Below are 71,611 nucleotides of genomic sequence, written 5' to 3'. Positions count from 1 at the left end.
GGATTTGAGATGCCGAACAAGCAAGATGGGCTAAAACGGGTCTCCCCATGAGGGGGGGAATGGTCTCGGAATGGAGACATAGAAGAACCCACCGAACCAAAATTTGTCGGTCACTTCATTTCTGCTGACGAGATGCCTAAGAATGAATGAAGTATACGTATAAACGCATTCGTCTTGGGTCTCTGTCTTGAAGCGTCTTTGTTACAGTAGGTTTCAGCTCCCCCAAGTGCGGTTGGCAAATCCCTCTGAAGCGACTAGCAACAGAAATAGGTATGTCGTCATGTTACGTGCATTATATGTTCTAACATACACACAAAACTAGACGAGTCACGAGCCGTTACAATAGACATTTAGGTACAAGGACAACAGTCCGTTAAATAATCTGTGTTATACCATTAACATAACGTAGATAATATGGCCCGTTAATCTAGAATAAAATATAAGTATGACTTGAATAATAACAGCACATGATATACAACATACGTTAATTTGGTACCGTGTATATACGGTCATATAGACATCCACCCCTCCAATACACAACATACAGTAATTTGGTCGCTAGGACTTTCTTCCGTTATTTTTGTTAAGAAATTCTATGATTGGGCCAATATATAATTGTTTTAATTAATTCATGTGAATGCCTGCGCAAATCTGGCTGCGCAGAAACGAGTTTAAGCATTTTCATTTTGGACACCGGAGTTGCTGCACTAGGTGTATCAGAATTTTGGGGGAATTTTTGACACCCCTAACAGAAAACTGCGAATAAAATATAGAAAACTCGTAATTTCTCTTTCTAAAGTGGGTTATTTATTTTCTTTATAGAATATACTTCCAAAATAAACTATTTAAGTTGTTTAAAAAATAATAGAAATATTATTTTTCATTTTTTAAAAAACAGTGTTTACAAAGTGCGTGCGTGCGCTCAGGCAGCTATTTTGTTACGTAGTGAAATCAATTGATTTTTATGAGATGAATATTTTTCAATTTTTAAACTTTAAAAATCTATCAAAATTTTCCTATTCGTTCAATTGTTACGTTTTTTTCAGGGTGAATGTAAAATTTTATGCTCTTTCCGATATTATATTTTATTTTCAGGGTGAATGTACAATTTTATGCTCTTTCCGATATTATATTTTAGACAAACGTTGTTTTATAAATTCACCCCCCCCCATTTTTAAATGTCTATGAGAATTTTAATAATTAATTTTGGTTGACACGTTTTCTATATCACAAATTGAAGATAAAACATCAATAAATAAAATACTCAAATTTAAAACAACAAAAAAATATCACTTATCTGTAAATTTACGGGTAAAGTCCAAAATGTAAATCCTTTTTTTTCGATAACTACGTGTTTTTTTTTTTGTTTTTTTTTTACGTGGAAGCTTAATTTTTGTTTAGAATTTTCCAGTCAATATTTTTCGGTCAGTGTATATTTTTATATTTAATTCCTGGTTTCCTTTTTTTCGATATAAAAAAGACGATACCATATAATGCAGATTTATAGTATAATAAATAAAAAAATTTAGGTATTTCTTTAAGATATTTAAAAAAAAATTTAAATTTCATATCTACGTCATTCCGTAATCCGTGTAAATCCAAAAATAAAAGATCCCAGTTTTCATGTACGATAGCGTAAACGCGCCAACATTAAAAAAGGACGGTAAGTTATCTCCCTTTAGTATCGAAAATTCCTTTAAAATTACGGCCAAATCTGTTCATTGCAATGTGGCCATAAAGTGGGTGCCCATTTGACGTCACATCATTATAAAAAAGTGACCCCCCCCCACTTTGTGACCATTTGTAAAAATTTTTATCTTGGAAACTACTAGTTTCGTTTGCCGTATATATAAATGGTTATTTCCGTTTTCAGCGCCCCCGAAAACCTTCAAAAGTGGAAAATTTGAAGGAATATAATCCCATATCGAGATTACTAACGTTTCTGAATTAGTGTTTTTTTTACACTTATAGGCTTCCGTAGATAATAAAGTGACAATCTTAACATCCGGTTTCTTAAAACTTTCTTGAAAGACACGCGTTGTCGCGATATGTGTTGGAAAAATCCTTCCATTTAAAAAATACATGCATTATAATACATAAATATGAATAAATTCTCATACAGGAAGATTAAAAGAAAGCATATCTTACTCATTAACCAGGTAAGTTATATATTTTGGCATTTAAAAAATATATCGTAAGATTCAACTAGTGTTTTGTTCGACATTCCGTGAAATGTTAAGTGAAGAAATCCAAGGAAAATTTAAAATATATAAAATAAATAAAAATATTTTTTTAAAAAACGCTTTAAAATGTATAGGAATAAAATAAAACAAGATACTACAAACGTGTGCCCGAACGATTTTCGGCCCGTCACTTATATTTTTATATTTAATAGTTCTCTGAATAGGCTTTTATTATTCTCATACCATTAGGACACTCATCAGTGCTTAATGAAAAAGGACAAAAGTCACATACACCTATGATGATGATTAACCTACTGGTATAAGATTAATAAAAACCATATATCTAGCGAACTTCTGACTAATGTTTACCAGCTGTAAAAATATGCAAACAAACTTGGCTGTTTTTTAGAATAACAGAATATGATAAAACTGATGAACATTAATCAGAAATGACTTTTCCAGGGCATTAATATATAGCAGATTAGATCAGCTGACGAAGAATTTCTACAAAGAAGTAGGGAGTTTGGTTTTAACAAAAGATCATTACCAGTTTTAATTATTTTAAAGGTATACAAACCGGGTTTTGAAACCTTCTGTACTTTTTTATTTTTTTTTAACACAGTGATCACCACTTATCAAGGCCCGGAAGCCACTCAGGGATAAGGGTTATTGCAAGTACATTACGTTAGTGTGGAGATTTGATGAAGTGTTTACTTAAGGGGGCGGTTCATTAAGAATTTGTTAACGTTGGACTTGAAGACATCCAAGTTGTAGTCTGGTGGGAAGCAGGCAGGCGGAACAGAGTTCCACAGGCGTGCACTTCTAAGAAAGAAGCTTTGTTCATGGAATCCGCATTTTGATTTAGGCACAGATATAGAGTGGGGGAAATTTTTCACAGTGGATTCGGCTAAAATTCGGCGTGAAAGATTGGCGAGGGGGGACCAGAGATTGGAGTTCAGACGAGCACCTGCCATGGAAATAACGATTAAAAAAGGATAGGCTCGCAACGTCTCTTCTGTGGGAGAGAGGTTGCAGGGTAGAGAAAAGGGCATCCCCCACTAAGCCATGAAGTCTATTTTGTACTCTGTCAAGGCAGGATAGGCTGTTTTTAGCAGCTCTTGCCCAGATATGGCAACAGTATTCCATCCTCGGACGTACTTGGCTTTTATATAGATAGAGAATTGCATCAGTAGTGAGATATCTTCTGGAGCGGTAGAAGGATCCCACCATCTTTCCAGCAACCTTGGCAACAGACTTGATGTACGTGTTCCATTTCAGATCAGGAGTAAAGGTCAAACCCAGAAGCTTGTCAAAACACGGGGCCTCACCCGGACGAGGGCCATCCATCACAATTGATGCCAGATCGGGATCAGAGCATTGATGATGTAAGGATAGGAATTTTGTTTTAGACGCATTAAACATTTGATAAAAACATAGTGTACACCTCGGAATAAATGTAATGTTTACAGTATTTTTTATTAAATGATAAATTCTTCAGTGAAAGTACAAAATAGTTTTTTAAATCCTGGTTCGTATTCTGCGTTTGTAATAAAGAATAGGTGCGAATGTTTTTCTATAAAAAATAGAATTTCTGGTGGAGAATGACGCCATGTTGAATTATCAAAATTGCTTAGTCAATTGCTCGATATATCTAAAGAATAACGGAATAGCAGAATTTTAAGCGAACGGCAAATGAAAATGTTAGACAAGTTTTTTTTTGTTTTTTTAATTACATTTTCACCCCAAACAAGGCACATTGCCACTTTGGTGTAGGAGAATACTATCAGAGGAAACAACTACTGGGGTACTATGTAGGGATTTGGGCAGCAAGATGTCGGTTCACGTTACACTTGAACTTCTGCACGTCAGTACAGTTGGGGAAGCAGGGACCTGGAATGGAATTCCAAAGTTTAGCGGTTCTGGGGAAGAAACTACTGAAGTAGAAAGATCTTTTACATCTAGGGATCTCTACTGTGTGGGGTGGGATTTAGCTGCCTGTCGGGTTCGTCGAGGGTGTTTACGTCGTGGGGGCACAAATGCTTGCAGTTCGTCAGAGCATTCACCATTAAAATACTTGTAGAACAGACAGAGGGATGCAACATCTCGTCGATGGGACAGAGGCTGAAGCTTGGATGCCCAAATATGACAGCAATACTCCATAATTTTTTTTTTTTTTTTTTTTTCAATTTTCACCCCAAACAAGGCACAGTGCCACTTTGAAGCAGGGGGCTACTATTAGGGAATTAATTAGTGGGGTCATTATGAAGGGAGAAGAGCAGAAAGATGTTTGTTAACATTACACTTGAACTTCTGCATATCATTGCAGTTGGGAAAGCAGAATCCCGGAAGGGAGTTCCAAAGACCCGCAGTTCTGGGGAAGAAACTATTGGAGTAAAAGGCTTTCTTGCACCTAGGGATCTCCACTGTAAAGGGATGAGACTTAGTAGCTTGTCGGGTTTGTCGGAGGTAGTTACGTCGGGGAGGTACAAGTGTTTGCAGTTCGTCAGAGCATTCACCATTAAAGTATTTGTAGAACAGGCAGAGGGATGCAACATCTCGTCGATGGGACAGAGGCTGAAGCCTAGATGACAGTTCAGGACCTATCAGGTTGGCGACTCTTTTTTGAACCCTGTCCAGGAGCGAGAGACAAGCAGCAGATGCACCAGCCCAGATGTGACAACAGTACTCCATACATGGGCGAATGGTTGCCTTATAGAGGTATAGGATACTGGCAGGCGTAAGTAGTTTTCTAGCACGGTAGAGGGAGACAACCTTCCTTGCAGCAGCCTTGGCAATGCTCTCAATGTATCTATTCCAGTTCATATTCCCTGTAAACGTTAGGCCGAGGAGTTTAAAAGAAGTACTTTCAGGCAATGTGTTCTTGGCCATTGCTATTGGTGGTAGAGAAGGTTTCTTGTAGTTATTGAAGGAAACAAGCTTAGTCTTAGCAGCATTGAATGAGACCAACCATTTTTGTCCCCATTCCACTACGGATTGGAGGTCATCCTCTAGTGTTTCTGCCATTTTCTTGGATATGTGTTCATTAGTTTTCCCCTCATATCTGTTATAGAGAGTGGTGTCATCGGCAAATATACCCATCTCCGAAACAATATTATCAGGGAGGTCGTTTATGAATATCAGGAACAATAGAGGTCCAAGGATAGACCCCTGAGGCACTCCCGCATTTATGTCATATTGTTTGGATGTACGTCCGTCGAGGACAACTTTGATTTTTCTATTACTTAAGAAGGATTTAATTACGTTATGAATTCTTCCAGTGATTCCATATGATCTAATTTTCCTTAGAAGACCATCGTGCCATACCCTGTCAAAAGCCTTAGATATATCAAGGGCCACCGCTCTACCCTCCCCTGTTTTATCCAATGAACGGTATATACGTTCAGAAACTACAGTTAAGATATCTGCTGTTGAACGGGCTTGCCTGAATCCATATTGTTTGTCAGTCAGGAGTTTAGCAGCTGTTAGGTGCTGGACTAGGACTTGATTAACTAAGGACTCAAATATTTTGGCGAAAAGCGGGAGGAGGCTAATGGGGCGATAATTTAGTGGGGCAGTTCTTTCACCAGAATTCTTGAAGACTGGTACCACAGAGGCGGTTTTCCAGCAGTCGGGAAAACAAGATTCGTTAAGACATTTATTGTAAAGTTTGGACAGAACTGGAGCAACCTCGGCAGAGCATTTTTTAATAGCACAGCCGGGATGAGATCTGGTCCACATGCTTTAGAGGTGTCTAGGTTTTTTATAATAGCATGTACCTGAGAAGGGGTGATTTTCAAATCGTCAAGTGTGGCGTCTGTTCGCAGAGGAAAATCAGGGAGTGAGTGGTGTACCGAGTTCAGTGTGGAGTTTGAGGCAAACCGACTGGCAAGCAGATTAGCCTTGTCAGTTGCCGTGCAAGCAACCTCATGATTGTTTGTTAGTGGGGGAATAGTTGACTGTCCATTATTAACTACGCTGTTGTAGATTTTCCAAAAATCCCGGGTTCCTAATTTCTGTGCTTCGATGCGCTTTCTGGTGGTTTCAGAGTAATCTGACTTAGCTGTGTCTATCACTCTCTTACAATTATTTCTAGCTTCTATAAACTTCTGTTTATTTGAGCTGGACTTATGTCGGTTGAATCTGCGGAACGCATGCTGCCTTTGATAAATGGCAGCTGCACAAGCAGAAGTAAACCATTGGGGGGAGTGGGGCTTGCTATAGTATTTCCGTGCGGGAACATGTGCTTCAATAGCAATAGCAATAATGGGCGAATGGTGACCTTATAGATATACAGGATACTTTTGGGTGTTAGTAGTTTTCTAGCACGGTAGAGAGAGCCTACCTTCTTCGCAACGGTCCTGGCAATGCGTTCAATGTAATTGCTCCAACTCATGTTTCCTGTGAACGTTGGGCCAAGGAGTTTGAAAGATGTACTCTCAGATAAAGAATCGTTGGCCATTGCTATTGGTGGTAGAGAAGGTTTCTTGTAATTATTGAAGGAAACAAGTTTAGTCTTGGCGGCATTGAACGTGACCATCCATTTTTGTCCCCATTCCACTACAGATTAGAGATCATCCTCTAGTGTTTCTGCTATTTCTTTAGAAATGTGTTCATTTGTTTTCCTATCGTGCCTGTTATCAGAGGCAATTTTGTCGGGGAGGTCATTTATGAATATTAGGAACAATGGAGGTCCAAGTATAAACCCTTAGGGCACTTCCGCATTTATATCATATTGTTTCGATGTACGACCGTCGAGGAAAACCTTGATTTTTCTTTTATCTAAGAAGGATTTAATTATGTTAAGTATTCTACTAGTGATACCGTCTGATCTGATTTTCCTGTGGAGACCCTCATACCATACCCTGTCAAAAGCCTTACATATATCTAGAGCTACCGCTCTTCCCTCCCCCGCGTTGTCCAGTGAATGGTATATACGTTCAGAGATTACAGTTAGGATATCTGCTGTGGAACAGGCTTGTCTAAACCCATATTGTTTGTCAGTCAGAATTTAAGCATCTGTAAGGTGATGGATTAGAGCATGGTTAATTAAGGTCTCAAATATTTTTGCAAAAAGTGAGAGGAGGCTAATAGGGCGATAATGTAATGGGTCAGTTCTTTCGCCAGAATTCTTGAATAGTGGTACAACAGAAGCAGTTTTTCAACAGCTCGGAAAGCAAGATTCATTAATGCATCTGTTGTAGAGTTTGGAGAGAACTGGAGCTACTTCGGCTGAGCACTTTTTCATAGCACAACTGGGATGAGATCGAGTCCACATGATTTTGAAGTATCAAGGTTTTTTATGATAGCATGCACCTTAGCAGGGGTGATTTTTAGATCGTCTAGCGTGGCATCTGTCTGCAAAGGAAAGTCAGGCAGGGGTGATTGAAAGGGTCCAACTGGCAAGCATGTTAGCCTTCTTGGTTGTTTAGTGGGGGAATTGTTGATTGCCTATTATTTACTGTACCGTTGTAGATTTTCCGGAAGTCACTCGTTCCTAATTTTTGAGCTTCGATGCGTTTTTTAGTAGTTTCAGTAAACTCTCTCTTAGCTGTCGCTATTTCTTTCTTAACGTTACTTCTAGCTTCTATATATTTCTATCTGTTTGAACTGGACATGTCGGTTAAATTTGCGGTATGCATGCTGCCTTTGAGCCATGGCAGTTGCGCAAGTAGAAGTAAACCATTGGGGAGAGTGGGACTTGCTATAGAATTTCCGCATGGGAACATGTGCTTCAATTGCAGTTTTGAACCATTCAGTGATCTCAATTGCGCACTGTTCAGACGGAAGAGAAAAAATATTCCCCATGGGGCATCTCTGATAAGATCTCTGATGGCTTCCCAGACAACCTTTTTATAATATCTCGTTGTTTTGAGCACTGGCTCTTCAGTTTTGGCTCTAGAGTTTAGGGCGATTTCAACCATTATCACTGCATGATCAGCGTTCCCAAGTGGGCTCTCGGCATTCATTATACAATCATTGAGAACTGTGGTCAGAAACAGATCTAGAAGTGATTCGTGTTGTTCTTGCTCGTCAGGGAAACTGGTTGGAAACGTAACCATTTGTGATAGGGAGTGAGATATAGCGAAGCTATGGGTTGTGCTGCCCGCTGCGTCTGTGTAAATAGAGAATCCAGTTTTTGTGGTGGACATTAAAGTCACCAAATATATTTACTTGTGCGCTAGTGTTGAGGGAGAGTGCTGTTTCTATGCTGTCAGAGACTTTGTTTATTATGGTGCAGTCCTGGGTCGAGGGAGAGCGGTAGAGAAAATAAAAGTAGTTAATGTTATGTTGCATGTTTAGTCTAAAGCCCATAAAGGCTTGATCGTCCGATTCTAGGTTTGTTTCTCTAGTCAAGGGAAGGGTATTACGAATGTAGACTCCAAGTCCGTGCATATGTCTGTCAGAGTCCTTGCTGCAGAGTGGCAGATATCCAGGCGTGTTAAAGCAGTTAGAGGGGATTGAGGCGTGTAGGTTAGTCTCACTTAGTGATAAGATATCCGGGGTATTTGTTAGGAGAAATGCTTCAACATCAGCTAAATTAGTTCTAAGCCCACGGATGTTCGTGAATGCAAGCCTCAAGGGAGCTGGCAAGTTGGATTTGTTTGTCCCTAAGCCTGGTTTAAGCTTATTTTTTTATTGTACTGTCATCATATTTTTAAATAGTTTCAGTTTAGGTAAGGGGGAGCTGAACAAGAGGTTATGCAGAGTATCAGACATGCAACACAAGTGGACCATCAGCTGACCTTTCATCAACTAGGATTGTGGCCTCAGGAAAACCCACCAGGGATGAGTGCAGGGTGCCTTTCCATGCGCTACATGGCACTACAAATATCCGATATTATACAACTGTTGATGGAGCAGCCGATCTAAACGCTACCAAAGAGTTAGGGCACCTGTACTTCCAGTCGGAAACAGCAGCCAGGAACTGTCAATCCGGTACCCTCAACCCATCAGAAGAAGGTCAACCCAATCTAATTGCACAGGCATATGTGATACTCAAGCACTCCCAAGTGCCCATTTTTGAGGGGTGGGATTTGTCGGGAGTGGGGAAAACGACGTTCATTGCCCTAGACAAGAAACAAGATTTACGACTGAGTGTTTCCGTCGAATCACTATGATAGCGTCTCTCCGCCTGACTAATACCCAAAGAAAGAGTATGGAAGCTGGGCGATAGACAGAGCCTATCTACTCCTTAAGCAGTTTAGGTGTGCAACCCGGTAATTTGTTTGAGTCACCAGCTCTAGGAAGGTTGTCATCCAAGGCTGAAGAGGCCTTCCTCCACTTTGATTTAGTTTCAGAGTTTTCCTTCTCCTAGACAGGTGATCTGAGAAGATCTATTGAGTCCGTCAGCACTGAGAGGGTTTGCTCCGCGCCTGGGTTCTAATCCAGGTATTTCTGCGACCCCGCGTGGTTAGTTTATGTTACTGGTTTAGTTTGTAGAGGTTATATATCTCCTGAATAGTTACACTCCTCAAAGTGATTTAGGGACATTGCTATTTCATTGTTACTGGATAAAGGGGGTAAGTACAGCTTATGCAGTGTAAGCCACTATGTTTATAAGTAGGCTTGTTAGAAAGGAGTTATTTTTTTTACATGGAGGTCAACACTTATCAAGGCCCAGAAGCCACTCGGGGATAAGGGTTATTGTGTGTACAGTAATCAATGGAATAGTACCGTAGTAATAGTCAGTATTGGAGATTTGATAGAGTGTCTTACTTAATCGGCGATTAATCAGAAATTTGTTTGTATTGGACTTGAAGACATCCAAGTTGAAGTCGGCCGGGAAACAGGCAAGCGGCAGATAGTTCCACAGTCGTGCAGTTCTAAGAAAGATGCTTTGTTCATGAAATCCACGTTTTGATTTAGGTACAGATAAAGAGTGGGGAAAATTATTGACAGTGGTTTCAGCTAGACGGGTGTTTTTTGTGAATGATTGGCAAGGGGGACCAGAGATTGGAGTTCAGACGAGTACTTGCCATAGAAATAACGATAAAATAAAGATAGGCTCACATAGGCTTGCAGGGAAGAGAAAAGGGCATTCCCTACCAAGCCACGAAGTCTATTTTGTACTCTTTCAAGGCAGGATAGACTGTTTTTAGCAGCTCCTGCTTAGATTTGGCAGCAGTACTCCATCCTTGGACGTACTTGGCTTTTATATAAATAGAGAATTGCATCAGTAGTGAGATATCTTCTGGAGAGGTAGAAGGATCCCAACATTTTCCCAGCGACCTTGGCCACAGAGTTGATGTATGTGTTACATTTCAGATCAGGAGTGAAGGTCAACCCCAGAAGCTTATCAAAACATGGGAGCTCCCCAAGACAAGAGCCATCCATTTCAATTGATGCCAGATGGGGATCAGAGCGTTTATGATGTAAAGATAGGAGCTTGGTTTTAGCCAGCCACCTCTTCCCCCAGTGTACTACGCACTCAAGATCTGAGGAGAGAGAATCAGAGAGTACATCGTCATTTACGGCCTTTGATGTGTTGCCATAGATGGTCGTGTAATCAGCATAAATGTCAACGAATAATTTAAGTATGTGTTTTGGGAGATCATTGATGTAGATCAGGAAGAGCGTTGGGACCAGGATCGACCCCTGAGGGACTCCAGCGTTAATACTATGGGCCTCTGATTTCTGCCCATCAACCACTACTCTTATGAGCCTATCAGAGAGAAATGATTTAATGATTGAGAAAACATTTCCAGTTATACCGTATCTGGAAATCTTATGAAGTAGGCCTTTATGCCATACCTTGTCGAAGGCCTTTTATATGTCAAGAGCACTTGCCCTAGAATGTCCTAATGTGGTTTAAGACTTTTTTTATATTTCTTCTTTTATTTTATTTATATGTTAGCTTAGGTATAGGATAATGTTACAGTGTGAATAGGTATTAAGAACTGAACTAAGAATTGTGTTCAATCTCTGTATATTTTAGATGACAGGAGGGTTAAGATGTAAGTGCAATACAGTACGGGTAAAACAGGAGGTAATTTTTGAGGCACGTGTAATTAAGTAAATAGATATATTGGCAAGTTTTCAGTAGATGCGAATAAATAGAAGTTGTAGGTATTAAGTGTGTTTCTATTATTGAAGGAAGATAATTTCAGCTTTCAATTAAGAGTCATGGGGCATTATGCATAACAAGAAGTATCCGTTCAGTTTCGTATTAATCGTTGCAAAACTATCTAGGAGGAGACATTGTTATGTAATAAGTACCTAACTGGATAGAAATGAACTCTAATGCATGTCTTAGAGGTAGAAATATATAGATGTTTATTAAATATAGTTATAAATAGTTAATAAAACTATAATTTAATGTAATGTTTAGGTAATGTTATGAAATTAGGATTTGCAAAGAATTTTTAAAGTTAGAAATTACTTTAAATTTTTCTAAATTTCTTTCACATTTCAAAAATCCATTCTTTTTTTCCTCAAATATGAATAAATTAAAATGGGCGATTTGTTTCTGAAAATAAGAAATTCTGGTCAATTTTACTTTTTAATTAAATCGTTTTTATTTTAAATAGGATTCTCAGAGTTAGTTTCAGCATTTCACTCATTTGTGTTTTTTTTAATTCAATAAATAATTGATTAATAGTAAATAAGAGAAAACTTTGCAAGTTACGCAGAAGTGAAAAAATAGAAATGGTAATTATTGCTTGCATACCAAAAATTGAGATAGTTCCGCATACGGCAGTATAAACAACAAAATGAAAGATTTTACCGAATTTACACTACTATGATATCACTGACTACTGTACACTCTTTAACCCTTATCCTCGAGTAGCCTCTGTAAAAGAGCCTCGAATATAGGAGTGGTAGAATTAAAACTAACGAAATTTTTCTACATATCCTCCATCATAGGATAGTAGACATTCCTGTTGATGAACGGACAGCAACTGATTTTTCTTTTGCTTGTAAAGCTGTTATGAGAGTATGAGAGTATTATGCACCATAGTCTTACCGATGCCACTTGAGCCATCCAAGTACTACATTCTTTCATCTTTAATTTCTTCTTTAACATGTTTTAGTATGCAATCAACTGCCTAAATCTGGTGTTCATTTAACATTGCAATATTTTGCTCAGACACTGTTGTCTGTAACTGAACATTGGCAGGGTCGGGTATAACATTTACTGTTGAAAGTGGCAAATTATAATCTTCAGGTGACTTACCAAATGCGAGTAAGCATTTATTAATGTCTGCTAATGCATACTGAATTGCTTCTTGTAGTGGTAAAGGTTTAACAAAGTTTGGAGCTAATTATTCTTGGTTGCGACTACCACATGGTTCATAGTGAGTAAGTATTGACACAAATGACTGACAGAACTGTTTTGGCATGCTGAGAGTTACAGCTTCAGATAGTGCATTGTCCCACTCTGTGTAATCGCTTAACTTACATGCCAGACATGCTTTACTGAAATCATAACTTCTCACATCTTACCAACTTTGTGCCCCACATACATGTAGCGGTAACAGACAGAGGTAAAACCGTTTCTTATTATCTTGACTTACAGAAGGCATTCGGACAATAACTTTCTCTTTTTTTTTTTTTTTTTTTTGTTCACTTCGTTTCTATTGGCTATTAGTAAAGATGTATTTTTGTGTAAATTTGTTGCTGGATTTTGAATTACTTTAAACCATTATGTCTTGTGTCCATCAGTTAACCTATTTCTTATTGCCAGGTTCAAAGTAGATTTGAGAGAAAGATAGGTTGCGTTACATGATCTGGTATTTCAGCACATATAATATTGTCAATATCCAATTAAATCGCATAAATATTGGCAATGGCATGACTGAGAATATGGTGATGTTTGAGGTCAACTAAAAGTTCTGTCATGTTTTGGTTAAAAGTCCGACTTATCAAATCTGAACGATCTGATACTGTTGACCTGGTAAGGCATTTTCAATAATTTATTTACTCTTTGAATTACATGAAAATGTAAGAAATAAATCTGGCTTATCATATTTAATGACTATGTGTGGTTAAACAATCAAGTGTTAACTGTCCTACACTTAAAAGTAACAATTTTCTAGATTATATTCGACACAATGCTGTAAAAATTCACTACTCAAAATTCGACACTTCTGGCATACTCCATAGCTCAATGCTCTGCTGTCCAAAACTCTTAACTCTAAAACACGACACTGTTGACTTGCTACTTCAAACCCAAATCCAAAGTACACCAAGTCTCTGAAAAATGAAGCATTTTATTTCAAATCGAAAGCATCTCATTTGCATAGTAGGTGACAATTTCACAAACAAAAAGGCAGACGTTTTTTTTTTTTCATTCTTTTTTATTACACGGGATCCCACAGGCTGCACAAAAACAGGTTTGTGCCAATTTTGCAGATCACAAAAGAGTAACTTATTTTAGTCTCGGTAGCATTTAAGACCACACTATGGCCATTGAATCTTAAAACTTTTGTTGCATTGCTCGAGGACTTTCTACAAATAAATACTTATAAATAACGAATTTCCAAACTATATTGTCGACCAGCAAATAAAATCAATGCTCCAGAACTTAAAAAAATACCACCACAAATAGTAATACACAACAACAGTAAAATCCTAATCCTATTAACCTATTCTACTGTAACCAAAACTGTAACCAAATGCAACTGGGCTTTAAATTAGAAGAAAAGACCAGAAAGATATTATCGATAGATATGTTTTCCCCACTGGCAAGAATAAGATTATACTTATCATGTACTATAAAAAATTTAAACCCCAAAATTTAATAGTAGAAAACAATGTCCTCACTATTAAACCACTCAAACGAACCAACATCATTTATAAGTTCAAATGTCTCTTGGGAGAGTGCATCTCCTTAACAACAATGCTAACTAATAGTTACGTTGGCTCCGTCATTTATACAACGACTACCCTGTCACGTCACCTTACCATGCATAATACAAAATCGAGTGCAACATTACATTTACAATAAACATAACTGTCCCTCCTTCGAAGTTAGTAACCCCTCCGTCCCCTACCTGACCCAGCCCTTATCACAGAACTTGACATATCTCTCTCTCACACTGGGCACTCACGGCTCATACGCATTCATCGCTGTTACTATATAAAAACCTCCCAGCCTACCTCGCACTAATACTCACACAGCCCTCCTGAAGATGTTTTCTCCGAAAGAAGAAAAGCAACACCGACGGCCAACTTCGAACTACACATAGAACTTATATCAATTCGTTCGATCAAGACACTCATCAGAATAATTGAAAAAAAAGCTAATCAAACAAAAGCTCTCCGTTGTCAACGTTTATATACATATATATATGTGTGTGTGTGTGTGTGTGTGTGTGTGTGTGTGTGTGTGTGTGTGTGTGTGTGTGTGTAAGTGAAATTGTCTGTGTATCTGTCTGAGTTTGTACATTTCCCTATTAAATTATTCTATCTACAGACTCCAGATTTGACATAAGCAGTATCGAGATTTGTGGAACCTTTATAATCCATTTTCGGACATATAATCCATTTTCGGACATAAATTTGGCTTTCAAGGGGTCAAAGGTCAACAATTTGACTTTTGATCAATTTTGGGTCTAAACACTTTAAATTTTAGATGTATGTTCCTTGGACATGGATCAAATATTTTCATTTGATTTGAGCCCAAATCAATAAATGTTAAATTGGAGTTTTAGTTAAAATAAATTGATCTCTCAGCCAATTTTTGGGTCTAAACATTGGAAATTTTACAAAAAGGGTATTCAGACATTCAGTAAGCTTTTTAATCAGTTTATCCGCTTTAAGGCTTCAATAATTTCATCTTCTGTTATGCACCTAGCCGCTTCAGTTGTGGAAAGGCGAGAAAATTCAGCCAAATGGGCGTCGAACTAATGACAAACGTGGTTCCCTGAAATACAAAGCTCTTGAAAGTGAAACCTGAACGCCTGTAAAACGCATTTGTTTGTGGTCACGATACGTCCTCCGGCAATGTGATACGTTTTCCGGCAATGTGTTGGTTGGTTGGTTGGTTGGTTGGTTGGTTGGTTGGTTGTTTTTGTTTTACGGTATATCAACCCTTTTCGGGTTATTTAATGCCGAATCCAAAGATTTTGAAGAAATTTTTTTTAATTTTTTTTAATAGAATATATTTGTTGTTTTCACGTCGGTAGTTGGGGCCCTAACAGGTACTACCACTCCGGGTCAGGGTGGACCTGGGAGCAATGGTAATTAAAGGGTGGCTCCACACTCCTCAAAGCCCACAAGCTGGGGCCCACATCACTGGATATAGTTTAAGGTCATATCCAGGACCCCCATTGAGGGACTTTTACCCTCTGCAGGGGGGCAGTCAGCGTATTCTAATGCCCCACCGACAGGGCCCCAGCAATGTGATATGTACAATGTGACGATCTACAACATGTTGGCGTTCCTCTGCAAGCAGTTCAACGACCATACTTCCCGCCTCCTGGGGCATTCTTTTTAACCTCAGCCTAATCACTAGAGCTTGGCGCTCCTTTTCAGCAAGGGAGGCAAGCTCTGTCTCAGTCTAACTATAGTAATATTAGCATTATCTCCCTTTAATTCGCCTTATCTAATCTAGATTTTAGCTTCTCTTGTTTCTAGATTGAGTTGTTTGTTATAGTCGGCAGTAAAGGCCCTAATGGCTTGAAGTTTGACCTACCTTCCGGATAATAGATCCCGTTAATTACATCTGCAAGGGTAGTAATAACCTGTCGTGGTAGTCTTCTAACTAGAACAACGCAGTTGAGTTTCCAGGAACTGGTCAGCATAGTCTTATGTCTATCTTAGTGTTCAATCTGTAGAGATTTAGTACCCGATTTAATACCCGATTTAAAACCTTCCAAACACTTGTACGTGAGTTATTATATGCTGATGATGCTGCCCTCAACGCTCACATTGAAGAGGACATGCAACTGCTTATCAACAGATTTTCAGCAGAATGCCTTCTTGTGGTCTCAGTATAAGCTTGAGGAAGACCAAGATGATTTTTACTCCACCAATAGATGTTCTGTGTCGCGAACCTAATATTTATATTGATGTCACCAGATTAGGTGTCGTTGAAGCATGTGTTTACCTTGGTAGCACCCTGTCAAAGGATGGTTTGTTGGATTCTGAAATACATGCTCGCATCCAGAAGGGTTCTGTTGTTTTGACAAGTTAGAGAAGCGGTTGTGGTGTGAGAGAGGTGTTACTTTTCAAACTAAAGTAGCATTTTATCGGACATGTGTGCTAACCACCCTATTAAACTCATCAGAAACGTGAACCATTTATTAACACCAACTGAAATGACTTGGAAGATTGTATTAGGCTTCCTTAAAGAGATTTCTTAAGATAAAATAGCAATAAATGACCCAGACACTGCTGTCCTTCAGAGAGCAGGTTGTCCAAGTATTGGAAGCATGATACCCAGCAATCAGATATGTTGGCCTGGACACGATGTCCATTTAGATGACTGCAGATTACCAAAGCTGTTCTACGGTGAGCTGGCGGCTGGCAAACGTTCACAGCACAAGCTAAGAAAAAGATTCAAGGATTGCGTGAGCTTAACATAAATGTTGAGAGATGAGAAGAAATACTTGAGAATAGAAATGAGTGGGAAGGGTTGTCTCGGAGGGTCGCGAGGTATTAGAGGCAGCTGACCGGAAGTGTGATATATGTGGGTGCTTTCTATTGTCTAAAGCTTGATACGTAAATTACATGAAGTCATAGAAAGACATCCTTATGTACCCTTACCTACATGATCTGATGAGACAACCTGTGTGGTGTGTGGCAGGAAGTGTAAGTTGGCTGCTAGTCTAAAGAGGCATATGGTTGTGCACAGGGACACCATACCCAGTATAATGTCTCTGCGCACTTCATGTGTCATCTTTGCTTCAGGTCATGTACGTCGGTTGCTGGTTTGGAAAGCCACCTAAGATGAATTATGTATGTAGGTAGGTATCAGTTAATTTCATCAGGAAATTTCTTGAATGCATGCATATAGCAATATGTAACAATTTTTGTTTATTTATATATGTTCTGTTGTTATATCTTAACAAACATCGAGCTTCTGATTAAAAAATTATATACATAAAGAATAAAAATATATGCAAGAGCGTATATTTTCAGAAACTCATGAAACCTTCAGCTCATGAGTGCATAAATTCAGTAATCATAACAATGCAATATGCAATCTTTCTGATCTATTCGGACGGAATGAAGAATAGAAGGCTTTACTTTCAGAACGACTCTCGTAAATATACAGAGAGAGAAAGAGAGAAAGAGTGTATATATTTATAATGAATCCAAACGAGTGTTTAGTCTCAATGGATATTAGACGTTACTAAAGTTCTAATATGTAATTCTAAAGTCATTATAAATTGAAATAGTTTCCGACGAAAACAAAGTCTTGTGTTACGTTGTTGCTTTGTGTGTGTGTGTGTGTGTGTGTGTGTGTGTGTGTGTGTGTGTGTGTGTGTGTGTGTGTGTGTGTGTCTTTAGGAAAGATAATTCTGTGTGTTGAAGAAAAACGGATGTTTTGGTGAAAATATTAAATACTAAGTCGGTTTTCATCTGTTTATCTGTAAATTCATTTTGTCTATAAGCATCAGACTTTGTCATTATCAATACTCTGATTGTATAGCTTTGAAGAAATAGCTGTTATCTTTCTATCAAAACGAATTTTACTTGAAATATAATTTAAAAAGCATATTTTCCCAAAAACATATATATATAAAGAGAGAGAGAAAGAGAAAGAAAGAGAGACATAGAGAAAGAATGTGGAGAAAGACTTCATTAAATATTCCAGACAACTTTGTGCATATTTTGTCTTTGACCTTTCTGAATTCTTTAATAACTTTAGAGTTTCGGATTGGAAATAGGCGATGTATTCATCATACTCGTTGTGCACTTTAGTACTTTCAGATGCATCAGGCGCCATCTTCAGGGTAGGCATTACTCCACCTTCAACTTATTCCTATTTATAATGTCTCCCCACGGGACAGAGTTAGACACCAGGGTTGTTTTTTAATGTGGAGAAAAATGTGGAACAAAAATAAAAATTGTCTCGGTCGTGAAGGATTTCTCCTCCACTGACAGAGAACAAGAAATTGAAGTGCAACATCTAAAGAACAGATACTACACTTTAGGAGGGTGGAAGTAGTGGTTCGACCAAGACGGCACATGCGAGAGCCTCATTTTGAGGGAGTAAAAAAAGAAACTTAAAATAATAAAAAGCTAACAAAAAAATCTGAAATTTTATACCAAAATAAATTTTGAAGGTTGTAATATTTTTTTTAAACGGATTTTATATCTTTTATTGTAATTTCATAAAAATAATTGTTTTGGGGATTTTTCGGAATTTTTAAGGTCAACGCATTATCAACGACCAGCGGTGGGGGAATCTTATGGCAGAAATAGTTGCTACGCTTTTGACTACACAATTATATTAGAACACAAAACATATATGATGTATATACATATATATACACCAACATGTATGATGTATATACTTATATATACACATATATATAAATATATATATATATATATATATATATTTAACTAAATTGTTCAGAAATTCACACAGTTGATTTGTTTATAGTTGTGAGGGCTTTGTGAACTAACCACGATTTTTTTTACAGCTGGTAATCTTCGTCGGTGCAATGGCTTCAACAAAACAGAGCATACACACACACACACACACACACACACACACACACACACACATATATATATATATATATATAAGATATGAAACACATTTATGCTATATGTAATCTTTGTCGAAATGTTCAGGCTAGAATATGCATCGGATTCTCTCAAACACATGTCCTGCTGACTTCTACTTCATAGTTTTTGTTCTGTTTTGTTAGGAGTGACTCTGCCTTTTTGTGAATGCGTTATTTTAATACATGATGGGGTAATTTTCTTTTTTTTATTTAGGTATTGGGTTAGTTTATTTTTTTAATTATTTCTTTTATTTTTTTGTATACTGTTATCTGAAAGTTAAATGTATTATGCATATACAGTTGTTTGCTATTTCATTTCTACAATTTAATAGGTTTCGAGAGACTTAAAAGTTTAGAATTTCAAATTTTTTATTCACACATAATCTGCACGGTCGTCTAAATTTCCACATGAGTCGCTACTGCTGCTTCTATCCGCGTTTTTTTTTTTAATTTATTTATATTTATATTTTTTATTGAATTTGCTTATATGTGTGTGCCTGTGCGTGTGGGTGTCTGTGTATGTGTCTGTGTATTTTTCTGTGTCTATGTCTGATGCGTTGGTAGATTTATATTTCTCGCATAGTGATATTGGTGATATTCTGGCGTTCACATCGACATTCGGGGGCTTTGGTCTGGATGACGACAATAATGTAAGTCAGCAAAGTTCCCGTGAGCTACAAAAAAGAAAAAAATAGATAAATATTATAAAACGTACAAAACAAATTATAATTGCATTTACAGTTATATAAAAGATATTCAGCCACCTCCCACCTATAGGTGTGTAAATATATGTGTATATATGGATGTCTGTATGCATTCAAGACTTTCAGGCATATACACATATAATTTTTTAAAGTAATGCAATAAATTGCGTATATGTCTTTTCAGTATTTACTTCAATGTCAAATGTATGTTCAATACGTGAGTAGGACTTAGTAGTAGTAGTAGTAGTAGTATTAGTAGTAGTAGTAGTAGTAGTAGTATTAGTAGTAGTATGAAAATGTATTTATGTCAAATAAACTACACACGAACAATCATTCTTCTTTCTCAAAGGAAATTATACTAAAGAGTGATTATTTCCTTCGGGATTTAAGCATGAACGTTTTTATGTAACTTATTTGACATACATATATTCAATTCTATCTCTCTTTCTCTCTCTATCTCTCTCTCTTTCTCTTTCTTTCTCTCTTTCACTCTTCCCTCTTCCCCTCTCTCTCTCTCTCTCTCTATCTATCTCTCTACGCACACACACACACACACATACATATATATATATATATATATATATATATATATATATATATATATATATATATATATATATATTTCGTAAAACTGGTACTTCGTAAAAACTTGAAAAGAGTGCTAAATACTATTGCAAAGCAAATATGTGTTTCATTTTTTTATTACCGTTTTATCTGTTTGGCTACATATGTTTCCGATGTTGGACCTTCTTTACGATCCAACAGCTTCATCAGGCCTGAAGAAGCTGTTGGATCGTAAACATGGTCCAACATCGGAAACATATGTAGCCAAACAGATAAAACGGTAATAAAAAAATAAAACATATATATATATGTATATATATGTGTACATACATATATATATATATATATATATATATATATATATATATATATATATATAAGCTTATATGATTATATGTAATTTTATATGTAATTGGTGAGGTGATTGCATATGAATAAATAACATAAAAAACATCACGTCAATAGAGATAGATACATAAGAATTTACTCATTTTCAGAAAGTTTTTCTTTTATTGGTCACAACATTGCGTACAATTCTTTCAGCTTCCGGTGGTAGCATTTAAGAATATAACTGTTTAATTTATTATGATTTGCAAAACATTAGGCATCATCAGCGTGTAGAAAAAATACAAAAGTTTTACAACCCACGAATAGAACCATTCCAATTAATACAGCGGGTATTCAATGATTTATCAACAACGTAAACTGGGATCTATCTGCATTCTTAGATTGAACACACTTGCAATGCAGTAATCACTCGAATTTCGTGGTTAGCAGCTCGTTTCAATCCTGTTTTTCTAATGTTTAAGCAGTGTTACTCTTAGGTGATTTTTTTTTCGTTTTCTTTGTTCTTCATTTATACTAATTGCAAAAATGATTATCAGGTTTTCTTTTAACATTTAACTACGGTAGTTAGCCTTTATTTTTACCATTTATTATTAATTGTTACCTGATCATCCTAATTTTATTTCATTAATTCACATTTTTTGTCAGCTTATATTCTTCTTAATGTGACCTGAATATACTTTGCAAAGGAAAATCAAGTGTTCTTTGATTGTAGACTGTTAATGAACTTGGTCCAAAAAGGACAGTAATAAAAGTATGACCAACTACATTATAAGGATGACATCATTCTGACAACATTGAGAAATGCAGGAGAGGCAACAGATGATGTCCTTCATAGCATTGATATTAAAAGACCGGCCATATTGCCTCAATCTTCTTCTTTTTTCTTTTTTTCATCCAGCATAATGGAAAATAGAAAAATCATTCTCGAAATTCAATATAAAACTTTGCAGTTTTTAATAAATGCAAGCAGTGATAAAGTAAATATCCTCATTTTCCAAGTCTATGAAGACCGAAAATTATGCTAAACAAGATGCTTCATGCTTTATAAGTGTTATATTGTTACTAATGGCACCAGATGTGTGTTGTAAACTTCTGACGGGACAACAGTGTAGTAACTGTTAGTGGTGGAAATCTCTACTATTATATAAAAGTTATTTTGTGTGTGTGATAGAGTTTGTGTGTGTGATAGAGTTTGTGTGTGTGAGTTCCTTCGTGATAGGTTCGTAACGGCTGAGCCTATATTTTGCAAATTTCATGCAAAGATAGTTTATATATTTCTCTCAACGTTCTTAGATATGTTTTGTAGAGAAATTCATCTGATATGTATCGAAAATCGAAAAAGTTCGATCTTAAAAATAGTCTTTCTACTTCTATAGATAAAAATAATTTTTACAGGGGAATATTTTACGTTACACCGGTGTAACCTTGGCCGGTATAATGTATAATATTCCCCTATAAAAAGAATTAATTTATCTATAAGAGAAGAAATACTATTTTTCTTTTAGATCCTAAATATCAGCTGACGTTATCATTGTAAACAAACACAGACGGAATTTGATGAACGACATTATCATTATTATTTTTTTTATTTTTTGTTAATTAGTCCACCGGGCAAATTCTTCTTCTTAATATATAATATTAAATAAAGGAATGAGTCTGTAATAATACATACGTAATCTGCATAAATTAAAATATCATGTTTAAGCGTATTGTACGACCGAGCAACGCCGGGCGTCCGGCTAGTTATATATATTCTCCAATTATTTTTTAGTGGTATAATTACAGTGTACACAATCACCCAAGTTACTTCAAGGTACGATGCTATTCATATATTTATTCATTGTGTTATGATAGTAATGATTGCTTAGTATTTTTTTCTCATTTTTATCGCATCAAACTCGTAATATCCAGTCATCGTTTTTACAAAGGAGTCACCACTTATCAAGGTCCAAAGGCCATTCGAGGATAAGGGTTAATGGGTATACATTAGTCAATGGGATTATAGCGTATTAATCGTAAGTAGTGAAAATTTTGTAAATTGGATTACTTAAATATATTTTTTCTTGTTTTAATTATTATTATTATTATTATTATTATTATTATTATTATTATTATTATTATTATTATTATTACTAACGGGACCTGTGGAAATTCCACAGCAGCATTTTTCATATGTAATACATTGTTGTTAGGCATGCTGTGAGCGTTCTGTTTAGCATGAATGAAGGCACGATCATATTATTCTAGTTTTTTATTAAAACTGTACTGCCCCCTTACTTTGATATATTTCCTGATTTTCAAGCTCTAGTCCACTACCTTACAGTTGATAAACTTCTGTCGGATCAACAATATGAATTTAGGCAAACCCGTTCTGCTGCATATATTCTAACTGTAATCTCTGAACGTATATACTATGCACTGGATAAGGCAGAGAAAGGGAGGGCAGTAGCCCTAGATATATCTAGGGCTTTTGACAGGGTATGCCACGATGGTCTTCTCCTGAAAATCAGATCCTATGGTATTACTAGACGAATACTTAACATAATTAAATTCTTCTTAAATAAGAGAAGAATCCAGGTTGTCCTCGATGGTCGTATGTCTAAACAATATGATATAAATGCGGGTGTGCCTCAGGGGTCGATCCTTGGATATTATTATTATTATTCCTGATGTTCATAAATGACATCCCTGATAAAATAGTCTTTGAGATAAGCATAACGGGAAAACGAATAAACATATATCCAAGCCAATGGCCGAAACCCTAGAGGAAAGCCTCCAGTCTGTATTGGAGTGGGGTCAAAAATGGATGGTAACATTCAATGCTACTAATACTAAGATCGTTTCCTTTAATAATTACAGAAAATTTCCCAACCACCAATACCTATGGCAAAAGACACATTACCTGAAAGTATTCTTTCAAACTCCTCAACTTAACGTTCACAGAGAACATGAGTTGGAATAGATACATCGAGAGCAGTGCCAAGGCTGCTGCGAAGAAGGTGGGCTCTCTCTCTCTCTCTCTCTCTCTCTCTCTCTCTCTCTCTCCCTCTCTCTCTCTATCGTACTAGAAAGGTACTTATGCCTGAAAGTATCCTGTAGCTCTATAAGGCCACCATTTCCTCATGTATGGAGTATTGTTGTCACATTTGGGCTGGTGCATCTGCTACTAGCTTCTCACTCTTGGACAGGGTTCAAAAGAGAGTCGCCAATCTGATAGGTTCTGAACTGTCATCTAAGCTTCAAAATCTGTCCCATCGACGAAATGTTGCATCTCTCTGCCTGTTTTACGAGTAGTTTAATGGTGGATGCTATGTCTCTCTACAAGCCTTTGTACCCTTTCAACGGCAATACGCCCGACAAACCCGACAAGCAGTAAAGTCCCACCCCTACACAGTAGAGATCCCTAGATTTAAGGAAAGCCTTCTACTCTAATAGTTTTTCCCCCAAAGCTGCTAGACTTTGGAATTCCCTTCCGCGTCCCTGCTTCCCTACCTGTACTGACATGCAGAAGTTCAAGTGTAATATGAACAGACATCCTGCTTCCTAATTCGCTTCATAGTATCCCTACAATTTATGCCCCTAATAGTACCCCCCCCATCAAAATGGCAATGTGCCTTGTTTGAGATGAAAACGTAATAAAATATTTTTTTAAAATACGTTCAGTATTCGATAGGAAATTACCAAGTAATAAAAATTATTAATGGTAATTCAAAGTATAAAACATATAAGGACGGTGATCAAGATTTTAGGAACTATCGGACAGCAATTATAACTTATATAAAAATGATTCTGGAAGGATGAAGCACTAGTGTCTGTAGGTATTAACAATAATTATTAATAATTATATATGTATGTGTGTGTGTGTGTGTGTGTGTGTGTGTGTACGCACACATATATATAAAGCTGATTGTGTTATCGAACCTGTTGTTTGGTTAATTATTCCACCTCGGCTTTATTATTTTGCTTATGTAGAAATCCATAATATAACTATTTTGTGGCATATCTAAGAGGGACCGACTAGTCATTGGTGCACTAGCACAAACATGGCAATGTGCACGGGCGAATGATGGCTTGTAAAACTAGAGGATACTGGCAAGTTTGCAAAGTTTTATAATCTGGTAGAAAGAGCGCCCTTAGCAACATCTTCTGTATACTTATTAGTCTCCTAAGAATATGCCAAGCATTAAAAGACATATGGTCCATAGACATAATCATTCAATTTCCAGATACGCGTTTCAATTTCGTAAAACTGAAAGGAAATGTTTATGCTACACGTAAATTGCTTTTCAAAGGGATAAAACATCGATAAGACGAAGAAAAATTAGAAAGCCAATATTTTACCATCAATATTGTTGAATGATCGATGACAAATAAACCAGCTACGCTAATGCCAATTGGTGAACTGGTTAGACGAGTCAGAAAGATGGAGACCTGTAAGATAAAGAAACACAATAAGTTTTTCATTTTTATTATTGAATGACTAAATGTATTCGATATTGCCCGGAATCAAATGTGCTGGAACAGCTTTTTTGGGAGTATATATATATATATATATATATATATATATATATATATATATATATATATAGATAGATAGATAGATAGATAGATAGACAGATAGATAGATTTCTGTGGAAATATACTTTATTTCCTTATAATATATACCAATCCTTATTTAAGAAGTTCAAGTAATTACAGAGCAATGAATGGCAAAAATCTATATTCCAAAGGTTATGATGTTGACCATCTTACAATTTATTCTTTTAATTCAGTTGACATTTGCATATCTAGACAGTATCTGTTTCGTAGCACAAAATCAATTACTTAATTATTATATCAATAAGTGAATCTATTTTGCCCTTAACTGATCAGAAGAAATAGCAACAATCAGTATATCAAAAGGAAATAAGGTGCGTTTTAACATGATTAAAATCCGGAAATTGGAAGAATGGCGCAATGGAAATATATTATAAGATATTTACACCTTCTCTTCCAATTAAGCCGATTGTTTGATTAATGTTACCTGTGTGTGAATATGACTTCCGTAAATTTTCTTTTATCTATTTTTGTTGCCATGTCACTGATAGGGGTGCTAGAAATAAACGTTTTAGAAGGGTTGGCATTATCTGCCTTATAATGCAAGGATATGAACTTGGTGTAACTTCCAAGGAGACTGTTGTATCAGTATGTGTAAAACGCGGGATTGTAGTGTTGCCACAATAGTGTAAGCTGCTAGAGTTTCTCTCTTTATTAATGGTTTACAAAGATAATCTGCTTACACATTGTCTATGCATTTCGTCTTTTAACCCATCCACTCATCTCATCCACAACTTTACGAATTACATGAAAAGTTCTAAAACAAAAATAAACTTAAACTCAATTTCCGATGTTTTAACGTGGATTCAGACTATATTTTTTGCGACATTAGAAGTTTGTATTCTAACCTGACAGAAGACTAAATCGGACCTCTTGTTTCTCTATGAAATTAGCACTAATTCTTCGCCTTCTAGCGACGATTTTATGATTAAAGTCTACTTGAATATGATATAAAAACCTGACTCTGATCATAATAAACATAGTATTTATACGGACGTTAGTGACGGCTTTCCATGTGATAAGAAAATCTGCAAAGACTATTATATATATTGTGTGATTTCGCATAGCATTTACAGCGATGCATGTTTGCCTTCTATCATCCTACACAATGAAAATGGACCATATGTTGTATGTTTACTCTTCTGTCAGCATTCATATCTGTGATGATTTTAAACAATGTTGAATGGCTAGTCCACTCAAACAAGACACATGACCAAGGAAGTCTTTATCACGATTTTCCCTTGTTATAGTATAACAGAAATTATTGACAAACTAATGCTAATAGGGAGTTTGAAAGTCTTCTTGATCTTTCCTTGACGACTTGTCCTGAACATTGTTATATCTCCGCTTGGATCTTCCGATCAATTAAGATAAAAACAAAGTGCAATAAGACTTACGATCGCAGAATGTATCGATACTTGATGGTTTACTGGGACAGCCTTAGTTCTTTGATATCAGAAATTCATCTGAACTCCATGTTTGACAAGAATATCGTGTCACATCGAATATTACTGATTGACTGTTCGTTTTTATTGAGAGCTCCAAGAAATTTTGACAGAAATCAAACAAACAGCCTTTATGCTCCTTTGGATGTGCTGCTGTTATTGCTCTTAAAAATCTCTATTTGGTTTGCTTTTAACGAAATTGATGTTTTGAAACTAAATCCGCTTTTAGGACTGCTTGCAAATATTGTAAAGGGGATTAAAAACGCGAGAAAGTCTTATGTACGATCCGTTAAATTATGAGTGGCTTGGCAAATTTTTGGTTTCTAAGAGTTTTGGTGAATAACAAGCAGATGTTCATATCCTGAACAGATGTAAGGTGTCTATTCCAACAATGATCACTCAATCAGAGGTGATTTCCTCGGCATCTGATAAAACCATAAACAAACTCTGCATCAAATTTTACACTTTGCGAAAAGGGCAGCTTTCAACCTGAATGTTTCGTTATGATGATAAACATATAAGCGACAGCCATATATCTGTTTCAAAGTTGCAAACTTATCAATCAAGGCAGCTGACTTTGACATAGTGTTTTAGAAGCTGCAACCGGAACTAACTCCTATTATTGCAAAGCTGTTCAATCGTTGCTTAAAAGAGAAATGCTTTCCATCACCTTGGAAAACTGGCCAGTATTTAAAAATACTGGAGATTGTTTGTTTGTTGTTTTTTTGTTTTGTTTTGTTTGTTTGTTTGTTTTTGCATTCAGTACAGACATAGCAGTCTCATGTGCGCCATGAGTAAGTTGCTTGAATTCGTAATAAATAAAGAAGTTGTCAATCATTTCAACAGAAACAATCTACACGGTGACAAGCTATATGGTTTTCGGGCTGCAAGATCAACAGCTGATGTGCTGTCTGTAATTTCATACAGGATCAGTGAATCCATTAACGGAGGCGTCGTTTATAGTGTAATAGCTCTTTGGAGATCACAGGCATTTGATAGAGATTGGTGTAAAGGTCTATAAAGATTTTTAATTATGGTATATCTTGAAATATTATCGACCATCAAATCTTTTCTCTCTGATAGGCTTATAAAATAATCGTTGATGACCAGAAGTCTTTTCCTGGTCTTTGTCAATGATTTCCCAAACTATATTCCAAGATAATTTGTTGACACAACTATTTATAGCAACACTTCGAACAGCATTAATGGTCAAGATCTCTCTGTCGTTCTCTCTTCCTGAAGCGCGCAGTGTAATAGGAAAAAGGTAACTGACACCAAACTTCTCTCCTTTTATTACCAACACTCGGATTATCACTTTGTCCCGATTGAAACGAATAACTCTCCCCTTGGGAAATTACCTACTTTTATAAGCTTCTAAGACTGACCTTCACGTCAGATCTGAAACTGATACTTATATAAAATCCGTTGTTAAATTCTATGGACAGAATGGTTGGATCGTTCTTTCATTGCAGAAACTGTCCCACTCCCGACGCAATCCTCTACTTTTATGAGAATAAGATAGTCCTAAGATGGAATACTGTTGTCACATCTGGAGAAGTGCTGTTAATAAACATTTTAATAAATACTATAATAAATTTGATAAATAATATAATAAAATGCAATAAATACTGTAGCAAATATTACACTGAATACTGTAAATATTATAAATTGTTAATGGCACAATGACGTAGCCCCTTTTAAGGGAGCTGGGTGCTTCTACATTAATAACCCCTATATCTAGCTTCTAACCTTGTGTCTGACTTTGTGATGAAGTTAAAAACGTTTCATGCAGGTGTTTTGTGGGTTTGGGAACGTTAGATCATGTCGGTTGGGTTTGAATGACAAGTGTTATGAAACTTTTACCAGTGTCAGAATAATTCAAGAAACGTCAAACTTACACGCGGATATCTGAAGTTGAAAAATATAACATTGCGTGAAATGCATATTTCTCTCTCTCTCTCTCTCTCTCTCTCTCTCTCTCTCTCTCTCTCTCTTTCTTTCTTTCTCTCTCTCGCTCTCTCGCTCTCTCTCTCCTTCTCTATTTCTCTCTTTCACTCCCTTTCTCTTTCTTTCAATGAAGAAAGAGAGAAATGAAAAATATAATTTCATTGTTGTAAAATCAGTTGAGGCTTTGCGCGCTATACGCTATGGATCGACTAAATGTGCTCCTGATTGTTAAATCTTAAGTATATTATGCATATTTTCAGTCGAGCGTTTAATATGACAATAACGTTAGCCAAGCCAAGGTTGCTGCAAAGAGGATGGGCTCCCTCTACTGTGCTAGAAAATTACTCACACCAAAAAGTATTCTATACATCTATAAAGCCACAATTTGCCCATACATGGAGTATTGTTGCCATATCTGGTCTCTTCCACTTAGACATGATCCAAAAAAGAGTTTCAAATCTAATAGATCCGCACTATCGGCCAAGCTCCAAATTCTGTCCCATCGCTGCAATGTTGCATCCCTGTGCCTATTTTACATGTGATTTGATAGAATCTGATCTGATGAACTCTTAGCACATGTACCCCCTCAATGTACATACTACCAATTAGCACGACCAGCGGGATAATCCCATTCTTTTACATTTGAGATCTATATATGCTGGAAAGCTTTGTACTTTAATAGTTTCGTCCCTCAGACTGTTAGAATTCTCTCTGGCTTCCTGCTTCCTTGACTGTACTAACCTGGAGCAGTTTAAAAGAACTGCGAACAAACATCCGAAGTCTCCTGATCGTCATGATTACAACTAGCGGCTCTTTAAGTTTCGAGGGAAAATATGTCGTGTTTGGAGTGACAATGAGTAAATAAAAATGGCATAGATCGAATATTGTGACCGCCAAACTTTTTTCGATGTTATAACAATACTATATTTTATCAATTCCCAACATAACTTGTATATATATCAAAAATACTAACGTCGTTCCAAAATTCTCCTATTTTTTAACTCAAAAACTTGAAGAGCTACTAACACGGGAGTGGGGTCATCAAAACGATCGATATTTTATGCTTCAGAATTTCTTTCTACATAGTCAACAACATCTTTGATACACTTTTGACAGCGATGAACGATGGCTGCGCATGGGTCTCCGGAGCGTGCTTTGTCGTGTGAGAGGCGTTTCAAAGGTAAAACCTCCTATTTTTATGTTTAAATGGTCAGGATTTGATTATTAACATTAGAATTAAAAATTGGCCACGTCGTATTCAGCTGGGAAGCAGAACCTACGTGTTGTATGCCACAAATGGAAAGTTCTTGGAAAGAAACTTTGTTCATGGTAGTTCCGTTTAGGTACACAGAGGGAAGACTGAAAATTATTGACAGTGGCTGATGTTAGACGAGTTTTGTTGTGACTGCTTTATTTGGGGAAACCAGAGATTGGAGCTCAGTCGAGCGTTTGATATGACAATAACGTTAGATTACAGAAAAACTAGCAATGTCTCGATGTGACAAACAGGATGTATAGAAGGGAAGAGATCACCCCCCACTAGATTTTGAAGTACATTTTATACTCTTTAAAGGTATGAGAGAATGTTACGACTAGCCCTCCCCAAATGTAACAATAGTGCGGCATCTTAGGGCGTATCTAGCTTCCGTAGAAGTAGAGGATTACGACAGGAGTAAGGTACTTTCTGGGGCGATAGAAAGATCATACGACTTTAGCAATGGATTTTATGTAAAGCTTACTGAGATTGTCAGTTGACGATAATCAACACTACAATACGATTAGAAACGATGGGTTAAATCAGTGTTTCTCAATCTTTGATGATCCGTTGTCCTCTTACTTAGTATCTCAACACTCGTGGCCCCCTGCACTACAACAAAAAATGCAGATTTTATTATATGTTGTTTATTTAGTTACTTTAAAGGTTATAAATCAAAGTGAAAATTTGCTGAAAATGACACACTTGCTGTTGACCTCGTGAGACCAGATCTCTTATTCCCGCTTCGTCTTGGAACAAATCAGGCGATTTTACGTATAAAACACCTTCAGTATATGAAAATTTCAGGATACGAAACCCAAGCCGAATCAATTAATTTCCTATCTAGCGGTTCCACTAAACGTGGCATCCTTTTGCTTGCTTTACAAGTATTTTAATGGGAGGTACTCTGACAAACACAATCACTAATACCTTCATCTACAATACCTCCGACAAACTCGACAAGCAACAAAATCTCTCCCTTGTACTGTAGAGATCCCTAGATGCCATATCGAATAGCTTTTTCTCTCAGACTACTGCATTTTTTTAATTCTTTCCCGAGCACCTGCGTCCCTGACTATACTGACCTGCAGAAATTCAGGTGTAATATGAACAGACATCTCGCTGTTCAACTCCATAAATAGTATCCCAAATAGTAGCCCTTCATGAATAAGTGGTCCTGTGCCTTATTTGGGGGGGGAACATCAGTAAAAAAAATGACTTTTTTCATGGCTGAAGTCTTGTCACCTTATTTATACATTGCAATTTTCTCCATTTTGAATGACATGTTTTTTATCAAAGGTCCGTGGCCCCTTGGGTTGAGAAACGCTAATTACGCCCTAAGGCGCCATACTGTTGTTACATTTGGGGGGGTACTCGTAACAGTCAGAATTTGATAATAAATATTGGTATCAAATAAATATTACCAAAGACAATATAAGTTACTCTTCTACCTACATGAATAATTTTTTCTATGTTTTAACTTATTCTAATCTATCTTATATATTTTATCTAATTTGAAACGAAAGTAGTCTCAAGTCTGTTTGGAATGAAAAATTGTGGTCCTCTTTCTAGCGGTGTGGAGCTCAAAAATCGACAATTCAACAAAATACTATTAGAAATACATCCAATAAATGTTACTAATCATGCGAAAATGTAGTGTTTTACAAATATTTTGTTTAATTTTCAATTTTTGAGCGATTATAAGGCTCGACAGTACTGTAATTAAACTGTATTGTTTTTCAACAGACTTGGCACCTTCAAATAAATACTTAAAAATGAATTCAAACACAGAAGTTATTGAGCTAAGTAGAAGAGTATCTTGCTTTTGGTAATATCTATTTGTTTTAAATTAATTTTTTTAATCTTCTTTTCTTTTTTTCTTTTTTTTTTCTATTGGCTATTGTAGAAAATGCGACAAAGTTTGAAATAATTCTTACCTTTAATGATGCTTCGGAGGACAAATTTCGGAGGTCAATTGCGTACAAGTCGTCGGTCAATTGGTGTGCCTACGATGGAAAAAAATGATTAGTCATTTGCATAATAAAAACACAAAATTAGCTATTTATATATTTGCGAATATATTATCCTCATCTTTGTTTCACGACGTTTCGGCCAACTATTCCTCTGGTTTTCGTCAGGTGGGATAGGACCGCTGAGTCTCTCAATTATATCCTCAGTACTTACTGTCTTCCATAGTTGTTATCGCCTCAACAAGGATTTTTTTTTATCAACTAATCCTCTGGCCGGCTTTGGGTAGAATTGAAACCGTTACCTTTAGATAATGCTCACCTGGAAGCGCAGAGATTCAACGCGCTATCCATTGCACTACGGGTCCCGAAGGTCGATCACGGCTGGATTTTTTGTTCTTATAAATTCAAGTTCTTTTCTTATCTGGTCTGCCATCGTCGCGTCCGTATCGAATGATATATTATTAGGTTGATGCAAAAATAATGTCGTTTTTCTGCAAATGAACTTAAACGTCAAAAGACGACATTATTTTTTACACCAACCTAATATTTTATATCATGTTAAGATACTCGGCATTCCTATCCCATTGTGGTTAACCACCTGACGAAGGCCAGAGGAATAGTTGGCCGAAACGTCGTGAAACAACAACCAATAAAGATGAGGATAACAATCCGCAAGTAAATAAATAAATAATTCACTCATCTCAAAGGATTCCAATCATAGAATCCATCTCATGTCATGACAGATAAATTAATTGGCCGAACAAAATAGATTTGTGCCATTAATGTCCCCTTACGAAGATTAAAATCAAGATATAATGTTACTAAACTTTATCTCTAGAATCCTTTTTTACTCACATTCACCCTTAGCTAAGCATATCGCCACTTGGACGTAAGAGGCTACTATTTGGCAATACACCTAAGAAATATTAACAAGATGTTGAATTATATAACATTTAAACGTCTGCATACCAATACAGTCATTGCTGTACTAATGTGCAGAAATTTAAATGCAGGTAGCAGTTAGGGAATTCCAGTCTAGCAGTTCTAGGGGGAAAATATTAGAGTAGAAAGCTTTCTGGCATTTGGGACCTCAACAGTGAATGGGGTGAGATTTTATTGCTAAGCGGGTTTGTCGGGGGGACACAAGAACAACGAGTTCATCAGAGCACATTCCATTAAAATATTTTTTATAAAGCAGACACAGAGATGCAACATGGGGTGATGGGACAGGATTTGGAGCTTAGTTGACAAAATGGGACCTATTATATTGAAAACTTTTTTTTGATACCTATCCAAGAGGGAGGGGCTAGTGGTAGATGCAATTTCGTTTAAAATCCGTTACATAGTTTTGATGCCTCTTTATTTATTTCCTAGCAGGCCGGTTGTAAAATATGCATAAATATTATATCTTAATTAATGCAGAATTCTTATTTATTATAAACAGAAATACCGGAGGAATTAAACGTAACTTTAAATTCCTTTAAAAATGAAGCGAAAAAAAAACGGAAAGAAACTGAGACATGTTCATGTCAGTATTACGTTTTTATGAAACAGTTCACTTCTTATATTATTTAATCGGAATTCATTTAATATTTTTTTATTTATCGCGGACTATTATCATCATCTTTTTTAGTTGTTTCACGACGTTTCGGCCCACTATTCCTCTTGCCTTCTACGGTTCCAGGTGAGAATTGTCTGAAGATAGCGGTTTCAATCCTACCCAAAGCCGGCCAGAGGCCTACTTTTTAACAAAAAAAAAAAAAAAAAAAAAAAAACGTAGTGAAACGACAACAACTACGGAAGGCAGTAATAGCAGGGAATACAGTGAATGCAGTCAGGAGATTCGTGGTTACCACCTGACGAAGGCCAGAGGGATAGTTGGCCGAAACGTCGTGAAACAACTAAGAAAAGATGAGGATAATAGTCCGCAATAAATAAAAATTAGTTCACATCTTCTAAGTAAAAACATGCTCAAGCTGAGATCGAAACCAAAATCTAAAGCCAGGGCGTGAAGTATGCTAACCATTATGCCAGCTTAACACGGTTTTAAAAAGTGTTTTAAAACCATCTTATTCTTAATATAATGTGAACGATTCGTTCATGTGCAGTCGTGAAACAGTTGACCAGCAGATAAAAATCCGATCAACCCACATACCAATTTTTCAATTTTGACTCCTTAGTATCCCTTTTTCCGAATGAAAACAGATTAAAACGTTTTCCACATGTCTGAATACCCCATATACCAAATTTTAAGCATGTAGATTAAAAGTTCATTGAGTATATAGGTTGATAAGTGTCCTCGCACACAAGCACATTCTCACTTTTATAGATACTAGCAGGCCACCCGGCCTTACCCGGTCGTAAAATACGCATATATATGTTTTAATTCATACAGAAATTGAGACATGTGCATGCGAGAATTATGTTTTTTTTTCTAAATAATTCACTTGTTGTAAGTAAAAAAGTATTCGAGCTGAGATCGAAACCAAAACCTTAAGAAAGTGAGTCAAGTACGATAACCATTTCACCAGTTTGACATGATGATAGTGTTTTGCAACATTCTTAACATAAAGAAGCTGCCATGTTTCACGGTCGCGCATTCATAAAACAGTTGATAAACAGATAAAAATCCGATGAGCCTCCATGTACCAAGTTTTCAATTTTGACTCCTTAGTAGCATTTTTCTCCGGATGAAAACGTTTTCCACGTGTCTGAATGCACTACATATCAAATTTCAAGTCTGAAGATCAAAAATTCGTGAGTATAAAGGTTGAGAAATATCCTCACACACACACGCGCACATTCTCCTTTTTATAGATATATAGATAGATTTAAAATTGGAACGATTTATTTATTTTGGAAACAAATATTCCTTTTCTTTTTTTTTTTTTCATAAAAATAGTCGTCAGACAAAAAAAATTTTAATCAATAAAACAAATGTCACTTTTTAATGAATTTACTTTTAAAGTTTTAGTCGACGGAAAAATATAATTTATGTTGACACTTTAAAATGGATAACGTAAGATTTATTTACACTTTGGAGATATCAGTCATCACGAAAGGTTTAATTTTTTGTATATGTGTGAAAGGTGATAATGTACGCACGAACATACAATGTCTTAGAGTATTATCATATCGACTGACACCTGCAAATATTTTGTCTCTTTTTTTTAGTAGGGAGTCCAGACTCATCAAGGCCGAAAAGCCGCTCGAGAATAAGGGTTAATAAGTGTCAGGTGAGCAGTGAGACAATACCGTGATGATCAGTAATGGTGAAATTTGATTATTTAAGAGAATTCTTTAATAAGAACTTGTTTACATTCGAATTGAAAACGATAAGGCAGGTATTGTGATGACAAAAAGCAGCTAAAGGGACTATTTTAATTATCTCATCCAAGAAAGCAGGGAAAAAAACGTTAATGCAGAAAGAGAAAGTAGAGGTCAGAAGGGATCAAGTTGGTTAAAATTAATGTTAAGGTAAGACCTGGATCAAGAGGTTGAACTTTGGATGCAAAATCATCAACCCAATGATCGTTAATCATCTGATTCAACAATACTCATGGACAACTAATCATAAAAAAGAAGTATAAGTAATATGAAAATACTCACGCTTGATTTTAATTGTATACTCTTTATCATCATGTAAGAGACTCCAACCGTTTGAAAAAACACAACCCAAGACAAATAAAATATTTCAAACGTGCCCAGTAAATCATGAATAAGTCCGTAAGTTAAAATGCATATTTGGAGAATTTCAAAAGAATAAATAAAACCGAAATAATCGCGACAGCAAATATTCACGGATTCCAGAACGGCACACAGATTATCGTGTGCTTCGTAGATTTCATAAATTTGAGCGCTTCTTTCAGCAGAACTTAAATTGTTTTTTGAGGTGACATTACCACGAGGGAAATTACGTCGAAATTGATCGGCGAGACAATCGAACTTCTTTCTAATGAATAAAAGCAACCACACAATGATTCCAACCATACAGTTGCCCCAAGTGCCACTAATGCCACATAGAAATATAAACAAAGCTGAGACGATAAAATAAGCCTGACTTTCCTCCGTTATTGGATATGACGTGTATATGCGAATTGGTGAATTTTTTTCCGGTATCATAATTAATATTGTCCAGGCAATTATTGTTAAAATTATACCGCTGATCAGTTGAAAAAAAATGAGCGGTTTTATTTTTTGATTCATCCATATCAGTTTGTTTTTGTCGTTGTTATAAAGTTCTAGATCAAGCAGACGGTTTCGTAATTTGATAAAATCCTTAAAGCAAAGCAAACGATGAAGAATTACGAATCCAATAAAACTTACGTAAAACGCCATGATAAGTGCAAATAGCAGATTCTCTTCTCTTCGTACATCTTTGTCCATGAAGATGCACCAAATTCTCATCGAATTTAGAATTAGAATTATATGAATCAAATAAGAGAGAATCTTGAAGCCGATTTGTTTGGGTTGTTTTTGTTCAGAAGAGACTTGAGACGATGACCTGCGCCATTTGATTAGCAAAAACGTTAAAGTTTTGTAAATAAGTTCAATGCCTTCGGCCAACACTGTGTCTTTTATTTTACTCTTTGTTTTATCGCGAGATGTTTCATGGGAGAAAGGAGCTACAGTGTTCATCTTGAAATTTATGTATCAGAATATAATTTTTGCTAATTAGAAAATGTTCCTCTCTTTGTGGAAATGATAATGTTAACTGCTTCAAAATAAGTATTACTCAGCAGGAGGAAAGCACGAGCGTTAATACTTGTGGAAATGTGCTTGGTTAAGTAGAAAATGAGTTAGAGTTTAGTTTGCGGACTGTTATATATCTGCAGGTGCGTGCGTACATTGACGTCATATAAAGTAACCTCCATGATGCATCTACGAGCGTATCGTATTTTGTCTCTATAAACAATAGCATATTTTAGAAGCGGAATATTTATTTATCTGTATAATACAATAAAGTTGTTTTCCCCTGATACTCCGGCTATTATATATTATAATAAAAAGCCTCGTATTATATCGTATTATAGTCAAAAGCAACGTATTGCATGCATGAACTGATTGTATACTGTAACAATAACGAAAGGTATCGGATGCAAATGGAAGTAACTCTGAAAATATGAAAAGAGAGTGTAATCGATAAAATTATGAGCAAGTCAAACAATACAAAACAAAAGAGAAATATCAATCCTGAGGAAAACTAATGACGAAAATTAATGCAATATCATATTATCATCTCTTTGTACATCTAATATTCAAAACACAGACACACATATATGTGTGTGCGTATATATATATATATATATATATATATGTGTGTGTGTGTGTGTGTGTGTTGTGAACGTTAGATGTACAAATAAATATATATATATATATATATATATATATATATATATATATATATATATATATATATATATACTAGCATTTCAGCCCGGCGTTCTCGGGTGTTTGGATATGTATGTTGAGCAAAAATAAAAAAAATGGTAGTAGGAAGGTAGGCTCGAACCCGTACCGCAAAAGAGAAAAAGAACGGGAACAAACCTGACGTCTTTGCTGTTACGACTACCGCCAAACCGGAAGTGACGTACGGTAAAATTAAGGCTAGATAATCGAAAGGAGAGGATGACTTTAAAAAATATCGGCGAAAAAACGACCCCCCCCCCCTGCTGTAGAAAATGACCAGTTGAAGGTAAAGATATTAATGTATTTAGCCAATTTTTTTTATATTTGTCAGTTCGAACTTCAAAACGATACTGATCTTGGTAAAATCCGTCGCCTCTGTCAAAAGTTTTAGACAGACATGCAAATATACATACATACATACATACATACATTTATATATTGGTAACTAAAAATCTTCGACCGACACCGATTAAAAAGCTTGTCCTATCTCTGAATACCTTTTATGTCAAATTTCAAATATTTAGACCAGAAATTGTCTGAGTAATTTGGTAGAGACCGTAGAGGTCGCATTCTTTTAAACGTTTACCCCTATTATGATCCCTGAACCCTTATTGTTTTGGGCTTAACTCAAGTTATTAAGTAAGATCCATGTCCAAGGAACCTATATCTAAAATTTCAATTATTTATACCCAAAATTGGCAGAGGAGTTTGGTAGAGTTCTCAAAGGTCAAATCGTTGAACTTTGACCCTTTAACAGCCAAATTTCTGGCCGAAAACCGATCACAAAGATTTTCCAAAACCTCAAGACTGTATATCAAATTTCGAGTCTGTAGACTGAAAATTGACAGAGTTATTGCGTAGGGAAATGTATACAGATACACAGACACACAGGCAGACACGTTCACTTTTATAGATATATAGATATACTAGCAGTTCAGCCCGGCTTTGCCTGGGCCCTAGGTACTGTTCATAACTTTATGTGCATATATATATATATATATATATATATATATATATATATATATTAAAAAGTTTAACTCATGTAAATATTTCAAGTGTTTAGACCCAAAATTGGCGGAGGAGTTTGGTAGAGTTTGCAAAGGTTAACTCTGACCTCTTTGACCTCTTGCCAGCAATAATTTTCGCCCATAAACTGAATAAAAAGTTTACTGCATGTCTGAATACCCTTTATGTAAAATTTCAAATGTTTAGACCCAAAATTGGCTGAATAGTTTGCTAGAGACAGCAAAGGTCAAATCTTTTGGACTTTGACCCCTTGGCATCCGAATTGTCGGCCAAAACTCGATTATACATCTTGCCCTCTGCTGAATACACTTTATGTAAAATTTCAAATGTTTAGACTAACAATTGGCTAAGTAATTCGGTAGAGATCGCCGAGGTAAATTTTTTTTGAAATTTTGACCCCAATTTTGACCCCTTAATATTTATTCATTTGAGCTCAAATCAAATTAAAAAGTTTGATCTATGTCCAAGTAACCTACATTTAACATTCCAAATGTTTAGAACAAAAGTTGGCGGTGGAGTTTGGTAGAGTTTTCAAAGGTCAAATCGTTGAACTTTGACCCCTTGACAGCCAAATTTCTGGCCGAAAACATATTAAAAAGATTTTCCCAAATCTCAATACCCCTTATCTTAAATCTAGAGTCTGTAGACTTAAAATTGACAGAGTAATTTGGTAGGGAAATGTACACACACAGAGAAAATTTTACTTTTATAGATATTCTAGCATGGGTGCCCGGCGTTGCCCGGGTGTTTGGGGGTGTATGCTGAGCAAAAAAAAAAAAAAAGAAACGATCATTTTTTTTTAAACTTGACCCCTATTATGACCCCTTAACGTTTATTCTTTTGGGCTCAAATAAAGTTATTAAGTTAGATCCATGTCCAACGAACCTATATCTAAAACTTCAAGTGTTTAGACCCAAAATTGTCGGAGGTGTTTGATAGAGTTCTCAAAGGTCAAATCGTTGAACTTTGACCCTTTAACAGCCAAATTTCTGGCCGACAACCAATCAATATAGATTTTTCCAAATCTCAGTACCCTGTATATCAAATTACGAGTCTGTAGACTAAAAGTTGACAGAGTTACTGCGTAAGGAAATGTACACAGAGACACACGCACAGACACACACACACACACACACAGACACGTTCACTTTTATGAATATATAGATACGCTATGACGTTTCTGAATTTTTTAGATGAGGATTGGTTATTTGTATTATTATTCATCGGACTACTCTTCTCATCTTGACTGTGATTTTTATAATGTTTCGGTTGGTGTAACCTCCGACCTTCTTCAGGTGTATCTTGTCGAACTCGAAAATGTTTCAGTCGAACTCGGAAATTTGGATGGAATTTCGAGCGGAAGCTTTTATTTACTTCACGGGGGTAGCGTGCTCTTGTTCATTCAGCCATGACTGGATAGAGGTCCTAAGTAATTCGCAAATGTATATTTTCGGTCGCCCACATTGAGAAATCACTGGGAATATCACTTTTACAATTGATTTTTCCCAGTACTCTAGCTACTGCTCGAAATTCCGTTCAAATTCCCAAGTTCAACAGAAACATTCCCGAGTTTGACAAAATACACCTGAAGAAGGTCGGAAGTTACATCGACATAAACGGTGTGAAAATCACACTCAAAATGAGAACAGAAATCCGATGAATAATAATAATAATAATAATAATAATAATAATAATAATAATAATAATAATATATATATATATATATATATATATATATATATATATATATATATATATATATATATATATATATATATAGTCTTGGGGGTTTTTTTTAAATCTTTATAACTATATAAAAATGTTCTTTGTGGTAAAATTATTTAGTCAGTAAAGTAATTAATTTCTTGCATCGCTAAATAGTTTTACTCACATGAACAAACAATAGTTCTCAAAGGGATCATCAGTTGTTTACGATAAAACACTGTTTCCGGGATTTAAACACAAAATAGTACATTAAATTATGGCTCGCCAGCTGTGTTATTGATCAAATACTACCTTCCTTTCTCAAAATAGACACACTCACACACAAATATATATATATATATATATATATATATATATATATATATATATATATATATATAGTAATGAGTAATTTATAAAATATATATGGCGATTAAGCTACACTGAATATTCGGCGTTTCATCCATGTGAGTAAATGAAGTAGTTTATTTATGTGAGTAAATGAAGTAGTTATATATATACATATATATATATATATATATATATTATTTTATTATTTTTTTAACGCCAAAAAAGTGAATTTCTATTCATGTAGGTTGTGATTTTATTCAATTTACGTATATATATATATATATATATATATATATATATATATATATATATATATATATATATATATATATATCCAAGCCTGTAAACTGGCTTGGATTCTCTACTTACATAGACATAGCTGGTAGCACAACACATAGCTTTTCTATATTTCATTCCCTGTCACAGACGGTTACATTTCCGACACGTTTCCCAGACCAGCACGATCAACATCTAGATCTCTTTCTGACCACAGTTCCCGATGATTGTATAACGGATGCCCACTCAGGAATGCTGTTCACGCTGTGATAATGGTAGAAATCGTCCTTAATTCTCGATCCAAAACTGAAGACCCCCTGCTCAAAACAACAAGGTATTACAAAAAGGATGACTGGGAAGCCATCATGGATCTCATCAGAGATGCCCCATGGGGAAATATCTTTTCTCTTCCAGCTGAACAGTGCGCAAATGAGACCACTGAATGGTTGAAAACTGCAATTCAAACACATGTTCCCACACGGAAATTCTATAGCAAGCCCCACTCTCCCCAATGGTTTACTTCTACTTGTGCAGCTGTCATTGCTCAAAGGCAGCATGCGTACCGCAATTTCAACCGACATTAAGTCCAGTTCAAACAGACAGGGAATATGAACTGGAATAGATACATTGAGAGCATTGCCAAGGCTGCTGCAAGGAAGGTTGGCTCCCTCTACCGTGCTAGAAAACTACTTACGCCTGCCAGTATCCTATACCTCTATAAGGCAACCATTCGCCCATGTATGGAGTACTGTTGTCACATCTGGGCTGGTGCATCTGCTGCTTGTCTCTCGCTCCTGGACAGGGTTCAAAAAAGAGTCGCAAACCTGATAGGTCCTGAACTGTCATCTGGGCTTCAACCTCTGTCCCATCGACGAGATGTTGCATCCCTCTGCCTGTTCTACAAATACTTTAATGGTGAATGCTCTGACGAACTGCAAACACTTGTACCTCCCCGACGTAACTACCCCCGACAAACCCGACAAGCTACTAAGTCTCATCCCTTTACAGTGGAGATCCCTAGGTGCAAGAAAGCCTTTTACTCCAATAGTTTCTTCCCCAGAACTGCGGGTCTTTGGAACTCCCTTCCGGGATTCTGCTTTCCCAACTGCAATGATATGCAGAAGTTCAAGTGTAATGTTAACAAACATCTTTCTACTCTTCTCCCTTCATAATGACCCCGCTAATTAATTCCCTAATAGTAGCCCCCTGCTTCAAAGTGGCACTGTGCCTTGTTTGGGGTGAAAATTGAATAAAAAAAAAAAAAAAAAAAAAAAAAAAAAGACAGAAGTATATAGAAGCTAGAAGTAATTGTAAGAGAGAAATAGCGACAGCAAAGACTGAATACACTGAAACCATCATAAAACGCATCGACGCACAGAAATTAGGAACCCATGATTTTTGGAACATCTACAGCAGTGTAGTAAATAATGTGCAGTCAACGATTCACCTAATATCAAACACTCGTGAGGTTGTTTACACGGCAACCAAGAAGGCTAACCTACTTGCCAGTCGGTTTGCCTCTAACTCCACATTGGACCCGGTACACCACCCTCTTCATGACTTTCCTTTACGGACAGACGCCACACTAGATGATTTGAAAATCACCCCTTCTCAGGTACATGATATTATAAAAAAACACCTCAAAAGCATGTGGACCGGATCTTATCCCGGCTGTGCTATTAAAAATATTCTCCGCTGAGGTTGCTCCAGTTCTCTCCAAACTTTTCCTGACTGCTGTAAAACCGCTACTGTAGTATGACTTGAAGAATACATAATGTAATTAAATCCTCCTTAAGTAAGAGAAAACCCTAGGTTGTCCATCTAAACAATATGATATAAACGCAGGAGTACCTCAGGGGTATATCCTTTGACCTTTATTATTCCTGATATTCATAAATGACCTCCCTGATAAAATTGTTTCTGAGATGGGTATATTTGCTGATGACACATCTCTATAACAGACACGAGGAGAAAACAATGAACACATATCCAAGGAAATGGCAGAAAAGCTAGAGGATGACCTCAAATCTATAGTGGAATGGGGACAAAAATGAATGGTTACCTTCAATGTTGCCAAGACTAAGCTTGTTTCCTTCAATAATTACAAGAAACCTTCTCTACAATCAATAGCCATGGCCAAGAACATTACCCGAAAGTACTTCCTTTAAACTCCTCGGCCTTGCGTTTACAGGGAACATGAACTGGAATAGATATATTGAAAACATTACCAAGGCTGCTGCGAGGAAGGTGGGCTGTGTTTATTTGTTACTCACGAGAGCAAATTAGGCATGAGGCCGTTTTTTAATGTGAAGAGAGTGGGGGGGAGGAGAATGTGGACCAGTTCCTGAGAGGTGAGAAATGGGAGCTGGATAGTGAGAGTTTCTTGGTATATAGGGTTTCCCCTACATGGACCAAAAACTCATTGCCACAAAGACAATGGTTTTTGCGTGCAACATCTGCCGGAAGAGATACTACACTTTGATCTTGGCCCGAAGGCCAAACCCTCTTGGAAGGAGGTGGGCTGTATTTATTTGCTTCCCCACTGAGCAAATTAGGCACAAGGCCGTTTTTTAATGTGGAGAGATTGGGGAAAAGGGGGACCAGCTCCCCAGAGAGTAGGGGGACTGGATAGTGACAATTGGTATGAAGGGTTGACCAATAACTGGTTGCTACAAGAGCAATGGTCTGTGCTTGAAGGCCGGCGACTGCATTGTATATTGTTGAGGGAAAGCGCGTTTAAGGCCACTCGCCAGGTCAGAGAGAACTCCGAGTTGTTCAGATGACTCGAACCTGGCGCCCAACTCCACGCAGAGCGGATCTCACTCTGCTGCTAACCCAAACGCGCGCATAGCGAGTCGTCGACGTCCCACCCCACTAGATCCCTATGTATTTACTTACAGGTGCAGTCACAAGGTCGCTGGACCTTTGTAGTCGTTTTAGCGCTGCTCGGCACTCTTTCAAGAAGGCTGAATCTCCCCGCGGCCTGCGACGACTTTCGATAGAGGGGTCGAGAATGAGGTCGGAAAAGGCGGCAGTGATCGCAGGGTGCCTCGATTGATCATCTTGAATGATAGTGGCTCAAGAAGGCCAGCCTCTCAGCGTCTCGATGACACTTCAAGTCCGGTATTTCCAAACCTCCCTCATACGAACCTTGATTACAGACTTGTCTGCTCACCCAGTGTCTTCCTCTGTCCTAAATGAGCGAGGACAAGAGTTCAACAAGAGTTGTTAGGTGTTTTTCAGGCAATGGAAGTACGGCCATTCTGTAAAGGATTAGAGGGAAGACGTGTATGGCGAAAGCCTGGACTCTATCCTTTAAGGAAACTTTCCTAGGAAGCCATGAGTTGACCGCAGCCTACATCTTTGACCGTACCTCCGACCAATTCTTATCAAACTGGAGACCCGGTGCGAACCACACGCCGAGGATCCGAACCGGGCCATCCCTCCAGCTGAATGGCACCAGGAGTTTTGCGTTGCCACTTCAGGCGCCCAACAGCAGTCCGACAGACTTACTGCGGTTTATCTTAGCCTCCGTAATTCTTTCGTACTGTGCCAGCGCCTCCGACACGATCTCGATGTCTCTGAATACCGTGACATCATCGGCGAACGCAGATACCTTGGCAGCTGAGCTGCCAGGCAGAACCATTCCGCGCAGGGCCGAATTTGCCTCCCCACGTCTAAGCTTGCAGAGCAGAGGCTTCAGGCCAGGACGTAAAGCAGGGACGACAGCGGCCAACCCTAAAGAACCGACCGAGAGATAACAAAGGGTTTCGAGCGCTTTCTGTTGACTTGCACGGCAGCTGTGGGCTGTCGATACATCACGGAGATCCACTTGCAGAAGTCAGGTTTAAAACCGGCGGCCTCTAAGACAGATGCTAGGAGACGATGGTCGACTTTATCGAACGCTTTGGACTGATCTAAGTTGATCAGCGTGGCTTCCGTGTCGTCATCTATTCCCTCCTCTATGATCGTGTGGATCAGGTGCAAGTTGTTCTGAATCGATTTTCCCTTCACAGCGTCGTTCTGTTACGGTTCAACCAACTCGCCGATAACAACCTGCAGCCGATTCGACAGGACATTGGCCAGAATTTTAAACTCTGTGTTAAGCAGAGTTATGGGTCTGTAATCGTCTAACTCTTCCACACCATGTCCATCACCTTTCCTCGGCAATTTGATCACTCCCTTGGTTACCTACCCCGAGATGGATCCCTGAGAAAACAATGGTTGAACACATCCGTTAGAAAAGGTAGAAACATGGGTGAGAGCCTCAAATACAGTTCGTATAGCAGACCATCGAGTCCCGGTGATTTGTCACAGCTGACCTGCTTCAGGTGGGAAGAATCGGCCAAATAGTCGCTAAACTCAAGGACCGGATGATCGGGCTGCTGCGTAAAACGCTCTTTGAAATGTTCTCGAAACACCTCGCAGATCTCCCGAGTCGATTTCAGGATGCGTCCATCCAGATGTCTAATGTTTACAATGTATTTGTCCGAGCCACGCCTAGAAATATCGCGACACGCGTCATCGTCAGAGTTTACTGCTTCGTTTCTTATCTTTCTAAGCCTAGCTCTGATTACTTGACCTTCGTAACGCTCGCTAGTCTCGCGAAGAAGGTCCTGCTTAGCTAGTTCCTGACTAACCCTATCACCCTCCCCCGTAGCCCGGGCTAGTTTCTGCTTTAGCTGCTTCTTCGTCTTGGCCTTATCTAGTGCAAGGCACTGGGCATACTTGACGAAGAAGCTTCTAATGTTGGCTTTTAGGCCTATCCACCACTTACTCCCGGTAACCGCCCGCACTAGTGCATTTTTAATTAATTCTCTTAACTGATCTCGGAAATCTTGTATCTCCAGAAGGGGGGGTGTTTAACTTCCAGTATCTAGCTTAGGCATATTTACTAGCTTTAGCCGGGCCATAACTAGTTTATGGTCTGACTGATCTAACCAAGTGAACATGGGGCAAGATAGGAAATCTATTTCGCCTATTCTAACTAGTATCCTGATCAAATAAGTATTCGGATAGGAGGAAACGCTAATGGTCCACGTCCACATCTTCTACCCCGAATGCTCGACCCGAAACCTGTCGACTAGATCGCATCTAGCCATCAGATCAACCAGGCTGAGTCCGCACCTCTCCCAACCTCTAACTTCGTCTCCTACCTTATCTAACTCTGGGTCTAAGATGGCGTTCCAATCCCCCATTAGCACTACCCGCTTCCGACAGTCTACGAACGCGTCAAGCTGACCGAAGAATGAGACCCTCTCGAGAGCGGTGCTGGGCGCATGAACCGCGACCACCCGAAACACAGAATCTCTTACGGTAACATCGGCCACGATCATCCTGCCCACCGTATTTCTATGAACAACATCGACCGTCGCGGACAAAGTTCGTTTCACTAGCAATACACTAATATATCTATATATTATTTATATATCTATATATTATTTATATATCTATATATTATTTATATATCTATATATTATTTATATACCTATATATTATTTATATATCTATATATTATTTATATATCTATATATTATTTATATATCTATATATTATTTAAATTTCATTCAGGAAAATATAATTTTTCAGAATGGAAATTTATTGTTTGAACGAAGAATACATTTCAGAGCTTTTTTCCTTAACCCATTAATTTTCGATGTAGGCTCATCTCATCAAAAGAAAAGTCATTAGCAAAAGTTAGATCTTATTCGAAACAAGTTTGCTTTTCAGTACATACAAGTAAAATATATTAAAAATCCATGGATTTTTAAAGGATAAAGAAAATGAATATGAAAGCAGAAACAAGGAAAGGATATGAAATTTTGGTGCCGTGGTAATTGGAAGATCCTTTATGGGAGTTTCTGTGAGAGAAATTTGTGTTTTGCTTTTTAAATTATAAATTATTTTTTTAAGTTAGAAATTATTTAAATAAAAAATTATTTTTTAAATCAGAAATTATAATGAATTAGATATAATTTTTGTTAATGAGTTTTCCTTTGAGATGTCCTACATCGAAAATCCATGGGTTAAGAAAACAAAAAAACATTTCAATAAACGTTCAAACAATACATTTCCATTCTGAAAAAATATTTTTTCTGAATGAAATTTAAATTTAAAAAAAAAACTATGAATTCCATTTGCTCTATCAAGTATATTGAACTATTCCTCTTTTGGGCTGGGATTATCATATAATATTACCTCCTAAAAATATTTGAAAGATTCGATACTACAGTATTCCTTAATCTGTTTCCTATTCGCGTCAGTATATATATATATATATATATATATATATATATATATATATATATATATATATTAGAATCACCACTTATCAAGGCCCGGAAGCCACTCAAGGATAAAGGTTAATGGGTATGCATTAGTCAATGTGATTATAGCGTAGTAAACATAAGTAGTGGAAATTTTGTAAATTGGATTACTTAGGGGAACGGTTAATCAAGAACTTGTTTACGTTTAAGACAATCAGATTGTAGTCAGCTGGAAAGCAAGCAATCAGAAGAGAGTTCCACAGGCGTGCAGTTCTAAGAAAGAGGCTTTGTTCATAGAATCTACATTTAGGTTTAGGCACAGATTAAGAGTGTTGGAAATTATTGATAATGATTTTGGCCAGACGAGTGTTTTTCGTGAAAGGTTGGCGAGGGGGACACCATAGATTGAAGCTCAGCTGAGCACTTGCCATGAAAATAATGATAAAGCAGAAACAAGCTCGCAACGTCTCTTCTGTGGGAAAGAGGTTGCAGGGAAGAGAAAAGAACCTCCTCCACTAAGCTACGAAGTCTATTTTGAATTCTGTCAAGGCAGGATAAGCTGCTTCTAGCAACTCCTAAAACAGAGGCCAAAAAGATATACCACAAGTCTCCAAAAACACTAATATCAGAACAATATTTTTTTCTTTTCTATCTGGTAGGATGGATGTACTGATATCATAGAACTACCTTCCTACGCGTAAGGATTGTAACCTTTTGTTTTAGGAACGCATGAAAACAGTCATTATATTTTCAATTTTAATATCATGCCGTAACGAACGTGTTTTATGTCAGTCGGGGCTCAGTCGGCTTGCCTTTGAGGTAAAGCCGTCAATCCGAAGATCTTTGATTATTTAATGCAACCATGCTCACAGATAATTAATGATGAAAAATACATGAATAATATGAAAATACCAGTCAAGAAAATTACAAAATAACAAAAACATGCAAGGCGATCTCTTTCCTTAAAAGCAGGGTCGAATCCCGAAGGAATCTCATTTGAAAGTGTGATAACTTTTCTTTTCAGTCCTGGGGTCAAAATAATCCTTTGTCGAATAATATTGTCGAACAATCGCATCAGCAAAAGCAAATAATGATATTCATTAAATAGTGGTGTTGGAAGATTAATCGGAATAGGAATCTTTTGGGTATCGGAATCGGTATCGGAATCAGAAAAAATTGTGCCTATTTTCCGATTCTAAAAACGATTCTTTTAATTTTTTAACTTAATTTTTCATTATTGCTACTAAAGATAGATATTTATTATTTTTAAATTATCACTAAAATTAAAATTAAAATAACATTAAAATACTTGTATAAAGGAAAGCTAAAAAAAGTAAACTTTGCATAAATTATTTGGTAACTTTTACACGAATGCAGTTGATTTACAATGTTCGGAAAAAATGCTTAAAAATTAAATAGAAATTTTTGGCAAGAATATACTTTCAAACAACATTGATAATTAAATGGCATCCGAAAAATTATGCAACGGAAAATTGGACACCAGAAAATTAGCGACTGTAAATTATGTAATTTTGGGAAAATTAGCGACTGTAAATTGTGTAATTTTGTGATTGTCGGAATATTAAACGACAATGGAATAAATATCGATTAAAAATAGATTTTAGGATCGTTTTTACGGGGATATCATTTTAAATAGGAACTAAGCGCTTCTCTCTAAATAATATTTAAATGACTTTCTATTCGATAGATTAAATACTTTCGAATTCTTCAAGTTTCGAACAGTCACAATGTAATTAATTTTTTAGAAATATGAACCAAACATTAAACTCGCTGGCATACTTCCGAATAAATCGAAATGTATTTTGGCGGATTTAATCTGGTAATAGGATTTTAATTTACTACTTTTTATTAAAAAAAATAATTGTAAAAAACAAATACAATAACTGTGTTCTTAGGATGAACAGATAACAAAGAGAAGTCGATTTATTTGCTTTAAAAGAAGTGTAAATGTTTTAAAACATGTATCTTTCGGCATTTAAATCCTATTTAAAACTATATCCTTTTCAAACATGGTCCTAAAACCAATCTTCAATTGTAATTTATTCCATAGTTACCTAATTTTCCTAAATTAAAGTCAAATATGAAAGCTATTTCTAATGTTTTTGATTCATTTATTTTATGGTGTTGGGATTTTGCCTTTTTTTTTTTAATTATATGGTGTTGTCCTTGTGCTTTGGTCTGGTTCCTTAGCTAACAGTAACAAACCTTACAAGGGGTTATCAAAACAGTGTGAAAAAATCTTTTGACAACTTTAAAGTCTTGGCATCAGATGAATTGGGCATTAATAGATTTAGTGTAATCAAACTTTTCGCACCTATACGCGACAACACGTTTTGGCGTAATTACTTTTTGAAATCAGTTTATCTGTCTGTACTGGTTGGTAAATAAAATTTCTGTATATATAAAAGGCGGAGTTGGATGGAAACATAAGGCAATAAAATGCCAGATACGAATAGAAATTATTTTGGTAATTAAATACCATTTCGCAAATGGCAATTTATTTTTCACATTTTCCATCCACTGAGAGACAGTGAAAATTTGCCGACCTAAAATTGTAAGTGTATTTTTTAATACTATTTTAAATATATTAAAAATGTGTTTTATGAATTGCAAATTAATTACTGCCATATTTTAAATTTTTAATTCATGTTTAAACTTTTATTTTAATTTAATGCGAAGTGTTTTTTGTTTTGTTTTGTTTTTGTTTTTTTGTAAAAGTTAAATATATTCTTTGAGCATGTAGAAGAGTAATGTATCTTGCCTTTGATTACATTTATTAAGTGAGTTTCTACCAGCATTTTGTTTTATACTTTGTTTTTGAGCCATTATCGAGACTTCAAAGATATAAGAGTCGCGTGTCGTCCATTTTACTTGTTCTCATGTAACACTCGATACTATTTGCTTTTCGAACCGATAAACATTTTAAAGTAAGTAAAAACACTTATTTAACTAGATAGAACAGTAACTTATCTTGTCTTTATCTTCTTCTCTTCTCTATTTTCTATTCTATTCTATTCTTTCTATTCTATCTATCTATCTTCTATCTTCTCTTCTTCTTCTTCTATTCTTCTATATATATATATATATATATATATATATATATATATATATATATATATATAAAAATAAAATGAACTCATTTTTTCCCGTCAGATTTTTTTTGACCTTAATAGGCTTAAAAATCAAGATATTTCATGCAAATATAATATGCACAAACGGCAGAACAATATCTGAGGTGTGTTATAGGCTTATTATTTCTCAAATTCCTCGATAATCTTAGATTTCTATACTTTTTCTGCTGAGAAGTCACGGCCAAAATCGGTTAAGATCAATGGAAGTGGTAAAATATTTTCTCTCTAATAAATTCCTCCTCCCTCTGCCACCACTTAACACCGTTTGGGGATAGTTCACAAGGAACAGTTGAGAAGAGAACACCGGTTTGGCTTCGTAGTTCTTTCATGTGAAGTTATTTAAAATCACTAAACTAAGCTGCAGTGCTCTGTGGCGTAGTGGTTAGCGTGCTGGACAATTCACATTATATTTTCACGTTCGCGCCGACCTACCGTAGTCGTTTTTTTTTTTTTTTTTTCCTAAACAACTGGAATGGACTTTTCTTGGTGGCCGAACTGTTAACGTTGCAGATGTTTTTTTTGTTTTTTTTTTCACACTTTATTTTCCTACTTTTACTCATGACTCCGGGTTTGATCCTTCCTACTTACCTACCATAACATTTTTTAAAACTCCCCCCCGTCCCGGAAACAAACACTCGGGCAACGCCGGGTACCCCCGCTAGTTTGTTATATATTGTTTTTACCACTTTATCGTTGTTAGCTGTACGGGAAAATGTCGTCATCGTCAGTAGTAGTAGTAGTAGTAGTAGTAGTAGTAGTAGTAGTAGTAGTAGTAATGCATGATGCAAAGAGAAAGAAGAGAAATCTGCGTGTAGCATGGATCGATTACCGAAAGGCTTACGACATGGTTCCCCATTCATAGATTCGTGAAAAACTATCGATAGGGCTTTTAGAGACAAGTATGGCTCAATGGAAAACGGTGCTGACAGAAAACAGAGAGGTGCTGGGTCAGGTTGGCATTAAAGTTAAAATATTCCTAGGAGATTCGTTATCTCCACTTCTTTTTGTAATGATAACGATGCCACAGAGCATCCTCTTGAAGAGAGAGAAGCTGGAATATAACTTTGGATCTGGTGGCAGATGCCTGGGCCATTTACTGTTTATGGATGATTTGAAGATATTCGGTAGAAATGAGAAGGAAAAGGAAAGACTGGTAGAGCTCGTAGGGACATATTCGGAAGACATCGGGATGGAGCTTGGGATTAGTAAATGTGCGGTGCTGGTAATGAAAAGGGAGTAAAGGTTCATTCGAATGGAATAGTGCTGCAAAGTGGAAAAATCATGAAAGAAATAGAAGATACAGGATATAAGTATTTGGGAGTGCTGGAGAGTGTAAGCATCATGAACAGAGATGAAAGACAAAGTCAGGAAGGAGTATCTAAGAAGAGTGAAACTAATTGTGAAGTCGAAATTGTATGGAGGAAACCTAATGAAAGTGGTGAATGCATGGCCAGTCAGTGTTTTGGGATACAGTACGGGAATTTTAGAAATGGTCTGACAAGGAGTTGCATGCCATGGATATCAAAACAAGAAAAGTTTTAGCAATGTTTGGTATATTTCACATTCGAAGTAGCGTAGCAAGGTTGTATCAAAAGAGGACAGATGGTGAGAGAGAATTGAAAAGTGTAAAAGATTGAGTTAGAACTGAGGAGATGTTGTTGAAGGAGCATGTGGTTAGAAGTGAAGAGTGAATGCTCAAGGTTTTCGCCAATGAAGTGGAGCTATGTGAGACCAAGGCTGAGTATATGAAACGTATGGACAGAGAAAGGGCAGAGTTACTGGCTAGGAAGAAAATGCACGGAAAGTTCTTCCAGGATATAGCAGAAGTGGCTGATGAAAGATTATGGCAATGACTTTGAGCTAGGTATCTGGCTAAAAGTACTGAAGCTTTTGTTTGTGCAGCACAAGAGCAGGCATTAGGAACACTTCTGTTCAAAAAAGTAGTTCTAGGAGTTGACGCAGAATGCCGGATTTGTGATAAGGCCTCAGAGTCAATTGTGCACCTTGTAGCAGGGTGTAGCGGATTGGCCTAGAGAGAGTATAGCAAAAGACACGATCGCATGGGACTCCGGATATATTGGGAGGTCTGTAAGAAGGGTGGTGTGAAGTGTGATGGAAAGTGGTTTGAGAAGGTTCCTGATGAAGTGAGAACAAGTGAGGGTGGTGGGACAAAAGTGTCATAACGATTAAGCAATTGGGACATAATTGTCCGGATTTAGTCGTCATTGACAAGATCTCAGAAAAATAGCAAATTGTAGACTTCTCAGTACCCTGAGACAGGAACGTGAGGGAGAAAGAGCACAAGAAGTGGAGCAATTATGCTCCATTGGCCTTAGAGATAAGGCGTATACACGAGGTTAAAACACTAATAATCCCGGTCGTAGTTGGTACGCTAGGAGTAGTATCAAGTCGTCTGGAAGAACAATTGAAAAAAATCTACGAATCCCCGATGTTTTAGGCGGCCTTCAGACCTCCGCTATTGTAGGTACCACAAGCATTCTTAGGAAAACCCTTGATCTTTGAAGCTTCTGGTTTGGAGCCGGAATTGAGAGAAATTCTCCGGAAATGAACCCCATCTCTTTTCAGGAGATGTTGATAAACGAAATCAAAATTATTATTATTATTATTATTATTATTATTATTATTATTATTATTATTATTATTATTGGCTCACAAAGAGTTTTCACACAGGTACTCAGAAATCTCTCCTTGAAAACAGCCTGTGGTGTTCCCTGGAAGCTGAGTGACAACAAGTCTCCCCAGACTTCCAGTACTCTCCACCTCTTTCGATAGTATTTGCAAATAAATTTGTATTATCGCAACAGCTGCTTGCCATTGATTTCATTGATCTTCACTGGAATTTGAGTGGTAATAAGCCTCCCCAAGGTCCCATTTCTCTTCGCACTTATCCAGCGGAGATCTGGTCAGTGCTCTCTCTTCGGTTTATCCCTCCTCCTTTACTCTACTTGGCTGTTTGGTCTCTTTTTTTGGGGGGGGGTCAGTGATGTGATAATGGGGGATGGATGGGGTTAGAGAACTTATAGATATGCGGTTCAGAGTTCTTGATTCCAGGTGGCATTTCATGTTTTGTCTCTGCAGCAGTTTGTCTGGTTCGCGCTTGTTGCTCTTGTGTGTTACTTTCCACATTCAAGGGTTTTCCTTAATATTTTAGCTGTTTTCATTATTGCTGTTCGTTGTATTTTTCCAGTCATTCCTCTGATTCCAATTTCTCCCATTCTTTTTTCAAAGTTTTTCGGGATTGTTCCTAGTGCTCCTACTATTATAGGTATTATTTTGATTTTCTTCATCTTCCATATCCCTTTCAGCTCTCTGGCTAGCTCTGTGTATTTGCTCCGTTTCTTCTTTTCTTTGATATTCATCCTGTGTCGGTTGGAACAGCAAAGTCTACGATTTGATAGGATTTTTCTTTCTTGTTAATTATTACAATATAATTGCCTGTATGGGCTTATAAGTCGTATGTCCATGTCCTATAGTATTTTGTGATTCTCGTTGTCAAGTACTGTTGCCGGCTTATGTTTGTACCACTTGTCTATGCGTTCTAGATACAGTTGTTTGCATAATTCCCAATGTACTGCCCTTCGCAGTTGGTCGTGACTGTTCTTGTATTCCTTGTGGGCCAGTTTGCTGCATTCATTTACTATATGGTTTGTCATTTCGTCCCTTTTCCACAGAGTTTGCATTTGTGGTTTTCTTGTGTTGTGTCGATCTTTGCTGTGGTTTGGTTTTTATCGAGTTATCTTGTGCTGCGGTTATTAGGGATTCAGTTTCTCGGCTTATGTGTCCTTTTCACATCAATGTTCAAGTGTTTTCGTTATTTTCAACTTTTTTCATCCTTATGAATTTTTCGTGTAGTTGTTTCTCTTCCCATTTTTTTTTTTGTTTGTTTTATCCTTTGTCTCTCTGTTTTCTGTTTTATTGCCTTTTTCAGTGTTTTGCATGATGTATTTTTCTAGTTCTTTTTTGGTGTCATTCACACAGTCTTCTATACTAACCAGTTCCCTCCCGCCGTCTTTTCTTTTAACGTAGAATCGGTTAACATTATCCTTTAAGTGTAGTGCATTGTGCATGTTCATGAGTTTCCTGGTTTTCTGATAGAGCTGCCTCAGTTCTTCTTTAGTCCACCCTATGAGCAGTCCAAAGTATCTTACTAGTGATTCTGTCCATATATTTATACTTTTTATTGGGTTTCTGCTATATAATTTAGTTTCCGTAAGTTTTCTAGTTCTCCTGAGGTATTCCTTTCCAGTTCTCTCTTTCATTTCTGTTGCTTTGATGACGTCTGCTTCCAGAACTCCCAGGTATTTATAGGCGTCTTGTTCCATAGTACCCTCATCTCCGTTTGGTTGGGTAGTTCCATGCCTTCTGTCGTCTACAGTTTTCCCTTTCTTATCACTAGTAGTGCGCATTTTCCCATACGAAACTACATTTGTATGTCCTGGTTGAAGATCCTGGTGGTGTTTATTAATATCCCAAATTCATTTTCGGTCCTTGCGAAAAGTTTCAAATCGTCCATGTAAATCAAGTGGTTGATTTTTCCTCCGTGTTAGAGAACTTGTATCCCGCTTGGCAATTTCTCAGAATACTGTTCAAAGGCATCATGGCTATGATGAACAGTAATGGCGATAGTGAGTCTCCTTGGAAGATGCCTATTTGTATGTTTATTTTTGTTATGTGTTGTCTATCAGCTGTCAATTCCAGTCGCCATGTTTTCATTGTATTTTCAATAACGTTGATGATCCTGCTTGGTATTTTATACATTTTTAGACATTCCATTATCCATGCTTGGGGAATTCTGCCGTACGCCTTTTTGTAGTCGATCCATGCTATGGCTAAATTCTTTCTTTTTTTTTACCTCCTTTAGAATCTTTTGGTCTATATATAGCAGATCATATGTTCCTCTTTTTCCTTTCTGGTATCCTTTCTGTTCCTCGGAGAGGAGTCCACGATTATTCAGAGAGTTCTAGATGTGTTCCTTCAATTGTGCTGTTAGTATTTTCCACATAGTGGGTAAGCACGTGATAGGTTTATAGTTGCTCAGGGCGGTTCATTTCTCTGTGTCCTTCTTATCAGTGTGGTTCTGCCTTTTGTCATCCAAGCTGACACGTTTCTTTCTTGTATACATCTTCCATGTTTTGAGCTAGTCTTTCGTGTAGTGAAGTGATTTTTTTTTACATGTATCTCGTCGTGTCCTGATGCTCTCCAGTTTGCCATTTTTGCTATGGTTTTTTTTATGATTTCCTTGCTGATTTCATTCACTGTTCCTTCTTCGATTTGTTGTAAATCTTCTTTCATGTCTTTCAGCCATTCGGCATTTCTGTTGTAGTCCTGTCGTTCTTCCCATATCTTATCCCAATAGAGTTTTGTTTCTGTCGGGTTTGGTCGTTCTGTTTTTCCTCCGTTCACATTTTGGTAGAATTTGCCTTCATTGTTTTCAAGTGTCCTGCTTTGGTTTTACTGTTCAGATTTGTATCTATATCGTCTCAATCTCCTTTCTTTTGCTGCTCTTTTTTGTTCAGATCTTCATGTTCCTTTCTAAGCTTCTCCTTGCCGGCCACATTTCCAATTTTCTCCACGTCGCTTTCTTCCTGTTTATCGTTTGGGCTTCATTTTCATATTTGTTTATATGGATTTCTAGCCTTATTTCCCATCCAGGTTTTGTCGATGCATCTTTCCCCGGCTTTTTTTCTGATTTGAACTTCATACTTACCATCTTGGCTCCTACGTAAATGAAATTGTTTAGGTCTGTGATTGTATCTGTTGTGATTTGTGAGAGGAGCTTGTAAACTTTCTCCATTTCTGTTTTTAATTTCTTCTGTTCTTGATTCCTTAGAGATGGAAGCTTTGTTTTTTCCTCGTTCATGAACTGCATTATTTTTTCTATTTCATCTGCTTCATCATTGTTCTCGATTTCCACGTTTGTAGGGTCCAGTCTTCGCGGGCTCTCCGTCTGTGGTGTTTCTACTTGTGGGGCTTCAACACATTATTATTATTATTATTATTATTATTATTATTATTATTATTATTATTATTATTATTATTATTATTATTATTTGGTGTTCCCTGTATTACAGGTTACACGATCTCCCCAGATTATTATTAACATTGTTTTCATAGTAGTAGTAGTAGTAGTAGTAGTAGTAGTAGTAGTAGTAGTAGTAGTAGTAGTAGTAGTTGATTAATAACCTCGGCTACCCTACAACTCTAAACAAAACGAGATTCTACGTTTTATGCAATTAAGTGTAAACACACTGAAAAATTGTAGTGATTTTCCAAAATATCCAACAAAGAAAAAAATGGTGAGAAAATAAATACACAACAAATAAATGTCATCAACGGCAACCTAAGTTACTCTTCTACCTACCTGGATAAATTTTTCTATGTTTTAACTTATATTAATTTACTTTTTACTTTAAAACAAAAAAATATTGTAAAGCCTAGAACGAAAAGTCAAAATGGTAGTATCATTTGAGCCATAGTTGAGCCTCAATAATTGCTCAAAATTCGAAAATTAAACAAAATATCCATAGAACTTTATATTTTTGCGCGATTGATGATATTTATTGGGCGTGTTTCTATCCGTACTTTGTTTGATTTTCGATTTTCGAGCAATTATCGAAGCTCGGTTATGGCTCCAATGAGACCACAATTTAGTTCTTGGTTTTAATTCGTCAGGCTTTATACTACCTTCATTTTTAAACACTTTAAAATAAGTTAAACCGCAAAAATATCCAGATATATAGAATAGTAACTTAACTTGGCGCTGACACAATTTATTCGTTGTGCATTTATTTTTTCACACTTGTTTGCTTTTTTGTTGTTGTTTTGTTTTGTTTTATTTTATTTTTATTTTTTTTGCTTTCTTATTTGGAAAAGCGCCTGCTATGCGAGAAGAAAAAATCATAACATTAAAAACAAATTAAAAAACTTAGATTGATGTTAGTTTCTATGAAACTTTAATGAGAAGTGAACCTCCATATCGAGCTATTCTAGCGTTTTAGGGCAGTTAAATAAAAACAATTATAGTAAGTTTTGTGCGTTTTTTGTGGTTGTTTTTTTTTTTTTGTTTTTTTAAGGGTTATTTTTTAAAGGATTATGTGCGATTTTATGAACTTACCAGTCGAATTTAAAATTCGTTTTAAAAGAATTTATTGAACAACCATAAAATATACAATTGTCTTTAAATGAGGATGTTTTTACTTTAAATTTATTTAAGAAACTAATCCCACACTCTAAATTCTAAATCTATTTTATTTAGTCCAGTGTTCATACATAATCTCCTGAAAAATGTAAAATCTTATTTTAGCTGTTTGTGCGAGCTAGTTGACATGTGATCCTATTTACTTGTCCCGAAGGCAGGGCTAAAGACAAGGTTGGTTTTTAATATAGGTAATCAAGCTCTCCAAAAAGGTGAATAAAACTAAAACTTGCCTCAAAAGGATTTTTTCGTCGTTGACAGAGAACATAAAGGATAAAGTATACTATCAGAACAGATACTACACTTTGAATTATTTATTGGGTAAAAATTAGCGACAATTAATTGAAATTAGGAATCAGTAAAATCGGAACATTTGAAATCGCAAAAATTTGAGCCTAATTTCCGATTCTAAAAACGATTCTTTTAAAAAAATTCCTTGACAAAAAAAAATTGAAACTAACACAGTTCTTAATGAGCCGTTCCACTTAAGTTAACAGATTTACTGAATTTCCGTTACTAACGATTACTATATTGCTACTGTACACTCTTAACCCTTATCCTCGAGTGGTCTCTGGGCCTTGATAAGTGGTGATGCCTATGTAAAAAAATGTATTTATTAGAAGTTGTTCACTTACAAAATAAGACTAAGGGCCACAAAACCGCAGGTTATAAATCAAATTCCTAGATTTCAAATTGGCTCACCAGTCTCATTTATTTTTTATTGGTCAACTAGCAAAAGTACCTGTCGTTGACTGGGTTTAAAAACAGCCTACAGAAAATGGACTCTGATTTATGAAAGTATGATAGGTTATGAAAAGGAAGATTGTAATGAGATAGCTTCGAATTTGGGAGTATCAAAACCAAAGCAAAATATGATGAAAGTAAAAATAAAATAGATAAACTCCATAATTTATTATACCATACCTGTTCACACTGAAACACTTATCACAGTATTCTGTGGATCTATATTAAAAACCCTTGTTAAACTTTGTAACATATTTCCATTCTATGGAGGTCAGGCGCGAACGAACACCCCATAATTTTATTATACCATATTTCTTCAAACTGAAACATAATTATCAAAGTATACTTACGCAGATAGATATGAAAATTCTTTATTAAAGTCTGTGCCTATTTCCATTCTATGGAGGCCAGGCGCGAACGCAGACCTCAGAATTTTATTATACCACCCCTATTTAAGTTGAAACATACTTATCAAAGTATTATTATGTACATCTATATCAAAAACACTTGTAAACGTTTTTTTTTAATTTTTTAATTTTTTATTTTCATACTTTGTTGACCAGGCGCGAACGCAGACCCCACAATTTTAATGAACCACCGTTCTGACAGATCAAACATACCCATTCCTGTGTCTCGATACATCTATCATTTTATGTAATCAGTTTTTTAAAATAGTCAACCATATAGAAGCCTATTCGTGACCACACACACACACACACACACACACATTCAGCTTTATATTATAGATTATAGTAAACAAAGAAAATATCCTAAAGTCCACTTAAACGTTTTAGCACCTATTTGCTAACGTTAGGTAGTTCGAAGTTTATTATTTAAAGATTCTAAATGGTCTTGACATTTTTTTTATTATTAACTTCGCCGGCGCCATCTTAATACTCTCGGGGTCTATTTCTCGCTTTTTCTGAAATAATTATTGTTTTATTGTATTTCTTTACTTTGGACACAAGTGAAAAATATCAATGAAAATCTCACAATGAGATTATCAAAATATTGGATAAAATACATGAAGAGAAAACATTTCAAGTTTATTGAATTAAAGTATATATGGTGCCCGGAAAACTCGTCCCGGGAAAACTCGTCTCCGGAAAACTCGTAACCGGAAAACTCGTACCCGAAAAATTCCCCCTTTTTGCTAGGTAGGAAAACTGGTCCCTTATTGAATAAATATCGATTGAAAACATTTTATTACCGTTCTTGAAGGATATATTGTTTTTAAAAGAGACTATGCACCCCCATAATATTTTTTTAAATTATTTTTAACTCTTGCTTAAAAAAATAAACTTGATCACGGAGTTAAGATACGAAAAACAAAACCAAATATTTATTTTAAAAAATACTCTAGTTTTAACACTTTTTGTGTCATTACGAAACAAAAATAAAGAAACCCCGTATTATCAAAGAAAGCAATTATTTTATTTAGAAGAATTAATTCAGTTTAAATAATTCTTGTGTTATTACAAAACAACAAAAAAGAAAACACGGTCTTATGTAATTTTGGTAACGCGCTGAGATAATGACGTTAATATTTCGAAAGCCATTCTTAACATGGGAAGGAGAAGGCATCGTTTAAAAGTCACTTCGGGGGCACTTGTGCAGTACGTAAAAATATACAAATTTATTTTCTTTTGTAGGTGGGAGAGACTCGTTTTAAAACTATATCTACCTCAGTATTTTATTTAATTTTCGGACATTTTTTTGTTAAAAATTATTTACTAAGTAATGTCGAGTGCGACATTACTTGTTATTTCTTTTTAACTAAATAAACTCTTTAAAATAAGTTAAAACACCAAAAACTTACAAAGCTAGGTAGAAAACGAAAACTTAGAAAAATCAATTTAATTTTTTCAAAACAATAAACAAGTACAAATATTTTTTTTAAATATTATAGGATGTGCATTATTGCCTAAAAATATACAAATGTATTTTCTTTGGGGGGGGCTCGTTTTAAAACTATATCTACCTCAACATTTTCTTTAATTTTCTATTTTTGAGCAATTATCCTCCTAAGATGTGATCCTCTTATATCAGAAATAAACTCTTTAAAATAAGTTGAAAGACCAAAAACTTTCAAAGCTAGGTAGAAAACGAAAATTTAAATTAATTTATTGTTTTAAAACAAAAGTAAACAAGTAAAAATATTATTTTTTTAAATATTATGGTATATGTATTCTCCTTTAAAGAAAATATCTTCTTCAAGACCGGTCATAAAATGTGTTTTCAATCGATGTTTATTCAATAAGGGACAAGTTTTCCTACCTAGCAAAAAGGGACGAGTTTTCCGGGGACGAGTTTTTCGGAAACAAGTCTTCTGGGGACGAGTTTTCCTAAATTCATATATATATATATATATATATATATATATATATATATATATATATATATATACTAGCACGGGCGCCCGATGTTGCCCGGGTGTTTGGAGGTGTATACTTAACAAAAAAAAACGGTCAATTTTTTTTAACTTTGACCCCTATTATGACCACTGAAAATTTATTGTATTGGGTTTAACTCAAGTTATTAAGTTAGACCCATGTCCAAGGAACCTATATCTAAAATTTCATATGTTAAGACCCAAAATTGTTGGAGGAGTTTGGTAGAGTTCTCAAGAGTCAAATCGTTGAACTTTGACCCCTTAACAGCCAAATTTCTGGCCAAAAATCGATCACATCCATTTTAACTTTGACCTCTATTATGACCCCTTAATATTTATTGTTTTGGGCTCAAATCAACTTATTAAGTTAGATACCTGTCCAAGGAACCAATATCTAAAATGTCAAGTGTTTAGACCCAAAATTGTTGGAGGAGTTTGGTAGAGTTCTCAAAGGTCAAATCGTTGAACTTTGACCCCTTAATCGCCAAATTTCTGGCCGAAACCCAATCGCCTCGATTTTCCCAAATCTCAGTACCCTGTATATCAAATTTCGAGTCTGTAGACTAAAAATTGACAGAGTTATTGCGTAGGGAAATGTACACAGACACACACACATACAGACATACACACACAGACACGTTCACTTTTATAGATATAGTAGAATTTCAGTGTTTGGATGTGTATGTTGAGTAAAAAAAAAAAAAAAAATGGTAGTAGGAAGGCAGGCTCGAACCCGTACCGCAAAGGAGGAAAAGAACGGGGTAAAACCTAACGTTCATGCTGTTACGACCACCGCCAAACCGGAAGCGACATTTTAAAAAATTAAGGCTAAACAATCTAAAGGAGAGGATAACTTTAAAAAATATCGGCGAAAAAGTTAACCCCCCCCCCGCCGCCACTGTAGAAAAGTGCCTAGTTGAAGGGGAAGATATTTATATTTTTAGCCAATTTTTCGATATTTGTCGCATGAAAGGTCGAACTTTAAAACGATACTGATCTTGGTAAAATCCGTCGCCTATATTGAAAGTTTAAGACAGGCATGCAAACAGACATACATACATACATTTATATATTGGTAACTAAAAATTTTCGACCCAAACTGATGAAAAAGCTTGCCCTACCTCTGAATATCCTTTATGTAAAATTTCAAATGTTTAGACCAGAAATTGTCTGAGTAATTTGGAAGAGATCGCAGAGATCAATTTTTTGAAAACTTTGACCCTTATTATGACCCCTTAACATTTATTCTTTTCGGCTCAAATCAAGTTATTAAGTTAGATCCCTGTCCAAGGAACCTATATCTAAAATTTCAAGTACGTAGACCCAAAATTGTCGGAGGAGTTTGGTAGAGTTCTCAAAGGTCAAATCGTTGAACTTTGACCCCTTAATCGCCAAATTTCTGGCCAAAAACCGATCACATTGATTTTCCCAAATCTCAGTACCCTGCATATCAAATTTCGAGTCTGTAGACTAAAAATTGACAGAGTTATTGCGTAGGGAAATGTACACAGACACAGACACGTTCACTTTTATTGATATATAGAAGATATAGTATATATATATATATATATATATATATATATATATATATATATATATATATATATATATATAAACGTACCTGTCCTCACAATAAAAAATGAGATTCGTGTATTTATTACTCTAACTACTTAACTTTTTTTTTTTTTTTTTTTAGAGAATCGAAATCGGTGATTGTATCGGAACCGGGAAAAATTTTGGAATCGTCCCATCACTATTAAATAGTAAGTATGTATTTGATTATTCACATTCGCAAAAGAAACGTTAGCCGGTAAATAGTAAATAGAGATCAGACGGAAGTCAACCGGACTGCTTGTAGATCTTTATTCATCTCACACAACAACGAAAAGAAGTATAATTAATTAGCAGGAAGACCCGACGTTGCCTGGGATTGAATTATGATCAACGAATGTTTCACACTATATTTTTTTTGTCATCGAAATTGATGAAATTGCCCATGTTTCAATTAAATCGATCAATTACCTGTTCTAGTCGGGGATTTACAGTGGTGCATCGGGTGGAAACTTCACATATTTTCCTGCAGTGATTTAGTCCACAATAAATTGTAGTTTACATTGCACTGTAGAAAACTTACTGTTAATTTTATAAAATTATTTTTATATAATGGCATGAGTTTAAGTATTATATGCATAAGTCAAGTATCATGGTCACGTTGTGCCCTAAAGAGAAACATTCATTTCGAACGCGCCTCTATTTTATTAAAGAACTTAATATGAATTTAAAATGCAAAAGTCAAGTAACACGGTTGGGTTATGCTCTAAAAATAAATATTCATGTTGAACGTACCTCTATCAAAGAACTTACTGTTGATTTGATACGCCGGGCCATTCTGTTTGTGCGGTGATAAAACTTCTCAAATTCACTTGTAATATTAGGCTTTTTTTAGGTGTTAACTGTGTTCAAAATGGGGCTGTTCCTTTTTTCTCAGATTTTTCGAATATCGATTAACGATTTTCGATTCTTATCAGAGGCATTCCGATAGAAAACCTGTCTAAGAACACGCCCAAACACATAAAATATTTTTTGCGTAAAATGCCATAAAAATCGGTCTAGCCGTTTTTGAGTCCATAGTTCACACATACAAAGTGCCTTCTATATATAAATAAAAATATTTTTAAAAAACTGAAAATACTCACGCTTAATTTTAATTTGATACTCTCTATCATCAAATAACAAGCTCCAATCGTGTTAAAAATAAAAATCCCCGACATATAAGCGATTTCAAACGTGTCCAGCAAATCATGAATGAGTCCGTAAGTTAAAATACATATTTCTACAATTTCAAAAGAATAAAGAAAACCGAAGTAATTTCGACAGCAAATATTCATCGATTCCAGAACGCCACACAGATTATCATGAGCTTCGTAGATTTCATAAATTCGGGCACTTTTTTCGGCCGGGGTTAAATTGTTCTTGGAGGTGACATTATCACGAGGGAAATCACGTCGAAATTGGTCGGTAAGACAATCAAACTCCTGTCTTATAAATAACATTAACCATGCAGAGATACTCACTATACAGTCGTCCCAAGTAGCAGTAAGGCTAGACAGAATTATAAAGAAAACTGAGACAACTAAAGAAGCCAGATTTTCCTCTGTTATTGGATATGACATGTACGTACGTACTGGTGAACTTTTCTCCGGTAGTACGAGTAATAGCGTCCAGGAAGTTATTGTAAAAAATAAACCAATGATCAAATTTATGGGTATCGATGTTTTTATTCTTTTATTCATCCATATCAGATTATTTTCATCGTGGTTATTAAGTTCTAGATTAAGTAGACGATCTCGTAATTTGATGAAATCCTTAAAGCAAAGCAAACGATGAAGAATTCCGAAACCAATATGAGTGACGTAAAACGCCATGATAAGTGCAAATAGTACATTCTCTTCCTTTCGTACGTCTTTGTCTGCGAAGATGAACCAAATTCGCATGGAATTGAGAAACAAAATTATATGAATCAAATAAGAGAAAATTCTTAAGCCGATTTGGTTGGAGTGTTTTTGTTCCAAACAAATTTCAGACGATATCGTAGGCCATTTGAATAGCAAAACCGTTAAAGTTTTAGAAATAAGTTCAATATCTTCTGCCAGGGACGTGGCTTTTATTTTTCTCCTTGTTTTATTGTGAGATGTTTCACTGGTTGAAGGAACTGTGGCGTTCATCTTGAAATTTGCGTATCCGAATAGAATTTTTCTATTAATTAGAAAATGTTTCTCTCTTGGTGGGAATGCAAATGTTTGCTGCTTTAAAATAAGTATTACTTAGCGGGTGAAAATATTAAACGTTAGTTGCTGTGAAAATGTGCTTGGGCCATTTAATTGACAAGAACGTTAGTTTTGAAAATAAAATCATTGCTTTCGACCACCACAGTGTGTTTTTTTTTTCCTTGTTTTTTTTTGGGGGGGGGGAATATGTTTCACTGGTAGAAAGAACGATAGTGTTTATCTTTAGATGTGCTTATCAGAATGGATTCTCAATTCTTTAGTTATTTTTTCGATGAGTTCGCAGGATTACAGAAATGTTTGCTGCGTAAAATTTATTAATCCTTAGAAAAATGAAAGAACTGTCATTAATACTTGTTTAAAAGCGTTTTGTTGAGTAGAAAATGAGATATATGTTGCATAGTACATTCATATAACTGCAGGTGTGTGTATATATTGAAACTTTCACACTAACGTAATGTACTTGCAATAACCCTTATCCTTGAGTGGCTTCCGGGCCTTGATAAGTGGTGATCACTGTGTAAAAAAAAATCATATATATTCGCTTCCATGTTGCCTGTAAGAGTTGATTGTTTTGGGATTTGTTCGTTTGTTTGTTTTTGAAATAATGAATGTTTTTTTTTAATTTTAATCAGAGTTATGTTTCCCGTGATAGAAGCGTTGTTTAATTTTTAAAATAAAATACGTTAATAAGCCAAACCACAACGAACTATTCTTAAAATAAACAAATATAAATTTGTTTAAAATTCATACTTCGACAATAGAAACAAATAAATATTTGTTTATTTTCATATTATTACGTTGTAATTTGGCTTATAAAAAGGTATTTTATACGTATTTTATGTTTTTGTTTTTTGCTGTGGATAAAAGTAGCTTGCCGGATGCTAGACATTCATCTGCTATTACAGATACTCCAATTGAGAGATCTTTTAGCAAAATTATTTATATCTCTCTTACACTTGATTGATCGAGTAAAACGACCAGATGATTCTTTTTTTTTCTATCAGTCCGTTTGCTGCTATAATTACTGGTATTATTTAGATCTTCCCTCTCAGTTGTTTAAGACAGCGTCGTTAGAAACATTGAATTCAACTAAGCTTGCGACCTTCTTTCTCGTCTCTAGTAGCTCCGTTTTCTATACATATGGTTGCAGGAACTGCATAGTCATAATGGTTGATGTAAGACTTATTAATGACTTCTAATGGGTGTAAATGAGAATGACTTATTAAATATAAAAAAAATAAATGCGATCGATAAACAAACAATGGAAGCAAAAGAAGAATATGAAACCTGGGGAAAACGACAAACAAAATGCAATATCAAATTACTATCTCTATTATGAATCACAAACACACACATATCAGTACTAGTTTTCACTTCATACCCTAATGATTGCGAAAGTATGACACACTAGTATCTGTAGGTATAAAGTTAATTAGTAATATTTATAACTAGCGAGGTTCGCTCGGCCTTGTTCGATCGTGAAATAAAATAAATATATAATATATTTTATTTAATGTAGATTTCGTATGTAATAATATTATAGATTCGGTTCTTATTGTTGAGCCCTCTAAGGTGAAATGTAATAAGGCGGATACTTAACATGTGCAGATCATAAAGTTATAATCATAAATTTGGCGCATTCGCGAGACCGGCAGCCATATTGAAAGATGGCTGACAATCATTCAAATACAACATAATGACTTACTTAAACCCTGGTGACACCCAAACAAGTAAACATAAAACATGTAGTTAAGTACATTTTATTCGCAATTAAATTCTTCATTTTTTATAGATATTGAAGTTAATCTCCATAGTCTTTTTCAGAGTCGAGAATATTTGTAGAAAAAAAGCCTTTTTTCAGATATTTTCTGCAATACTTTTTCAGTATTTTATATGTATATCTTAAAAATAGATTTTTTATTAAATTTTGATATTTCTCATGTAGAGGCTTTTATATTCTACAAATACGACTCATCACACAAAATTACAGTTGTTTTTCCTCCACCAAGGAAGTTATGTTTTCAGTCATGTTTATAGCTATGTTTGTTTATTTTGATACAGTCTTGAGTTCACATCGTTTGAATAATAATCACTAAACTTGCTCAAATATTGATCATGATCCAAATTAGAACTGATTTAATTTTTAGATATCTAGTTTAAAGGTTAAAGGTCAAGATCAAGGAAAAGGTGAAAGCTATATTTTTTGGAAATAACTTCGGTTCTCTTTATTGTAGAGACTTGTTGCTTTGCCTTAATTGTAGCTAATGAAGACTTTCATGTAATATAGCTTTGAACTTGAAAAGTTTCGCCAAAGCTGAAAATTTTGTGGTATTTAAATTTCCGATTTTAAAAAATTTAATGTATGAACCTGATGCCATTTCATAACAGCAATTACTATTTTAAAAAATTCAGTCTTTAGCATTTGAGTTATCAACCTTTCCATGAAATAACTTCATGATATTGAGAAATAAAGTCCAGATAACACTTTGGGCAATCTTTATATTATCAGGAAGTCTGACAACTTCTGTTCTTATTGTGCATAGAGACACTGTTTTAAGTTTTGATAAATTTGCGTTTTGGCGTAATTTACAAGGTGGTTCCTTCACCCAAATATACACTAATTGTCAACTTTTATTCAAAAGAAATTTAGTTTATATTTTTTTTCAAGTTACAAATAAGAATCTTATGGATAAAAATGAAAATCATTTAAAGTAATTTTCTTAAAGTAAAAACAAAATGAATAAGATCATATATTGTTTTATTTAAGAAGCACCACTTTTTATGTCACTTCATTATTACTATCATTGTCTTCATCAGTGCCATCTTTTACAAAATTGTTTCCAATAATTTCACAGCATTTGCACATATCTCTGCATTGTACCTTGTTTTGTAGACATGCACAAATGTTTACATCTTTACATTAACTTGTTTACCAAATGGTAGAGCATTTTATTAAATCCATTAAACTCCTTAGAACTTACTTTTTTACCATTACAATCAGGGGGATGGATATCTCGATTTGCATGAAGGCTGATTAGAGTGTGTAATCTGATATATTCTAGTGGATTCAATGCTTTTTCCTTGTTCTCTTCAGAGATATACATGAAATTATAGAGGAACCTCGTGTAACTGATATAGGACATACATTGTTTTGTATAATTATACCACTTCAGAAATTATTTAAATTAAAATTTATTTTTTTAAATTAGAAACTATTTCGAATTAGATATAATTTTTGCTAATGACTTTTCCTCTGAGGAGATGAGCCTAAATCGAAAATCCATAGGTTAAGGGGAAAAAACTCTTCGTTCAAACAATAAATTTCCATTCTGAAAATTTGTATTTTTCTGAATTAAATTTCCATTCTGAAAACTTGTATTTTTCTGAATTCAATTTAAATAAAAAAATCTATTAATTTCATTTGCTCTATCAAGTATATTGAGCTATTCACTTTTTTGTTGGTATTGTCTTATATAATATTACCTCCTAAAAATATTTGTAAGATTCGATACCACAGGATTCATTAATTTGTGCTCCTATTCGCTTCAGTTACTATTTAGAAAACCATTTATAACATGGAGAGGGAGTGGGCATTGTTAATTATTTAGTGCCTTCTCTCTATGAATGAATTGAAAATTTTATTTTAATTATAAAAAATTAGTGGGTTATTAATTTGCTTCTCTGTAAAAATCCAAAACTAAAAACAAGATGAATAATAATAATAATAATAATAATAATAATAATAATAATAATAATAATAAGAAGAAGAAGAAGAAGAAGAAGAAGAAGAAGAAGAAAAAAAAGAGTGCACTGACCAGAACTGAAGAGAGCTGGGCCCTTGGGGAGGCTTATTGCCACTCAAATTCCAGTGAAGACCAATAGCTGCTTCCAACGAGAAATCAATGGCAAGCAGCTGTTGCGATAATGCAAATTTATTTGCAAATACTATCGAAAGAGGTGGAGAGTACTGGAAATCTGGGGAGACTTGACACCCAGCTTCCATGGAACACTACAGGTTGTTTTCAAGGAGATATCTTTGATGACCTGTGTGAAAGCTCCTTGTGAGCAAATAATAATAAATTTGTACATTAATCCTCATTCCAAAATGAAATATTACAAAATATTACTTTAATTTTAAACAATTATTTCGATATTTTCTTTTAGAGGTTTCACAGCAAATTTTCGCAAAGTTTCAAGTTTTGTCTTGTTTACTTTACGCAAATAAAAAAATTGGTGCTTGGAAAACGCATTCCCGAAAAACTCGTCCACTTTTGCTAGATAGGAAAACTGGTCCATTATTGAATAAATATCGATTAAAAACAAATTTTATGACCGTTCTTGAAGGAGATGTTGTTTTTAAAAGTGACTACGCACCCCCATAATATTTTTTTATTATTATTTTTACTTTTTTGCTCTTGTTTAAAAAATAAACGTGATCACAGAGTCATGGAGTCAAGACACGAAAACAAAAAAGAAAGAAACCACTTGTGTATTATGAAAGAAGCAAATATTTTATTCATAAGTGTTATAAGGGACATAATTACGGATAGCACCGGATACGAAACGGTGTATAAAATAGCGTCTTGCATTGTCTTGGGGTCAGTTCAGTGGTACGCACTAGCCCGACCGTCTCGCGTCTTACACTCTCCAAGTGTAGTCAGGATTAACCAAGCTCCCAGGACGAGCGTTCCGCTCACACACGTTAAGTTACCTTTTTCCTTTACCTTCATTTACGCGTATATCAACTTCAAGGCGAGCAGCCATTTTGTATTGTGTATAATTTCGAAGTACGAATAAACCTTTTTGTTACGCATTCCACTCGGCGTATTTTGTCATGTTATTATATACCGTCAAAACGGGATATAACAATAAGAATTAATTCAGTTTAAACAATTCTTGTGTTATTACGAAACAAAAATAAGAAAACATTTTTCGTATTGTCGGTCGGCACTAATCCTATTCGGGTTTAATTGGCTTCTTCCAAAGGAGGAAGTTTCATGGGAGTATGAAATTCATAAGTGGTCCCCAGTCGCCTGTATGTCCTCGTTAAGTTTTTGCAACTCTTGCAGGGAGGTGACGACATCCTCCTACATACAGTGCCTGAAATTCCAAAATTGGTCACCCATTTTAGTAATAAACAGGCTCAACGTTGCTTAACTTCGGTGATCTGAAGGGAACCGGTGTGTCAACGTGATTATGCCGTATATATGTTATTGTATTATCAAATATTAAATTATATAAAATGATTTATTAAATCATTATGTTAGTGTTAAAACTAAATTAAGTATTTTGAATAAAATATTTGTTTTATTATTTGATAATGTAAGAATTTTCTTTGTTTAAAAGTCATTTGGGACACTTCTGCCGTATGCAGATGGCGGCTGTTGTTGTGGGGCGATAACTCCAATTCCTTCTTGGTCAAATAACGCGCATATAAGTAACAAAGAACATTTTTTCCGGACAGAAAAATATTTGAAAACCAATATATAAAAATGTATCAATATATAATTTTAAAAACGTTTAATTGAAACTTTTCGTAAGAAAATAGAAGTTCAATAAAACAATTTTGTAATGAAGCAACATTGGATTTTCATAAAGTAAAATTGCTTTTTTTTTTCAAACAAATAAATAATTTAAATTAAACATTTTTTGGAATTAAAGCAACTTTGAAAGGTCAACAACAAATTAATAATTTAAATGCTTTTTTAACCGAGAAGCGCCACCTGGCGACAGTTTAGTGAAATGCACCAAGAAAAGATGACCGCCGTCCGCATACTGCAGAAGTGCCTTTTTTTCTTTCGTGAACACAAAAAGTTTTAAATATAATATTTGTTTTATTATTTGGTAATACAAGAAGTGTTTTCTTTTTAATCCTCCCGACAAAAGGAGGGGGACCTGTAAATTCACCCTTATCCGTTTGCCGTTCGTCTTTCCGCACTTTTCTCAGTAACTACGCCTTGGAATTTTTTTAAATTTTGCACAAGCATTAAACATGATATGAGTACAAAAAGTAAGAGAACGGATTTTCCGGGAAAACTCCGGTTGCATTCCCCCAGGGGTGCCTTTCGGGTTAAAATGGCTAAAATTGTCACTTTTGTGCTTATTAAAAAAAAAATAATGTCTTGGATTTTTATAAAACTTTCTGAAAAGTTGTAACTAACTGATTTCTATATAATTTTGTTTGTCTATACTTCGCGATAACTCTTGGGCGTGCCCCAGGGGCTAATTTAGGGCTAATAAAAACACCCCATTTTTTGGACTATTTTACCATATTTGTCCAAAATTTTCTGTGTATGTCTATTTAGCAGTTTTGCATGGTGCTGAACTCAAATTTAAATATGTTAAGGCCTTGAGTACTTTTGGGGCTAAAGGGGGGAGGGGGACAAATGATGAACTTAGTCATTTTTTTTTCATGGTGTAGAACTCAAAGTTACATATGTTAAGACCTAAAACTGCACCGTTTGTTCATTTTCACCAGGAGTTGACGTCCCCTGGAGATTTTGACGTTAAATGGCTGCTGAACTTAGTTATTTTTTTATGCCTCGTTCACTCACGGGGGACCATGCATGCTTCACTTGTTTTTGTTTTTTTTCTTTGTTTCATAATAACACAAGAAGTGTTAAAAACTAAGGTAATTTTTTTAATAATTATGTGGTTTCGTTTTCCGTGTGTTCTGTCCGATTTTGTTACATAGTCAACCGTATCCACTTCCGGTTGCTTGATTTTTTTCCGAGCAGTGATCTTGGACATTACCTAAAAAATATACAAATTTATTTTCTTTTGGAGAGGAGGGGGCTTATTTTAAAATTATAATTATATCTACCTCAATATTTTCTCTAATTTTCTATTTTTAGCGATTATCGAGACCCTCAAGACGTAATCCTCTCATGTCGGACATTTTTTGTTCAAAAGTAACACTCGAATTACTTGCTTTTTAAACTAAATAAACTCTTTAAAATAAGTTGAACCACTAAAAGGTTACAAAGCTAGGTGTAAAACGAACACTTAGAAAAATCAAATTTATTTTTTTTTTAAACAACAGGAAACAAGTAAAAAGATTTTTAATATTATGGGAAGTGTTTTTTCTTTAAAAAAAAACAATATCTCTTTCAAGAACGGCTATAAAATATGTTTTCAATCGATATTTATTCAATAATGGACCAGTTTTCCTAGAGAAAATGGACGAGTTTTCCTAAATTCTTAAAAATTATATCTTATTTGGATGTTATCATGGTCTATAGAGTTTAATTTTACTAATGGTTTTAAAATAAATATTTATCATCAGTACAAGCAATGGAAAAGTAAGTTTAAAAAATATTAAAAGAATTGATTTTGGAATCGAAAATTGGACACAAATTTTTCCGATTCCGATACCGCCAATAGTTCCGATCTTTCCGATTCCCGATTCCAATTAATCGTCCCAACACTAATATATATATATATATATATATATATATATATATATATATATACTAGCAAAAGTACCTGTCGTTGACTGAGTTAAAAACAGCCTACAGAAAATAGACTCTGATTTATGAAAGTATGATAGGTTATGAAAAGGAAGGGTTGTAAAGACATAACTTCGAATTT

The 71,611-nt window shown here is 35.6% G+C and overlaps 1 protein-coding gene and 1 pseudogene across 2 annotated transcripts; both read right to left on the bottom strand.

The window, feature by feature from the left end:
* Positions 1-18,889: 18,889 nt before the first annotated feature.
* Positions 18,890-65,114, bottom strand: LOC145297070 (uncharacterized). Of its 2 annotated transcripts, none has more exons than XM_080143299.1 (4): positions 62,930-65,114; positions 31,665-31,733; positions 24,826-24,915; positions 18,890-19,542 (listed from the first exon to the last, which is right to left on the bottom strand). In XM_080143299.1, exons 1-4 carry the CDS (start codon positions 63,956-63,958, stop codon positions 19,435-19,437), a joined length of 1,296 nt encoding a protein of 431 aa, XP_079999425.1. In that variant the 5' UTR covers positions 63,959-65,114; the 3' UTR covers positions 18,890-19,434. The 2 variants fall into 2 exon arrangements, with proteins under 2 accessions (XP_079999425.1, XP_079999424.1); XM_080143298.1 differs by lacking the exon at positions 62,930-65,114 and adding an exon at positions 35,307-36,459.
* Positions 65,115-69,109: 3,995 nt separating this feature from the next.
* Positions 69,110-69,228, bottom strand: LOC145297432 (5S ribosomal RNA; annotated as a pseudogene).
* Positions 69,229-71,611: the final 2,383 nt, after the last annotated feature.

The sequence above is a fragment of the Euprymna scolopes genome, chromosome 17, assembly GCF_053919585.1.
Source record: "Euprymna scolopes isolate OS-2025 chromosome 17, ASM5391958v1, whole genome shotgun sequence".
NCBI classification, from domain to species: Eukaryota; Metazoa; Mollusca; class Cephalopoda; order Sepiida; family Sepiolidae; genus Euprymna; species Euprymna scolopes.
This window is presented reverse-complemented; position numbering and strand designations above follow the sequence as displayed.

Coding starts and splice junctions, on each gene's coding strand:
- LOC145297070 (XM_080143299.1), bottom strand. CDS start 63,958: ATGAACGCCACAGTTCCTTCAACCAGTGAAACATCTCACAATAAAACA. Junction 31,734..62,929: donor GTATCAAATTAAAATTAAGC/GTGAGTATTTTC, acceptor TTTCCATCGTAG/GCACACCAATTGACCGACGA. Junction 19,543..24,825: donor ATCATTCAACAATATTGATG/GTAAAATATTGG, acceptor TCTTTTTTGTAG/CTCACGGGAACTTTGCTGAC.